The following is a 72,089-nucleotide window of genomic DNA, read 5'->3' on the forward strand; positions in this document are numbered from 1 at the left end:
ACCGCATTAGTGTCTTAATTTGCATGTGACATCGTTTTGTACTCTCATTTGGCATATGGTACCACTTCATGTTCTTAATTAGGGGAGGATATCATAATTGAATTCATAAACATTTTGAAGCTTTGCATGAGAATTTAAATGTGCTTGAACATTGTGAAACTGAACCATATAATTATGTGTTAGAGGCCATAGGCCATGCTGCTGATTGAGGTCATAATTTCAAACTCGTGGCCGCTCGCTAGCTCATCGCTAGGCGAGCCCGCAGCGAGCCTTCGCTGAGCCTTCGCTAGGCGAAGCAGAAGCGAACAGGACAGGGGCTGCTTTGTCCCTTTGTTGCCCGTTTTATACTTACCTAATCATGACTCTGCATCATTTGGCTTAAATTCCTGGCTGTTATATTCATTTTGTGATGCAATTTCCGATTGTGTTTTATCTCAATGCTATAATCTGTGTGTTAATGGTGTAAAGGCTAGCATACTTCCGAAGAAATAACCGGCTAGGTACACCGCTTTATGCATGGGAAGACTTTCATGGAGATGGACTCTAAATTATTTCACTTTAAAGTGAAGATTCATATTGATTGCCTAATCAATTTTAATGTATTGATCCTTAATGTGTTGGTTTTAATGTATCGATTTAATGCGGTATCACCATAATTACCTAATGAACTTAAAACATGGACTTTAAATAAATGATATCAGACCTCTCTTTATTACCCCACGATTACAATATCACGGTCATGTCCCACGAATATGGGGATATCCTTAGCAAAGACCCTTCGGTTAACTCATCATAGTCCCTCGGATGTTGCCTTCGGAAATACGACTTTGTCCCTCGATGACCCTTCAGTGTAGCCTACGGTTAAATGATGATAGTCCCTTCGAATGCTAAGGTATCCTCACAACTGTTGCCTTCAATGACCTACCGATGACCCTACGATGACCCTTCTACATCCCAAGGATAAAACTACTCACTTCTCAATAGTAAGGACAGTTTTACCCTCATGAGGATAGGAAATGCCCGGAAAGACCTCGGACAGGTATAACCTTAATTGCTCATTCATAACCAAAAATGCTTTTCACACCTCACACCTTTCAAACATCTTTTTTGGAAAATCACCACTTAGCATACATCCGTACTAGGATCATTGCCGAGTTATATTTTTCTAAACTACTTTCAAAAAACCAAACGAGATAACCACTTTGTATACATTCATGCAAGAATCATTACAAAGTTAAATTCTCATTTTCAAAACATTTTTCACATCTTTCTCAACCACCTCTTTCAAACTAGAAAACATAAATGATTGAGCAATTAAGAGCCCATGGATAACCATGGATACAAAGGGTGTTAAACCCTTCCCTTTGTATAAAGTACCTCCCGAACCTAAGAATTTAAAATTAAGGTCTTTCCTGTTCTTTTCCACCTTTCCTTATGGGATAAAAGAAAAGTCGGTGGCGACTCTTGCTAACCGCGACATTGCGATTACAAATCCAAAAAAGTCCAGTTCACCGTACGACAGGTTGTATATAGAATCTTTAGAAGTTAAACGATTATATATCAGTGGATTGTTGTATATGTATGGATTGTTGTATATAAGGCTTGTTGAATGCAATGTGTGAAAAAGGGCTTCAAATTATATAGTTTTGGGTGTACTGCTTCAATATACAGGTTGTCTAAAATAAAAAAAAAATATAGCGCTTTTTTAAAAAAAAAATTTAAACAACCACCCACTTTAGAGGGCGCTTTTACTGGAAAGCGCCCTCTAAAGTGGAAACATTTAAGGGTTTAGAGGGCGCTTTTACTGGAAAGCGCCCTCTAAACCCTTAAAAGTTTCCACTTTAGAGGGCGCTTTCCAGTAAAAGCGCCCTCTAAACCCCTTAAATGTTTCCACTTTAGAGGGCGCTTTTTTGAAAAAGCGCCCTCTAAAGTGGCCCTTAAAGGTCTTAAAGAGCCACTTTAGACAGCGCTTTCACTAGGAAAAAAAGCGCTGTCTTTACCTATGCCAGCGCCAGATTAGAGGGCGCTTTAAAGCGCTGTTATAGGCCGAAAAAAGCGCCCTCTTTTCCCTTATTTAGCGTAGTGTAAAAACAAATCATAATAAGCTTCATCAACAACTTCAGAAACCAACTCTATATGAAAAACAGAATGCTCTTCCTCGTCAATCTTCTTATTTTTCAGTACTCCTTGTGGGAAAGAGATTGGTGATACATACTTTTTTTCAACCTCAACAACAATAGAAGGTTCATATTTATTTTCAAGTGTTACACTAACAATGTTTTTATTTTTTTCTGGGGCTGGTTCTGCAACTTTTTCGGATCTCAAGGAAATTTCACTCACATTAGAGTCTTTTGGATTAACTACTGTTTGAGCATGTAGTTTGTTTAACCATTAAGCTTGTTGCATGGCATTCATTGAAATGACAAGCTGTCCAATTTGTGTTTGTAAAGTCTGAATACTAGAATCTGTTCGTTGTTGAAACTGAAGATTATTTACAACCATTTGCTTGACAAGATCCTCAGGTGAAGGTTCAGAAGGTGAAGAGGTGGTTACTTTTGGAGGGTTATGTGGTGGTGGTGGTGGAACGGGTAGCATCAATTGTTTCACTAAAGAGGTAAGTTCATCAATTCTGGTTTCTAGAGCTTTGTTGAAAGAAGAAACCTGAATCTCATTCACACCTTTTGCTTGGACCAAAAAATTATCCCTTGTTGTGAACTGTTGGGAGTTATGTGACATCTTCTCAATCAAGGATTTGGCAGCAGCTGGAGTCTTATCAATACACAAATCATTATAATAAACATCAAGGGCAACAAGTTCTCTCAGAGTTCTTTGGTCAGCCATGTTAAACTCAATAGAAAAAGAAAAAAAAATCAACAAACAATGAGAGAACACAACTAATTCAGCAATGCAACAACAAATAGAAAAATATCGACAATGTCCCTATTAAAAAAAACAATTGAAATACGAAAAAAACTATTAAAATAAAAGGAACAAAATACAAAAACACGAAAATTAATCTAATAACGTCAGTTAAGAATTTTGAGAATTTTTGCGGAATTTTCTGAAACTATCAAAATAGAAAATAAATCATAAAAAATAGAAAAATAAGGAATTTCAGATTTTTAGAACGGTTCCCATTATTTAGTCCCCAAATAGAGACTTCTTATCCTTGATTTTTTCCTAATGAATCGACAAAAAATCGGAATAATCTGAGACGATTATTTTTTAAAAACTGATTTTTTTTATCCTAAAACACAAAAAGACCAAAACGCAAGAAAGTTAGGGCAAAAAAAAATGCTAAAACATAACAGCTAAAACTATAATAATGATTAGACTATACTAATGGTTAAGATCTACAAGAGTTCCCGGCAACGACGCCAATTTGATCCGCTGTCGCAAACGGGTCAAAAACAAGTTTAAAAGTGTAGTAAAACGAAAGCGACACTCGAATATCGTATCACAATGAATCTTGAATGTTATAACCAAACGAATAGAAAGAAGGGGTTTTTAAGGTTCAAAACTTAAATCGAAGATGATTAAAAGTAAAGGCAAAATTGATAAATAAGTTAATCTATTGTATCGATTTCCGACTTATCATTGATTCTTATAATTTCAATTCCCTAGCAGATTCAATCCCATTCGATTACAATACCCACTGTCAAGTGCAAATTAATATTATATGATGTATGTTCATAATTTCCGAATTAAGCAAACAGATTTAAGCAGACGCGAATTAAGCAAACATGACTTAATCAAACATGATAACGAAAAAGCTACGCTAACGTGATTATAGTTAAGGATCATACAAACAATCAAATTTAATCAACTATATCCTATAAGAAACAATCAAATTAAGCAAACGAAAATAATTGAATTAAGCAAACGAGTTTATAGGAAGAATTGAAAAGAGATTGAAATTAAACTGAAATTAATAAAAACCTCAAAGTGGAATTCAAATACAACAAATCAGCTCTTTGGGAATTAGCTCTCAATGGAATCTTCTAAGCAATATTGTATCATCAAAATTCAGAATTAGGATTACTATAGTAGTGAAAGACCTAATATAATAAAAGGCAAATTCGGACCCTTATAGGATTCGGCCCGAAGATTACAAAAACTGTCCCAAACTAACTATTTTAATTAAGTTTGAAACTTCAACGAATTATTAGACCCTTCTTCATTATGAATCTGCTTTTGACTTCAACATGAAACTTGTAGTTCATTCTCTTAGCTTTCTAACACATATTAGAACATATCAATCCGACTCCTATATCCCAAGTTATGATCTGCATAGTGATAAGGTATCAAATAACTATTTATGCTGAAAATAAAGTACGAAAATAAAATAAAGGAAAAAATAAACTTAAATATTAAAATACACTAAAATATTAAAAATAATATAATAAACTATAAATTTGCCTAAGTACAATAGTAGAAGAAAGTGCATCAAAATGCACTGATCAATATCAATTCTTAATGTTCTATGTTGTTTGATAGGCTGAGAGATTGTCGGTTAGACAATACGATAGAACTCTCGTTAGTGTTGTAAACATGAGCAATGATGTGAGCGATACATGATGATATTGATACGTGTTTTAGGTTTTGCGCAACTGATTGGTATATTTGTGTATTAGATATGTGGATGAAATTCATTCCTAACGAGTTCTCTTCGTTATTTTAATTACTTGTGCATATGTTTTGCTTTCCGCATTTATAAATCTTGCAAACCCAAACTTAAAATCGTAGAGACCGTTGAATGGAAATGATATCACACAAATCCCTGTGGAGACGATAAAAATCAAAATACTTAATTTTACTTGCTACTGTGCCGCATCAACAAAATGGCGTCATTGCCGGGGATTGGTGTTTAGATATTGAAAATATCACAATAGTTTCTATCTTTTTAAGCTTTGTATATTTGTGTATATTGTATGAATACTTTCTTTGTACTTGTTTGCCATACTTGTTTATATTCTATATATTCTTATTTTTCATAATGTTTGTTCAAGTGTTTGTATATACTTGTTTTCCATCAAGTTTGTTTAAGTGTTTGTATATATTATTGTTTCCCTTCACGTTTACTCAAGTGTTGGTTAGGGGTAGCCATTGGTGAACAACTAGCCATGCAAAATAGGCAACATGGAGGAGCGTCTAATAATTATTAAAGGCGTTGAGCTAACAACGTAAAACAAGCGCTTGTTGGGAGGCAACTCAACCTTTTAATTCTTTAATAGTTTTTCATTTAGTAATATAGTTATTAAAGAGTGAGAGTGGATGGAAAGCTTGAAAAAAGGTTGCATTTTTGAAAAACCTTATTTTGCTAATGCCGCTTAGCGCAACTAGAGGACGCTTAGTGTGCTCTGCTGCACATGAAAAAATATCTCAAATGGTCAGGTCATGTATGAAGTTGTTGATAAATGGTCAGGTCATGTTCCAGTGTTGTCAGATCATGTTTGAACTTGTTATTGAAACTCTTTGAATATTCAAATGGTCAGGTCATGTATGAACTTGTTGTTGAAATTCTCTTTAAATTTTCAAGTGTCATCAGGTCATGTATGAACTTGTTGATAATTTCCTTTACATACTCCCCAGTGTGTGTGTTTTCTCCAACTCGATTGTTATCTCCAGCGAGTTTCTACTCTCATTTTTGTTCTCTGTGGGCAACCATTACTATGACCCCATCATTTACCATAGGTACATTTTTAATTTTTCATCCATCATAAAACATCCAGTTAGGGTTCATCTCATATCACCATTATATCCCTAGCAAACAAAAAACAAAAAAAAAAGAGCCCTTCATGCATAACATATCATATCATTTCATCTGCATTCAGGGACAAAATTCGGGTCTTTTAGTATTTAACTATCTCCCACCACGATCATATGAAGAGTGTTTTTCTTCATATTTGTTGGTTGAAGATATTTAAATAGGGGCAACTGTCATACCCCAATTTTGTCAGAGTATTTTAAATTCATCTGATACGTGTCCATTTGTCGAGTTTTTCATTTTTAGACATATGCATTTTTATCATAAAAAAGTCACAATAATCATGCATATATCATTATAGTAAAATAGTCAACATAAAGTCAACATTTTATATGTTGAAGAAATTGACTAAAATTGCATTTTTTCATTATGCATTTTGAAAAATAAATTCATGATCATTTGATTTATCATCAAAATATCCATTTGAATTTTATTAATCATTTTCATGCATCATAAAACAAAAATAAATATTTTTAGAAGGTCTAAAATATCTCTCATCTATTACATCATTATTTCATCCATATATTACATAATTATTCACTATTTAATTAAATAAGTTTCTAGAAGACACTCACACTCTTTGCATAATTTCTAAACTACCATTTATAGAGCCTATAAATAAAATCATTCTTATTCACAAATCTCACACCAATCATTCATAAAAACTAAACCAAAACTCTCTTCATTTTTCTTCAAGTAATTTCTTTCTTTCTTTATTGAATTTTATTTTAGATATGCTCTTATACTTGTCATTTATTTAATTATAGGCTTAAATGCACTTTTAGTCCTCTAGTTTGGACGTTTTAAACAATTGATCCCCCTATTACAAAATCCGTTATTTTTGTCTCTTAATTTTGATGACCTTTGGATTTTTGTGCCCCCCCCCCCCAAATTTTGCATAGGTGGTAGTGATGATTAGAATTTAAAAATTATTTGTAATTACGTGGAATCACTAACTAGGATAATTAATTTTTTAATATTTTTTTAGAAAGTTAATTAATCATTTTAATTACGTTTTTTTAGAAATTAATTAAATTGTTTTTTTAGAAATTAGTTAATTAAAATTTTGAAAATTACTTTGGGCCTCCTAAGCCCATGTCATTTCAGAACTAGCCTAATATTCAAGTTTGTAATTAAAAGTATTAATGAGATATATAAACACTAACTATATTTATTAAAAAATCAATGTGAGACTTTAATGATAAACAAAACTCACACTACACCTGCAACCTAAAACCACAAGATGTCTTTAGCCAAGGCCTATCTTTGATGATTTTCACAAATTTATCCAAAGGAAGAAGACTTTTCCTAAGGTATCAGATGAAGTTAAGCATCAGAACATGATTCTTACTTAACATGAAGGAAGATGCACATGACATCAGTTATGTTCCAATGAAATTGCATGCTTCTTCACAACTGGACATCACTCCGATTGTTTTCAACTCCTATTCATATCTATTTATTTTATCACCATAGAAACTCTCATCAATCAAAGGAATATCAATAAGAACAAAACCTATTTACATAATTTCCCCCAATGGGGAGCGAATTAAGAACGATTTTGAAGGGGGGCTTGTATCCATTAACGGTAACTTTAAGCCAGCTGCCATCTTTTATACATTTCAAAAACCTCATTGGTAGTCGCAATCCATTGTACTTCAGATTCTGAATCCATTCCATAAGCAAAAAGGCATTGTCTTTGGTAAGTGGTGTATTAACAACTGAAAATCCAACATTTGGAGGAGATATATGAGGCATGTCAGAAGCTCCAACATGAGTTTTGAGGAAATTAATAAGCTTCCCGAAATTTATATATTGACCTGCATAAGATGACGAATTTAGGTACTCCTTTCCAAGCTCAACATAATTTTTATACCGGTAAGGATTACAAATAATCAAGTCTACCCATTTGCTCACATTTGTAGGCATAATAACCCTTTTTCTTATCTCAGTGATATACCCATAACTATTAACAAGTGGCATAGAACTAGAGAGACTGTCAACCAACAACTTCGACAAATACATCATTGACAAAGATTTGTATAAAAAATGAACATATGTAATGGCATGTCTCATGTTATTTTTATAAGATTGGTATTAAAGTCCCACATTGATTTTTTAATAAATATAGTTAGTATTTATATATCTCATAAATACTACTACTTATAAACTTTAATATTGGGCCAATGCTAAATGAGATGAGCTTAAGATCCAAAGTCTTTTTCAAAATTTTAATTAACAAATTTCTAAAAAAATTAATTAATTAATTTCTAAAAAGATTTGATTAAAATTATTAATTAATTATGTAAAAAACATTAAATGATAAATCATCCTAATCATCATTGAAAAGGTACTTAAAAATAATTTTTAAATCCTAGTCATCACTGCCACAATGCAAAATTGGAGGGGGACCATAAAAATCCAAAGGCTATCAAAATTAAGGGACCAAAATAGTTGATTTTGTAATAGAGGAACCACTTGTTTAAACGTCCAAACTAGGAGGACCAAAAGTGCATTTAAGCCTTAATTCTATTACATTTTTATTCTTACTTTATTTATTTAGTACCTTAATCATCGTCATTTTGTATGAAAACTCAATTGATTTTAAATCAAAAGTTGAAAAGTGTTATTGAACCTCCATGAACAAAAGTGATTAAATGTGATTTAATTTTTGTTTATTTAATTTTCTTTATACTATTATTCTTGCTACACTTAATTAGTACCTTAATCATCGCCATTTTACATGGAAACTTCATTGATTCAAAATCAAGAGTTTAAAGTGTTTTTGAACCTCCATAAAAAAGTGATTAAATGTGATTTAATTTTTGTTTATTTATTTTTATTTGCATTATTATTCTTGCTGCACTTAATTAATCACCACTATTTTGTAAGGAAGCTCAATTGATTCAAAATCAAGAGTTTAAAGTGTTATTGAACCTCCATAAATAAAAAGTTAAAAATGTAAATTGATGTTTGTTTACATAAATAATGTATCCAATAGCTTCCCAACATCACCCGACCAAGAATCTATGGTTTGTTTGTCAAGAGGATGAATAAGATGACTCAATAAAGCAAATATATATGATGTTGCATTTTTGTTGATTTTTGATTTTTTATGTTGTTTATTTGCTTATTCTAAATATAACATTGTGTTTGTGAGATCGAGTAGATAATTTTTCATTATTTATTTTCTTAATTCCGTGAAAAGTTGAGAAAATTATGGTGTTTTTACGTTTTCGTTTAAACCATTTTTCTTTCATTTTTGTTGCTATGGGAATAGTAACCAAATATTGGGTTGGGGAAAACAAAGTCTTTCCACGCCCCCTAATTGCTCAGTGCACCCCTGTGAAACTCCCTTCTTTGGGCTTAAAGTATTTTCCTAACTACACCTCTATTTTCAGTCTCTTATTGTCTTTTGTATAATTTTTGTTTATTGTTTTCTTATTATTGCTTTATTTATTTATTTTTGTTTTTTCTTTCATTTTCTTTAGTTTTTTAAAAAAAAGATTCCCCTCTTTTATTGATAGTGTGTCCTCCCTTTTATTATTTTTTTTATCTTTTTTTTATTATTTGCTTTATTTTTTAGTTTATTATATTATATTTTTTAGTTGATGCATAATTGTTAATCCAAAAGGATAAAATTACTCTTAAAATTAACTTTTCAAAAAATATAAAAAATCAAAGGTGCTTCATCAACATATTTTTCAAAATCACACTAAAATATTTTCAAACCAAAATCAATCGCTTAACATCCATTAACCTTCACAAATAAAATCAATCATTTAAAAAATTCAACTTGGTCAACACCAAACCCTTTTATTTAATAATCACCTCAAGTCATTTCTCAAACCATTTCATTTCTATATCACAAACAAAACGCTTGATCAAACGTCAAGTTCATTTTCCCAAATCAAAATTCAAAAACAGTTAATTCTTATTAAATACTTTTACAAATAAGATGGAAAAAGAACGCGGTGGATACCATAAGCTCCAAAGACTAGGATTCGAGATGAATATCGCGCCCACCCAAACTCTCGCAATTACTCAAAACACATCCAATATATCAAACTCTTTTCTCGTCGTTGTGCAATTGATCCTCAAGCCCTTTTCTCAAATGAAAGGTATTTTATTTCAAGACGATGTAAAATAATGTTTCATACACTTGAACGTGTGAGCAAACTTGCGACGTTGCCCATAAATGTTGATTTGTAAATCCATTCGATCGTGATGTAAACGTCCCATTTTCCACTTGTTTTAGGTAGCAAGCAATATTTTCGTCGATTGCAACAAAGTAGTTTTCGCTAAAATCGACCAACAAACAAATACTTTCTATCCAAAACTACGTAAGTCTTGAGTTTTCTATTGCACCCGGAGATACGTAGGAGCAAAATTTGTAAATATTGTCAGGCTCATTAATAAAAAAATTAGGTTTAGTTCCTTCCTTCGCACATTAATAAAAATCCAAGAACATTTTCTCTTTCCTATTATTCTTTCCCTTTTAATAACTCGAGAAGCCTAACATTTCTAAGGTAACACTAACCCGCACAACTAACCTAATGGTTCCCGTTGAGTACAACAGACGTGAAAAGTGCTAATACATTCCCATTGCGTAATCGACTCCCGAATCCTGATTTGATTGCGACGATCAATATCATTATCGTTATTTATTTGATTTTATCGATATTTCCTCTTTATTTTTAGGAATAAATAAAGATCGGTGGCGACTCTGTTTAGTTCATCATGCAAGCGTGCAATTGTGCTTCGCTAAGTCGTGTTCTCATTTTTTCGAGGTGCGATAAATGAGAGGGAAATTTTTGGGACATGACACTTAGAATGTTTTAAACAAATTGTTTGATTTTACTAAAAAAAATGAAATTTTAAATTTCTATTTTATTTTTTATTATTATATTGCAGTTTATGAACATGATTTAGAGCACTTTAGATCTGGAATAGAAGTCTATGCAATCTAGAGAAATCCTTCATACGATACTAATACTATTGTGCTCTTACCTTTCATTTTTATTAGATCTATGCTTGTGAATTTCAAAGTAAGATTGTATATTTTAGAATATGATTTAGCTCTCTTCAAACCTTAAACTTTGTATAAAGGGAGCAAGGAATTTTAGAATATGAATTGGTCCTTATTGGGGTATTAATTATTGGTGAATTTTGGGTTATTGTGCAGAATTGGATTTTGTAACCTTGTTTGAAATTTAATTGCACATATTGTTGATATTTTGCCAATTCAAAAGTAACAAAAATAACATAAACTTGGCGGTGGTGTTTTTGACAGCTACTTATCCTTTTCCTTTTGGTATGTTTTACCTTTAGTATAAGTTTGATTTGAAACGTGCTTATTTTGTGCTCTTTAGTCAATTTAGTTAAATTCTTTCACAAATTATGTTGGAGATTAATCTAATTATTATAATGTTTAAAAAATTGGAGGTAGAGTGTAAAAAAGAGAAAAAGTTATTTTTGTTTTTTTAATAAATAAGTAAAAATCGGGGCAATTCTAACCGTTGAAACTGACATAATAGCACTTTTAACTACCATTCATACACTTTTTGTGTCAGCAATATTTAAATAAATACTCCCTCTATTTTTTATTATAAATCGTTTTTGACTTTTAACACGTATTAAGAAATGTAATAATTATGGTATGAAAAAAATAAATTATGAATGTTTTACAAAATTGTCCTTCATTAACGGTATTGAAAAGATAAATTGACATAATTAAAAGGAGGGAGAAAAATAAATAATTAAGGGTATAATAGAAAAAATAATATTAATGAATATTAATATTATAAAATGACTTATATTATGGTACAAAATATTTTTCTAAAGTGACTTATAATAAAAAAAAACGGAGGTAGTAATACAGACGAAGTAGTGTGTTGTTCTTCGACTTAAGAATCATTAATAATAGGAGTCGTAAATTTAAAAATCACGACTTATAATATTTTTTTGCATTTTTTTGCATGATCAAACTTACAAGCAAATCATACTATTGCATGAATTTATTCAAATGACATGATTAAACTTATAAAAAAGTATAGTATTGCATGACTATATCCAAATTGTTAGAATTAAATCAATTCAACATACATGCACTACATAAACATATTGTGACATATATTTTATGCAGAATCAAAATAGTCATACAAGCATGTATAGAATTATAGAATCAATAAATTGATTATAGAATATCTGGACCCATTGAGAAAATTGCCTTTGATGGTAATCCTAAACAACCTAGAAGTTGATGACTTTTGTGGTTCTTCCTTAACCGGTACTCCTTATGCTTCAAATTCTATTCAGATGGGAAGAAAAAATAATTTGCTTGTGTATGGTATATCGGGGACCATAGCCTATATATAGTGTGATGGTCAATTAGGATTTCCATTATTTCCAAATGGGTCATCCTGACATCCACTCGTATTTGAGCTCATATCCAATTATTTAATTAATTAAATAATTTCTAAATAAAATCTAATCAGCTTTGTAACTTTATATGATCACTTAATTAATTGATAAAATAACTAATATAATATCAATTCTTTAAATAAATAAAAGTAGTTGATGGTTTATATTATGCAACTTAATCTAGATAAGAATATGAAGTAGTTGATGATTTAAAAATATTTTTGATGTCTTAGTCGAGAGAGGAAATACTAAAGAAATTATAAAATTTAAGAGAGTAAACATTTTTTTGACCATAGCGTTCTAAATATATCAATAAATAAGTTATATAAGTGATTTTGAAGTTGTAAACGAATGTTATAATAATTTATCGGAAGTTTGATGACGAACTTTGTGATATGATTTTAAGGTGACAAAGAACCGATTTCTATACTATGAAATATAGATCTTTAATTTCATCACAACATATGATTTGAAGGTTCACCGCTAAGTTGTATGTTAAAAAATTGTTTAGTTCCTACCTAACTTATTTTTACTTTGCAGTAACTATTGTTAATCTCTACAAACAAAACTATTTTTCGTTCAATAATATTACATTGACAAATTTTTATAATTTTTATTCTGATAAATTCAAAAATAACAAAGATATAGACGTTTTTAGAATCTTATAACTACATGTTTCTAAGTTATTAGATGAAGTTGGACAAATAATGCTCAACTCATGAAGAAGATAGTGAATATTGAAGTTCTTATAGGTTTATTTTCTTCTTCTTTGTCGGTCCTCCCTCTTCATGTTATTTGAGAGTGTTTTTCGACTTTGTAAAGTGAATAATATTGTCAAATTAAATTAAAGAAAGTGATTAAAAGGAAACATTAAAAAAAATGAATGTTAACTCGGCAAGTTATTATTTAAATAAAAAGACTTAGAAGTTACGCACAGTCACATTATAGCGAGTTTTTAAATCTAAACTATTAACTAAAATCAATAAATATAATTGAGCGTTCTTATTTTTTTACATTAATAGATACTCTAACTTTCACTAATAAGATGTGCTAAAAAATTAAAATTATTATTTGAAGTAGTTTCAATTATAATAAAAATATTATGTATTTAATTATTTATTATATAATTTATATTCTTGTTCTATATTATTCATTGTATAGTATAAAAAATAAACATTATGATTAGTAAGCACATCTTAAGAACAAATTTGGGCAATATAAATAATAGTAGTTTAATTATTTTAACACGTGACCATAATTCCTTTATTAATTGGTTGATTGTGTAAGAAGAGAATAATAAATATTCAATTTTTTTATATAGTTAGTCAATCTTAATAAAAAAACTCTTTTACATGATTTGTCAAATACAATATTCACATTTTGGTTGAAATTTATGTTAGTGTTTTAGTCCGCGAAATATGGGATCTCTTTCATGCAATATTTTCAATATTTTTTGAGATCAATACTAGTTGATAATTTGTCGAGTATTGTTTCATATAATTATAAAGTTTAATTTTGTTATCAATAATTATTGTGTTTTCTTATCTTTTATTCTCAAATTCTAAGGCCGAGTTTACTATTAAAAAAAGATATTGCTCATGCATTAGCAAAAACAAGCATATAAGGTTAGTTACCCAGTTTTAATTATTCCTAAAGAATTTAATTTAAATATATTAACAATATAAAATAATTTTATAGTGTTAGCTAATCATCTATAAAACAATACTTTTGTATTGTGATCTTGGATCCCAATAAACCCGACCCGGTTCTCTTACCAAACGAAAAAATGGTGAAACACAGTCCAACATGCGTTTAGCATTTCAAATCCCTTCTCCCTCTTATTCATAAACCTAGATAAAACAATTGATCCTCTTTCGCTCGCAATTTCAATGCAAATTCTCCAAAATTAGGGTTTATTCTACTCTGTAACCATGGTTGGAAAAGCCATGGCCGCGACTTCGCGTGAAAAGCTCGCAAGTCTCATCCACTCAGCCAAATTGGCCATTGATATACCTTCAAAGCTCGACTCATTGCGCAAATTGAAGACTGAACTTCCTCAAGAAGATCCTGTCATTCTTACTGAGTTCCTCCCTCAGATTTTCGAGTTCCTCTCAGATTGTTTCAGTCCTGTTCGCAAATTTGTCACCGAGTACTTTCATTTGAGCCTTTTTTGTTATATATTTTTGGTTGCATTGTTGTTTGGATTTGATTTTGACGCAGGAACTTGCGTTTTTTTTTGTTCTTGTCTGGTTGAAGGATGATTGGTGAAATTGGATTGATGAACACTGAATTCTTGCCTGATATTGTGCCTGTGTTGATTGATGTCTTGGATGATGATACACCTGCGGTTGTTCGCCAAGCTATACTGTGTGGAATTGATTTGTTTCGTTACACACTTGAGAAAATCGCGGTTCAGGTGATTAATTTTTTCTTAATTCCAACAGCTTTCAGTTCAGTTGGTTGTTGTAACAAAATTGACTATGGATAGTGGTTGTTATGCTGTTTTGGTGGTAGATGTATTTTTGTTTTGTTTAATGTTAAGTGTTGGTGGTATTGTGTGTTTTGTTATTTCATTATGAAATTAATGCAGATGAAAGATGATATACTTGGGTTTTACTTTATTTTATTTTATTTTATTTATACACTTGATATATGTTACTGAATTCATCAACAGTTTGGAAGAGAGTGAGAGTGTTGGCAAGGTGAGTGAAATGTTTGTTTTGGAGGTTAATATTAATTTTGTGAATCAAGATTCAAGAAACACGAGAATTCAGGGAGGATATCATTATAATCATATAGTTTAATTTGGGGTTTTGTTATCTCTATAGCCTACATCCCAATTGAGTTCCAATCTTCAAAATTTTGCAACACCTTTGATTTTGTAAACTTTTATTTTACCTTACTAGGCACAACATTATAACCTGAACATCTTATATAAAGGGTTGAGGAAAAATTACTATTCATGCCTCAAGTTCTCCACAAAAAAATGAGGAGAAGAATGATAAAATGCTAGCATGTATTTGAACATAAACTTTGAAAATTTATAATCTTAATGTAGTTGTCTCTCATCTTTTCTCATAGCTATTGCTTTCATGTATTATAGGTATACATTTTAAGATATGAACATCTCCTTTCCTGGTTTTATTTTGTTCCAGGGTCTATATTCCAGTGATTTAGACAGCGCAGTTGAATCTGCATGGGACTGGATGATTAAATTCAAAGACAAAGTATACTCAATAGCATTTCAAGTGAGTAATTGTTTTCTTGGTAGTATAAAATTACTTGCTTTTGTATATTCTCTGATGGTTATACTCTGTAACTTGCTTAAAAGAATGGAAGGGGGGGAGCAAAGCTGCTGGCATTGAAGTTTGTTGAAGCAGTTATTCATCTTTACACACTTGATCCTAATGGTTCCACAGAACCCACTTCTCATCATGGTATTATGTTTCAACTTTGGTTGGATAATATCATTAGTCTTTCAAAAACCTATATGTCAATCTGTTGTTATCGTAAACCTCAAATCACCTGCTTACATGGCTTTTCAATATTTTTTTACAGGAAAACAACCGGTATTTAATATCTCATGGCTGAGGCGGGATCATCCTGTACTTAACATTGGAGATTTGTCAATGGAAGCTAGTCATAATTTGGGTCTCTTGCTTGATCAACTTAGGTTTCCAACTGTGAAGTCTCTTAGTAACTCAGTAATCATTGTGCTGATTAAAAGGTATTGGATCTTTTTTTTAAGGCCTCAGGATCTAAATATTTGCTTACTTCTTTGTCTCTCTCACACACACTGTGATCATTATGCTTTTAAAAGGTGTTCAAAAAATTCTTTTATGGCTGTTGATTTTCTACGACTCGTGTTGTTACCCTGATGACACATGCATAGTAATTAGATGATTAATATTTGCTCTTTTACCCCCTTACATGCGCACACAAGGAGAATATTATGTTTTCACTTTCTGATCTAAATATTATGTTTTCACTTGCTCATATGACCCTCTCAAACTTATTCATGGGTACACAGGCATGCAAAGGAAATAAACTGATCGGGTTTTGGTTGGAAGAAAACGAAAACATTTATTTTGCAATGTTTGACACTAGTTTGAGGATTGTTCTATGTCTGTACTTAGATAACTCTTTTTAATTGCCTGCTACACTGATCACTGTTAACACTGTTTGGAAAAATCTATTATTCAAATGTTACCTTATTGCTATTAACATACTCTTTTCTCTACTCCTAGCCTTTCAGCAATTGCTATAGACAGGCCTGCATTCTATGGTCGCATCTTGCCAGTTTTGCTCAGTTTGGAACCCTCAAGCTCTGTTGTTAATGGGGTCTGTGTGTCTGCGGCACATCATGCTCTAAAGAAGGCCTTTCTTACGTGCACGAAATGTACACATCCAAGTGCTGCCCCGGTATTTTTACAAACCAAGATGCTTTTGAAATCTTAATTATTTAATTCCCAATGTGAAGTTTTATTTTTCATTGTTATATTTCTTTTTTGTATATCCCAACTTTTAAAATTTTCCTCATTTTTATATCATGAGCAACTTCATATTTGCCAACCCCACCTAGAGAAAAGACTTTTCTTGTTGGTAACCGGCATTATGTTTATTACTTCCATATAATATTTTGCATGTCATCAAGTGTTGTTAAATGGTGGCTTCTATTTCCATTGGCGGGCATGGCATCCATGACAAAAAGTGCCAAAAATAGATATGGATAAGACAGACCTAATTGAATCTAAACACTAAAGAGTAAAAACCCACTTCACACTCAACTCACTGAATTTTTATGCCATCTTTCAGCTGCACTTTTCTATTATCTCTCTCCCATGCATCTCTGTCATCTCTTTGTTACCCATCAATGGTGAATGATACATTTCTTGTGGATGGTCTCTCCAATGACTTCAGTCTTGCTCATGGTAGTTAAAATCCTGATTTGAATTGTAAAATTCCAGAATTTTGCGATTATGCTTGCCCTCAGCGATTACGAGTATACACTGAATCCTATTTTGAGGGAACCATGTGGAATTTCCCCTATTAATCCTTAAACTGTACAGTGTTATCAAATATCTTCCAAATATCGGCCATATGAAGTTTCCTGACCTACCCTGCCTCCAACCCATTACAACCTAACTGGCCTATAATGGTGGAGGAAACAAGGATAAACAGACAATTAGACTCATTTTGCAAAGTATTTATTTGGAAGTTGGAGAACAAATTCCTTTATTTGTAAATGTGTAATAATGGATTAATAGTCTCAAAAATGAAATAATTGAAATGAAGGAGACCGGGTTCTTATTTATGTTATGTCTGGGTAAAAGTCAATGCACTTTGGTATGCCCATTTCCTTGTTTAAAACTTTAAAGTTGATTGCATATGAAAAGGGAGAGCTAAAAACTACCCAAATAGATACTTTCAATCTTATTACTTTTTCCTTAAATGAGGCTTGATATACTTTACAAAAACAAGACTTAGATGACTTATTTTTGTGTTTTGTTTTGTTTTTGAAGTGGAGAGAACGTTTGGCAGGTGCCTTGAAGGAGATGCAGTCTGAAGGGAAGGCAGATCAGGTGTTCCAGCCAATCTCTGCAAGTAATGGAAGTATATTACCAAGAGAGGATTATCAACCAGTTATCAAGGTAACCACCATTTGTTGTTTTTTTGGATATATTTTTGTTATTCTGCTGTATGTTTTTATTTGAGCTGTGTATATATGAATAGGAAGGTGTGTATTGGATGAAATTTTGCTTATGTGACTGAATAGAGATGCATTTATTGTTCAAAAATTGTTTTCTTTGTAGAAGGGATTGACAGTACCCTCTCCATTTCAAATATCTGCCAATTATTAGATAGAGAATAGTTTTGTTTCATCTTATTTGTTGCTTTAGAAAATCAAGATCACATTTTTTTCATACTTTATTTTTGTCTATTCTTATCTCCATTGATTGGAACTTGGAAAATGCATTAATGTGGTGTTATATATTATACTTTGACAACATTAATAGTTATTTTAAAATTACTGGAATGCAATATTTTCGATAACGGATAAGTAAAATGCATTAATATTTTCTTATACACGAGGCTAATTCTGGTGTCACAGTTGGGCTCATGGCTGTGATAATACAGATGAATTGCCAATAAATATTTTAGAAACAGAAGAAGTAGTTATAGATTTGCCAAACACCGCTGGGTTATGTCTGTGATAATTCAAATGAATCTTCATGGCCTATTAATTAATTTTTTATTACATATTTTCAGTGTGCTAGTTATTAACTTACTTTATGAGAAAGTTTTACAAAATCTCGTGGGCCAAAATAAATCTTTTGGAAATTATTTAATTATAGTAGGGCATCAGTACATTTATCCACTGAAATATCAAGTGTGTCTTAGTAGTTCTGGATGCAATGTTATCATTTTACAGGAAGAGGATGCTGCAGTGAGTTTGTTTGATTCAGGGCACATCAATTTAGGAAGAAAACGACCAGGATCACCAAATGGAGGTGATTTAGCTGAAGATGCAGATGTTCCTGGAAAGCGTGTTAGAACAGCAACTGATGGTTTACAAAATAAACTTAAAATGGAATTAGATGAAGGTACTGCTAACACACAGGATGACACTCCTTCCACTGCACCAGCATCGTCAAAAGGAGATGCGGATAATGGGCCTGTACAGCAGCTTGTTGCCATGTTTGGTGCTTTGGTTGCTCAAGGTGAAAAGGCTGTTGCATCTTTGGAAATTCTTATCTCAAGTATTTCTGCTGACTTACTAGCTGAGGTGGTGATGGCAAATATGCGATATCTACCTCCAAATTGCCCTAATGCTGAAGGAAATGATGAACAGTTGCATGACATTAGTATATTTGGTTCCCATGACAAGGCTAAATATCCACAATCATTTGTGGCTGGTGTTATGTCACTTTCTAGTACTTTCCCCCCTGTTGCTTCACTTCTTGATGCTCATCAATCAGTGTCCAATGTTCATCAATCAGGGTCCAATGTTCATCAATCAGTGTCCAATGATTTAGTGGTATAATTTATGTAATTGGTATATCTTTTTTTTTTTGTTTTTATACCTTGCTTTTTTTTATTGTTCATTTCTGATAGTTATCCTTTGACTAACTTTGTACACACATTGTAGAAGTCTCACGGGGAGGATGAAATTTCTTCAACTGGAGTAGATAGTAGTGTTATACACTCTGGCATGATTCTTTCATCTCAAAATGCACCATCACCTACTGATTTTCCATCTTCTGATGCTTGTATACCTGGAGTGGAGAATGTCAGCACAACTCTGCCTTGTGACATAGATGACGTTGGCAACTTAGAGAGTGGAATCCCTGGCCTAGATTCTTTTGGTCGAAATGATGCATTGTCAGAAACTTTGGCTGCTTCCTCATTGGTGTCCACTGATATGCAAATAGAAGATGCCAGTCAAGAGCAAGTTACGAGTTTGGATAATAGCTCACCCTTGAGCTTAGTTCCATCAATATCTGCAGATAAATCTGAGGAGCTGAGCCCAAAAGCAGTTGCTACAGATGTCAATAGTTTGGTGTCCTCAACAGCTACTTCAGTTGTGTTGCCTTCTCGTCTAGTATTGCCAAAGATGATTGCTCCAGTTGTTGATCTTGCAGATGAACAGAAGGATCATTTGCAAATATCATGTTTTATGCGTATCATTGATGCATATAAGCAAATATCTGTAGCTGGAGGCTCAAAAGTTCGATTTTCAATACTTGCTTATTTAGGAGTTGAGGTAAAAATTCCAACTTATCAAGAATGTCTGATTTTTTTTTTGGTTGTGTAATGACAAATGAGGTTAAGTGTTCGATATATGAACTGCTATATTCAAGATTTTTTTAGAAGTGTGGATGACCCACTGTGAGAATAAAGTGAGTGTAGCAAAAATGAGGATGTTGCGTTGGTTGTGTGGTAAGACTAAACGGGATAAGATTAGAAATGACAATATTAGAGAGAGGGTTGGGATAACACCTATAGCATAAAAGATGGTGAAAAATAGAATTACGTGGTTTGTGCATGTAGATAGAACACCCGTTGATTTTGTTGTAAGGAGAGTAGATCAAATGGGGAGAAGTCAAACAACTAGAGGTAGATGAAGACCTAGAAAAGCTATTAAGGAAGATCTTGAGATTAATTAATTGAATAGAAACATGGTCTTTGATCGAACATTATGGCGTAATTTGATCCATGTAGCCGACCCCATTTTGTGGGATAAGGCTTGGTTGTTGTTGGAATTCCCACACTATATTCTTTGTTGTATTCTGTATCTGCGCTAATAAAATTTATAATGACCTTTAACTTCTGATGTTCCCTTTTATTTTATATGCATTTATCTCTATTAGGAAGCTACATTTACCTGAAGCTTGCTGATATGAACTGCCTTTTACTTTCAGAAATCACACTAGCCTGTCCTACTTTACATTTTTATCTGACTGATAGAAATACCAAATTATTTTTAAACACCACCCTTTTTTTCACACTTTCATGTACCCACTTATGGCCTTCTTTGCATCTGTAACTAGATGAGGTGCTAAGTAAAATTTCATCGAACTTTGGAGATTTGTGTGATTTAGGCTTTGTGGGTTATAATAGTATCAGAGCTATCAGAACATGTGATCTTCAGAATTTACCCTCCTAATATCTTTTTCTTTCACTAATCATGATTTTTGTATGGCCTCCTGTTTAAACTAGCTTGTTTACCACAATGCATTACTTTGAACATTAAATGTTTTCTTTATTATCTGTTTTATAGTTCTGAGTTTTATGCAATTAGGATTTAAATTTCCATTGCTAGTTGAATGCACGTTTATTATTCCTTCGTGCTTGCACTCAGTTTTTCTTTTTCCTTTTAGATAAATGTGTTTAATTAGTGGAATGTAACTATTTTTCTTTTTTCATTCATCATACAGTTTCCTTTGGAGTTAGACCCGTGGAAATTGTTACAAAAGCATATTTTGATTGATTACTCTAGTCATGAGGTAAGCACTCGCCATATGTGTTAAATACCACTTCATACCAATTTCTCTATCAATTAGCTTTGGCATGACTAATTCAATAAAGTAAACTCTTTCCACCTCACCTCAGAACTAATTGAAAGAGAAAGCAATGTATGTTATCTTTATAGTATTTCTTTACCCTTAATGTATTAGCTCATTTGATCATTTTAATTTATTTAAATTAAGAGATCATCCTTAACCACCCTTTAATTTTGTTTTTAGAAATAATCAATAACCATTCTTTGAAAATGTAGGTTTATCTTTAGATAAATGGGATAATTTTTCCCACCTCCAAACTTGGAGGGCTGGCCTTTATTATGACTGAGCCTCATTATACTTTTGGACCTGTTTTGTAATACATGTTTTGTTTTGCCGCTTTATGTTTGAAATCTAAAAAAAGCCTGTTTAAAGGCATTAAGTTGTTATGCATGTACTATAAGTATAATGGATACTGCCGATCTTAGAGCTAACAATATATGAAGAACATGTTAACTAGTAAATCTAGTCAACTTGTGTTGTTGCTGACTTGATTAAAGACACTGTTTAGATAATCCAGTCAACTATTATGTGCCATCTGCATTGGTTAATAATCTACGGATGCTGACAATGAGTGCCTTGTGTGTCAGGGACATGAGTTGACATTGCGTGTCCTCTACAGGTTATTTGGTGAGGCTGAAGTGGAGCCTGACTTCTTTTCTTCCACAACTGCAGCTTCTGTATACGAAACATTCCTCCTAACAGTGGTCTGTATTTTTTTTTGTTTGTTTATTTGTTTCTTGTTTGTCCATTTGCGAGGCAAGAGTTCAAGAGTTGAGCTTTTGGTTAAACTTCTAATGCAGGCAGAAGCACTTAGAGATTCTTTTCCACCTTCGGATAAATCATTAAGTAAACTGCTTGGTGAATCTCCTTATTTGCCAAAATCAGTTTTAAAAATTTTAGAGAACATGTGTTCTCCTGGAAATGAGGATAAAGTTGAAAAGGAATCACACACATTGAATGCGGATAGAGTTACTCAAGGTCTAAGTGCTGTATGGAGTTTGATTCTTCTAAGGCCTCCCATTCGAGATACTTGCTTAAAAATTGCTTTACAGGTTTTTCTCGTACTTTATATATTTAACATTTGTGGTGTTTTTTCTGTGTAGTTGTGATATTTTTTCAGAAATCCTTTGATTCTGTTGTTTTTTCCCCTTATATGTTTAAATTGACATCAAAAGGAGTGTTCTTTGAATTATAGGACTTGAACTTTCAAACCTTCCTTCCCTTCGCATTAGTAAATTTCTGTGTCTAACTAACTTTTTTCTTTGATCTTTTTTCATTTTTCATTGAAAGAGTGCAGTGCATCACTTGGAAGAAGTGCGCATGAAAGCAATACGTCTGGTACTAGGGCATACTTTTCAGTTGAAGAATTTAATTGACTGCTTAAAAGCACCTCTCTTATACTTTCGGCTCTTCTTGTAGGTAGCAAATAAACTTTATCCTTTATCATCAATTTCTAAGCAAATAGAAGATTTTGCGAAGGAAATGATGTTCTCAGTGATGAGTAGTGATGCTTCTGAAGCTACAGATACGGAAGGGTCCATTGCTGATTCACAAAAGGTATTCATGTTTTTATGAGTTTACTTTTATATTTTCTGATTAGTCTATTGTCAGCAGACTTTTTCCATATTTTTGTTGAACTAGATATATTATTTTACTTTTCTCTTTTTCTTTTCGGGGACGTGATATTGAAAAGCTTCCAAATGAACCACTATCTTTGAGTGGCAGTACTAAGGATGTCGCAGATAATCGGCAACCAAACACATCTGAGGCCACCTCACTCCTTTCAGTTTCTGAGGCTCAGAGGGGAATGTCATTGTATTTTGCTTTGTGCACAAAGGTATTGTGTTATTTCCTAGAATATACCCAGTTGAAACTATAGGGGTTAATCCTTCAGTTGTTGAAGGAGGAAAAGTAAATTAAAAGAAAATTATATTGATGTGATGTGAATATGTTGGGTATTATGAAAATAGCTCTTATTATTATTTATAGTACTACTAGACTTTTACTTTGATTATAAGGAATCAAATCGTGATATATAAGGAAATATGGAGACCAATCTAAGAGATAATCTATATGATATATAAGGAAATATGGAGACCAATCTAAGAGATAATCTATGTGATACTTCAAATTACTGAGATATAATAAAAATGGTATAAGAGACTGGTAGATCACGCTCAACACTATTGGGCTTGGGCTCATTAATAAAAATGAAATGCCAAATAAAGTAATTTGACATTGGAGACTGGTAGATCACATCTAGGACAAAAAGAAGGGGTTATAGAATGCATTTGGAGCAAAAGTCAAGTTCGGACTGCGTCTGGGTGGGATAGAATTTAGAACTTAGAACAAACAATCACTGGGAGAAATCTAGGGCCAAACAGCTTTTCTGAAATGACCGGAATAATGAAGTTCAACTCATTTGTTTTACGAACTTAATTTTGAGATCAAGTTCGACTAATTTGATTCATGAATCAAGTTCAACAAATTAATAACTCCACCAGTTCTTAACTCAAGTTCCGACTATTTCCTTATTTAATAAATGAATTGAACTTTATATTCTGGCTATTTCATTAGATTCTATCGTAATTCTTAATTAAATAAGGAAATAGATCAAGATAGATAAGAAAATATTGGAGACGAGTTCTATGAGATAATCTAAGTTTGAGATGCAATCAAGATATTATAATATAATTTTCATATATGTTGACAGATTTTTCTATACTTTTCATGTTCTGTTACATACTTTTAGTTGTTTGATTAAACGTTCCTTATGTTGATGCTTTGTGATGACAGAAACACTCCCTCTTTCGCGAAATATTTGTCATCTATAGAAACACATCAAAAGCAGCAAAGCAGGTTTCAAATTTTGACATATGGTATTCTAGTGAATATTGTCAAACTATTTGTTTTTGGTCACTAGGTTTATGTCATTAATTGTATGGTGCAGGCTATTCATCGTCAGATTCCCATACTAGTTCGTACATTGGGTTCATCTTCAGTTCTGCTTGAAATTATATCAGATCCCCCAAATGGAAGTGAGAAACTCCTAATGCAGGTTTACTGTTTTACCCTATAATTTTTTGCAAATGTAAAAATTTACAGAAATCTATTGAATACTGTATTACCATACAATTCTTGTGAGAATCTCTTGGTAATTTATTGTGTATTGATATTTTTACATTGGCCATATCAGGTGTTGCATACACTTACTGATGGTACAATCCCTTCCAAGGATTTAATATTTACTGTGAAAAGGTTACATGATTCAAAACTTAAGGTATATCATAGTTTTCCAGTGTAAGTTTTGTAATAAAATACTCAGGATTTTGCCTAATACCGATTACCTATCTGGCTGGTTCTTTACAGGATGCAGAGGTTCTTATTCCAATATTGCCATTCCTACCGAAAAAGGAGGTACTTCCTATTTTTTTCTTTACATTTAGATGTGAATTTAACTGTTTTAGTAAAATTACAAAGTGATTTCAAATCAAGAAAAAATTGTCATGTGAAGTATTAATTATCAATGGGTCATGTAAGAATTGTTTGTAAGTTATGTCTTTTTTCTTTGTTTACTTTCATATAAATCTTGAAATATCTTGTTTTTCATTCGGTGGATATCTTTTAATAGGTAATGCCGGTTTTTGCCAGCATTGTTAAGATGCCTTTTGAGAAGTTTCAAGAAGCACTTGGTCGCATATTGCAGGTGAGTTACTCTTTTATAGCCAATAATCAGAGTTGCTAATTAATGTAGGACCTAAGGAGACTCATTTCAATTCTTAAAAGGTTAAGTAGGGTTAGTAGAACCAAGTATTTTATTCTATAGCCAGTCTGTCCACCTAAACCAAAAGCTATTATAGATGCTATAAGTATAACAGAACTTTGTAACAATAACTCGAGAAATCTAGAATTTTAGGCTATGGACCTTTTGAAATTGTAACTTCTCAAGATATACAAAGGCAAAAATTAAGTGAAAAATTGGGACAAATAGCTATTAGATATAAAACCGGTTTACTTTGTGAAAACATTTTCTGTTTTTCATTTCCTAAAATGTGTTCATTTTAATTTTCTAATAAAATGATGTAGAGCTCTTGAAGTGAACCGTTGTGATGTAGATAAGATGAAATGCCAGTTAGGGATGATACATTTTTGGAAATAATGAAAATAAGTTTTTGGCATTTTCACTGTTTTCAAAAATCACACACAATTGTTCACTTTATGAGTCTATTATCTTCTTGTTAGCAAGTAAAATGAACAGTTTTGGAAATGAAATATATATATATATATATATATATATATATATATATATATATATATATATATAATATATTATATATATAATATATATATATATATATATATATATATATATAATGGAATTGGTCCTGTTACTGAAATTGAGTTTAGGAAAGGTTTCATCAACGGTGGATAAAGAACTAAATTTTGACCTTCCAAGAAATATAAAATGGAGGCATACAAAACTAGACATCAGAACTTGTAATTAGCACATGGAGGAAAAATGTTTTGTTTACCGAGTTCATTCATTTTTTTTCGGCGGGGAAGGTGGTGGAAGGTAGTGGAAGAGGGATGTGAGAAGTGGATGGGGGAAGGGCGTGGCTGAGTGGGTGTGGAGTATTGTATGCAAAAATCATGAAATGAAATATATTGTTAGGATTAGCATTACACCTGCGCGAAATTAGCACCTGTAGCTACAATTTTTAGGAGATAACTTTTATTAGCAACAAAGGTTGTGTGAAGTATACTCTCCATGATATTATAATAAAATATTATTCTGAACCATTGACACTTTTTAGTTATTGAATTAATTGCGAAGTTCATATACAGGGATCATCACAATCTGGTCCGGTGCTCACACCAGCTGAAATATTAATTGCTATTCATGGAATTGATCCTGAAAGAGATGGAATTCCCTTAAAAAAGGTAGGGCTCTTATGACGATTGGTTTTGTGCATCGTGCTTATTCAAGAAATCAAAATACATTTTGCATAACTGAAGGGTCTCTATGCAGGTAACTGATGCGTGCAATGCTTGCTTTGAGCAGCGACAAACTTTTACCCAAGAAGTTCTTGCCAAAGTTTTGAATCAATTGGTATGTTATGTGGGAATTGCTTTGTGTAACTGGAAAGGATATTCAACTTATAGTTTGATCTCATACAGCATCTGCTCTTCCCTGTAGGTTGAGCAAATTCCTCTTCCTTTATTGTTCATGCGTACGGTATTACAAGCAATAAGTGCTTTTCCAACACTGGTAAGAAGCTTGCTTATACAAGGAAATGCAATAATACAAAGAAACACATTTGGTTATTTGTTGTGTAACAAAATTTAGGAATTTGATTAGTAATGATTGCTTAGTGTTAATGTTTTGAAACCATCATTCTATTATATGTTTTTACTGTTTGATTTGAATTTGATATATTTTACAAATTATTGACTTGGTTAAATTTCTACAGGTGGATTTTATTATGGGGATTCTCGCTCGCCTTGTGAAGAAGCAGGTAATTATTTGATCAATCTTATGTTTGATAATCCACTCAGCTGTTCAGTTTCCATATACTTGACTAAATGCGTTGCTGTAGATATGGAAACAACCCAAGCTGTGGGTGGGATTCGTGAAGTGTTTGCAATTGACAAAACCTCAGTCATTTGGTGTTTTGCTTCAGGTATTATCATTTGTAAATTCTAACTGTTTGGTGTTTGCATAGTCCTAAACTCTTGTCTCCATCATATGTTCTCAATAAGTTTTTATTGGATTAGTTCAGCACTCAACCTTTACATACTTATTTTGTATAAAAATGAACAATTTAATGAAGGATGAAAATACCAGTTATTATTACTGCCCGCAACCTTTACATACTTATTTTGTATAAAAATGAACAATTTAATGAAGGATGAAAATACCAGTTATTATTACTATGTAAGAAGATTTATCAAGGTGCTGACATGATATCTGTCGGGATTAAAAATAATTTACAAACAATTTTTATTGTCAACGGTGAAATAGTAAAAGTATGTTATGGTATAGGGGTTCATTGTAGTTAGCATGGTTGTCAAAATCGGGATCCCACTGAAGATCGGTTGAGCATGGAAAAAGCATAAATAATAGGATCGTAAGATCCCACAAAATAGATAAAACTACATAAATAACTAGGAAAAAAAACCTTAATACAAAATTCTCATTAATTTAATCATAAGTAGCAACATATTCATCTAAAAAAACCTAATTTTTTCAAACTCCCAAACATCAACTAAAAGCATAATTATTTAAAAAATGATTAAAAACTGGAGAACAAAGATGAATTGCGGTGCAGAGGGAGAAGATGGATATGAATTGCAATATTAGAGATGAGAATAGTTGGAGAAAGTAATCTGAATATATAAAAGGAATAAAAGAAGGGGGAATTGATACATATTAAATGAATAGTAAATGTAGAAATTTCCATATTTCCGATACAGTACTAAATAAAAGAGTAACATGTCCCAAAACAACTTTTGGCGCTGCTTAACCTATTTTCAAAGAGAGCCGGGTCAAATTCTGCCCAGAACGGGCCGGTATGTGTGATGTGGATCCAGGTTGAAAACGGGTCAAAGGTTCAAACATGTCGGATTTTGGCCAAACTGGATCGAAACAGATTGCAGATTTCACACGTTTACGATCTTCATTGGCGTGCCGACCACCCTTCCATCCCCAGCGATCTTTATCCCAATCCAACTCGGTGGACAGTTGAGGGAGTTAACCCGAGCTCCTAACAACCACGGTGGTTAGTATTCTGCTGAACACCAGTAGCACCAATTTGTACATTATTATACCACAGTTCATGAGATTTTTTAACATTTCCTTGTTAAATAATAGATAGTGGGAGAGCTCTATTAACCCAATATTAATCATACAATGTATGTAAACATGGTGGCTTTTTGATGAATATTTATATCATTTTTGAAGCGGGGGAGGATTGCATGGTCTGTATTCTTTGAAGATATTTTAGAATTTTGATTATATTCAATGTTAGAATTTGATTCTCGGGTATGAAATGATTCCAATAATCCAATGTCTGACCTAGGTATAATAAAAAAGATACCACAAGTGTATTTACAAATTAAAAAATGTAATTGAGGTTTATATACTTTTGCATTACTATATGAATTACTTATAGTGCTCTTGTAATTATTAAGTAGACATCACCGAGTACTTTCTATTAGTTTTTGGAATACCTTGCTGCTCATTTAGTACAGAAATTTGTGGCAGAAGAGAACCTACAAGTAAAGATAGATAATATATGATTTTGATCCTTATGTTCTATTTACTCGGGAAGACATATCTCCCTTCTGTTTCTATTCTTTTTCAAACTCACTTTCATGATTTCAGGATGGTCTTTGTGAAAGTTCTTATGTGTTTAAAAATTATGTTCTAATGTGTTTCTGGTGGTGTATGCTTCTGTGCAGCTACCTCCACCACAATTGGAAGCTGCATTAAATAAAGTTCCTGCACTGAAGGCACCATTGATTGCTCATGCTAGCCAGCCAGATGTACAATCTTCACTTCCCAGGTTCATTAATCACTCGGCACAATAATGCTCTTATTTCCTTTCGCCTTCTATATTTATTTTATTTTTAAAGTGGGTGTTTATTCTTTATTTGTGTGTAAATTCATTTTTGGTTTTGGAAGGGGAAAACAATGATTTTTATTGTTGCCAATATGGATTCTTAGTTTAAATTTTGTTCAGGTCTGTGCTGGTTGTTCTTGGCATTGTTTTCGATTCTCAGGTTTCGAGTCAGCCAGGCATTGTTTCCGATTCTCAGGCTTCAAGTCAGCCAGGCATTGTTTCCGATTCCCAGGTTTCAAGTCAGCCACAAACTAGCCAAACACAGACAGTCGAGACAAGCAACTCAGATAAAGACACAATGACTGAAAAATCCAAAGATTCGTCTACAGTGAGCTAAACTTAAACACGCATGGTTGTGTGGTGGAATCCACTAGTCAACTGTGAGACTCACAAGTTAAATTATAGCCCATACCTTACTGAGACTAAGCTGCTAGTAGTTATCTCAAGAAAATGGAATGGTGGACCAGAATTGATGGATTTGTCATGTTCAAATGGCTGAATAGTTGGTCCACGTGCCAAAGGTTTTGTACATTTGCACGGGGCAACAATCTGACTTTGTATATTTGTAGGTGGAATGATGTATTTTAGGATGGTATAAGAAGAATCATACTATCTCAAATTGGTCCCAATTTTGGGTTTCTGCTAGAGCATAGTGTTACTTTTAGGAATGTATACATGATATATTGATCACCTAGTGGATGCCTTTCTTGTGTTAGTCTTGAACATTATATTTTTGTATCAAGGGTTTAAGACATGTATCTATGAGTATTACTCATTCCCTTCAATAATAATATATATATTTTTAATTCACTTCATTTTTTAAAAACTTTGCAACAATATAAACCATGGATGGCACATAGCTTTGTGAGTTTTATATTTTACTTTTTAAATTGTTGGTGTTTGAAAGAAAATTTGGCTGAAAAGCATAATCCATCTAAGTGAATGACTTGATACTGTTGGTTTACGGTATAAAAGAAAAGATCAAGGACATAAATATAAATATAAGAAAAATACGTGGACATAAATATAAATGTAAGTAGATTAGAAAAAACGGATCAAATTGACATTTCAAACTAAATTTAAAAAAAAATGATTTTTTTTGTTTGGTTCAAAAATTGAACTAAACAAATAACAATCAAGGTGCTTTGGTTTGATTTTCGATTTTAGTTTTTAGGAATTGTCAAACATTGATGATTATAATAATTCTTTTTTGTGTTTCAAATTCTTAGTTAATTTATATATTTTTTAAGTTTATTCAACAAATTCTTTTTAGTTTTGTTGTAAAATAGTATTTTAAATTAATTTTCATATAAAATTTTTAAAATATTTTAGGTTTTTTTCAACATATTTTAGGTTTTTTCAACAGAATTTTTCAATAATTTTGACGTGTGTTTGAGGTAAAAACATGTTAATATCTATTTATTGTTATTTCTTGTGTTTCATTTGTTATTGATTTGTATGGTTGAGTATACCTTTAAGTTGTTTGAAAAGAAAAACATCAAATATAAATGAAAAAGATTATATGAAATGCATTAGTTAAACAAATATTAGTATCAAATATTTTGAAAAATATAATAACCGAGAATACACAAATTAATATAATGTTTGAAAAAAAATTATAAATTGATCAATCAAATCGATTAATTTGATTCAATTTTATATTTCAAAATACTAAAAATCGAAATAAAACAAATCAATAAAAATAGAGATTCATTACTATGCACTGTCAGTATAAAAAGATTTACACTGTCCATTCATCACCATCGTCCGTTTACATTACTTTATAGATTTTTAAAATAAAAGTCAAATTTATTTTAATATTCAACGTCTAAGATTAACTGACAGTGTAAAATCTCTTTACACTGTCAGTGTATTTCAATTAAATCCACAAAAATATTTAGACTTTTTTTGGAGGACCAAAATCAATTCAAACCATATGGACACCCCTATTAAAAAGGGTGCCAGAAAGGAACCAAGATTTTCTTTTATTTGATGAAGCAATACACATATAGAATTTTATAGGAAATGGGATAAACAAAAACGGCCTCATTCCAATTAAATGAGAAAATAAAATAACTAAAACTCATTTCTCTATAAAGTATAAGAAACACATATGGACTGAAATTAAAAATATTGGAGCATATAATAAAAAAATTGTAACACCATATAATTAAGGGGTGGCAAATTGGGCGACCAATTCTGTTTAGTTGCATCCCATTTAAGCCCGTCTAAAAGTGGGATGGGGTAGGGCGTATCAACTTTGGCGTCTGAGTTTAAAAGTCAAGTCCACCATATTTACTAACGCAACAATATATTATTATTTTTTAATTTGATTTATTACATAATTTATAAAAGTGTTAATCATTATCAAAGAGGGCAACAAATTTTAAAAGCGCATGGTAAAACTTTAACAAGTCTTGATGAAAATATCATATTCTTCAATATAAATAAGACAACGTAACTATAATACCAAAAACATAAAACAAACACACTAAAACCCCGATACATTTGGTTCAAATGATCAACAAGCACAACCTAGTTAAGAATATCTAGGGACACAAATCAACATAATAAACTAGCACAAACCAAGAACCAACAATAAAAAACCAATCTTAAAGGCTCCATGACCAACACTTCATCAATCACCATCTATGTTGTGAACATATGAAACTTCGGTTGATATCGTAACCATTAGATGAAACCTTCCAACATCTGTCTCCTCATCGTCACCCACTATTTAATAATTATCAAGATCAACGACATCAAAATTAGTAGCTTTATTAAAGGAAGTATCTCAAAAATGAAACGATCCAAGTAAAATCAAAGCTTCATTCTTTAATAATTATCAAGACAAATAATAAGCACTTAGTTGAGCATTTTATTGTCAAAAAATAAATGAAATGAGAACTCAAATATAACAATCTACAAATCAAAACTTTATTATCATAATGAGAAACAAACTCCTTTGTGCAAAAATTGTCTTAAAGCTTTAGAACCCGACTCCAGTGACAACGAGTAATAGAAAAGAGACAAAAATGTATTCTCTATGTTTTACAATAATATTTTTCCTACTATGAGTGAAAATGAAGAACGAAGCAGAAACTAGTTAATGTCTTCAAATGAGGTGTTTGTGGTTATGTGAAAAAAGAATATTAGGGTTTGAAAAAATGTGAGTTGTTTTAAAAGTATGTCTACCATAAACCATGTTAATATTGTTTTAATTACAAGTAAAAGAAAAAAGCTCACGGGCAAACCCGTCTGCCCCGCCCTCGGTTCGTTTTAAAAGCGGGTTAGGCGGGACAAACCAACTTAAGACACCGAGTCAAAAACCTCGTCCGACCCACCAAAATGGTGGGTTAAATGAGTGGATCCGACCCGTTTTTCCACCCCTACCCATTTTTTCTTAAAAACTCACATTTGCGAGACAAGAAGTAGTTCTGTCAATTGATTCACTGACATCTGATAAATCAAAGTTACTTCAGTTTTATTTTTGGAAGAAAAAAGGTTCGAAGTTCAAAGAAAAAAAATGCATAACAATCAACCTAAGAGTAGACTCTAATATAATTAACTAATGAAAGAAGAGAATTTTGAGCACGAACTTGTCCATAAAGCATCAAATAAGAACCTAGATCACACACTATATTGACAAGTGCATTTGCACAAGTATTCGAATCATGGTATATATGACGAATCCCACCTCCTAATTCAGTTTGAGCAACTATTGAATTTATTATACCAATCACATCCCAGTTATACTACCTTGCCTAGAACCCAAAATATTTTGAACAACCACTTTGGAATTTATACGAAGCTTAATAGCTCAAAATCCAAGCTCTTTGCTAATCTCAACCCTTCTAGCACACTCCAAAGTTCAACAATAAATGCACTACAAGAACTCAAATATCTTTTGAAGCATTTAAGTCACACACTCGTACAACCTTTGAAAAGGCCACCATATTCCGCTATCAAACCATTCTTACTAGCTCCACTTGTGTTCAATCTCACCCAGCTCGAAGGAGAATGAGGAGGAGTCCACCTTATTTGCTTAGTCTCTCAAAGCCAACTTCATCTTACTACCATGCAGACCCGTTGTCAAAAAATACTCATGAGTAACTTTAGTAACATGCCGCCACAAAATTCCAGGTTTCAAAAAATTCTCATCAAGTTGTTCCTTATTCATCCACATCCAAAGTGCATGGAAATAGGTTGCCCTAAGTTTTGACCATGAAGGATCTCCACGAATACCAAAATTCAAACACAAATTAGTATCCACCCACTCCTTAATATTACTAGTGAAAAAAGATCCCATTATATCCAATTTAACCACATTAGTTCAAATAGGAAAAGTAAAAGGACAATCATGTAAGACATGTATAATAAATTCCACTTCTGTTCCACAATGACTGCAAAAGGCCTTCCTAGTTGCATTTTATTTTTTTTCTCATTGATCATTATTCTACCATGATACACCAACCAAATAAATGACCTTATTTGTTCAAAGACTTTAAGCTTCCATTCAACCTCCAACTATCCTAGCCATTTTGCCTACCAAAATTCTACATTAACTTATAACTTAATGAAACAATATACTCACATTTTTATTGCTTGGCCAACAATAAATATATCTTCCACTATTATCATCAGGAAGGAGAATAGTTAGAATTTTAACTACCATATTTTGAGGAAACATATGCTTTAAAATATCCATATTCCGTTGACCATGTTGATCCAATAAGTCCTCTAAATGTTAATAAGAAGTTATATTAACCTTATATGTATTAATATACATCAACTTCATATATGGTTCAATCCAACAATGAGACCAAACATCCATATTGAAACCATCTCATATAGACCAATGCACAAACTAAACAAACTTAGGCGACAAGTTACTGAGATTCTTCCACAAATTAGAATCATTTTCCACAATCATGTGCTCATAACCAAACATTATTTCTCATATATTTGCCACACATAACTTCACAACAAAGTGATTGTTTATTGCTTAGAATGTCCCAACCAAGCTTCAAAAGACAAACATTATTCATAACATCAAATCGTCTAATACTCAACCCTCTAAAGAACTTTGGCAATGTCATCACATCCCACTTCACAGAATGAACTCTTATATGCTCATCACTATCATCCCAAATAAAATAACATTGTAAATTTTGAATCTCATGCAAAAAAAGCTTTAGGAATGCTAGTAGTCATCATAGTATAGATAGGAATGGCTTCAATAACACCTTTTGAGAGAGTTACCCGACCTGTAAAAGAAAGGCGTCGAGCATTCCAAGAGGCCAACATTGACTTAACTTGCTCCATGATATAATTAAAATCAGATCTTCTTGGTACTCTACTGAGGAGAGGGACAACAAGTTACTTTTCAAGCGAGTTTGTTTCATGGAAGGCCAAACATAGCATAAAATTTACAATGAACGTATATAAAAGTCTGTAATGTCCAAAAAGTACAGGTGCATGCGTGTTCCCCCTACAAGAGCAGAGAGACTCAGAGGCCCTAGTAGGTATTACACGTTTGAGGGTGAAGGAAAGCTCACAACGGTGAGTAGCCGTGTATTTTGGTTTTTGAGGTTGTTTAAAGGACCCACTCACGTGATGTGAGAGGACCTGATAGTGGCCAACACTACTAGGTTGGAGGCATGTGATTAGATTAATGTTGTTAAGGCTACCGAGAGCAAAGTTCTCTTCGAGTAGTGTTAGGTAGTAGTAAGCTTGTATGATTTTAGAGTCTCTTTTCTCCCATTATGGGAGAGGTATTTATAAAGGCCTCTTAAGCTTGGGCTAGAGATCTAATTAGTGCTTCACCCTAGCTCTGTGACCAAAGAATGTGGTCATGGGAGGACTTGGTCTCCTTGGATTGTGCGAATAATGGTTCTTCCCTTTGACTGACTCTTCGTTAGTTAGTCATTGTCGATCCATGTCATCACCCACATTTACTGGGCGAGTGAAAGAAGATAAAACCAATAAAAAAGATTATACATGTTTCAAATTTTTATGTTTAGTATAAAAATGTATTGAAAAAGTATTATACTAGAACATACCATGTAAAGAAAAATTTAAAACTTGAGGGAAAAGTTAGGTATTGGGAGAACATCACTTTTTAAAAAAGAGATGCTCTATCTTCTCTCTAGAAAACCTCCCCTTAAACCTATAGGGTTTGATCGTGGTCGCCTCTTACCTTCATTTCATCTTCCATCTTTATGATGCTCATCTTCCCTATAAAGTATAATATCTCTCATTAAACCTCACTCTCATGTTTCTACCGAAACTAAGTCACTCATCGGAGATTCTTTCTCTAAACCGCGAACCACTCCCAAGTCGTCTCTCTCTCTCTCTCTCTCTCTCTCTCTCTCCTCTCTCTCTTCTCTCTCTCTCTCTCTCTCTCTCTGTTGACGCTGCCACCACTGGAGTCACCACCACTAATAAATGGAAAACTTGACAAGATTGTCTTAGCATCTCAAACTCAACAATGGTATGTGTTCCTCTCTTGACTGTAACTGCTCCAACTCCCCTGATGTTGGCAACTTTCCGCCCTCCTCCAAAGCCTCCATGAATACTCTACATGTTGTAGTTTATTCCTCTATCATATCTATCTATTTATGTTTTAGTGTTGTCTATTTTTTGCTTTTGTCTTTTGGGGTATTAGTTTGCACTCCAGGTGCTTGATAAAAAGTCTCCAAAGAGTTTTTTGTCTTGAGCAACACCATCTCTAGTCATCAATTAACCTTTGAACATTCGATAAAAGTGGACAATTTCGATACAAAAGTTAATCGAAATGCACAAACACAAGTCAAAGAAATCACCCTTAATTGGATTTGAAAAAAGACAATGGATTCTCATTCATATATTGTCATTACTGGCTTTCTTAAGAGAGTGAATGGATGGATGATATGTGGTTGTTTCAGAATTGATCGTGTCTTCTTGACTTGTGATCAAACTATGTTTAATATCTTTTATTTATGTCTATGTAATTTTTACTTTTAGAGATGCTGCTAGACTATGGATGAGGTATATCCTATGTCATATATCTCTTGATATTTATAATGCCTATTGATTTTTCACTTAATAGAATGACATCAAAATGCATAATTCATATGATTGTGAAAAGTAGAAAAGAAAACTAAATTTGTATTAATAGTAGACAAAATTAATTTCTTTTACAATAATAGATTAAGTTTATGAACTTTTTAAATAACCTTAATATTGAATTTATTAAATTTATAAATTTAATCATAAATTATTTAAAAGTTAATTGACACATTTTTAAGTTTAATAAGGACATAAGTTTAATTTATTAACAAATTCAAGAATACAAGTAAACAACTTTAACTTCTTCTTTTTTTCAGTTCATTGAAGCATTTAAAATTTTCAGATATTTCAAAAATTCACATATTAATTAACTAATTTTTTATTTTAAGTAATAAAAAAAAACAGAAAAAACATGAAACAGCAATTGAACATGATAGATAAAGTTGGGCCTAATACTATGTGACATCACAAGTACATGTTTGTGTGTTTTTGTTGAGCCCAGATATATTTGTATCCATTTCTACATTTGGATATTGTTTTTCTTTCACTTCATTCTTTTTCCACCGGTGACTCACATTGTTCCTTCTCTCCGGTAACAAAACCAAATCGGAGAAACAAGATATGGGTGTTGATTACTATAAAGTCCTTCAGGTAGATCGTAATGCCAAAGAGGATGATCTCAAGAAAGCTTATCGCAAACTTGCTATGAAATGGCATCCTGATAAGAACCCTAACAACAAAAAAGATGCCGAGGCCAAATTCAAGCAAATCTCAGAAGCTTATGATGTATGTTGTTTATTTTTTATGTAATCCCAAATTGTGTTTTCTCGGTTTAGTTTCTGTAATGTTATTGGGTTGTAAATAGTTTTTGTTTTGGGGGTTTTGGGTGTGGGAAAGTTTGTGTTTTTATGGTGATTTTGGATCATTTTGAGTTTTGGGGTTTTAGGGTTATGGTTTTGAATGATGAGGTGTTTGATTTTGTGTTTTTGTTTTGATTTAGAATCATTTGGGATTGTGGGGTGCAATTTGGAATTTGGAATGATGGGGTGTTTAATTTTGTGTATTATAATCATTTGGGATTGTGGGGTGTTTTGGGGGTTACAATTTGAAATGTTGGGGTGTTTGGTTGTAGTTTTCTTGTGATTTAGAATCATTTTGGAATCGTCGGTTTTTGCTAGTAATTTGATTTTTGAATAGGTTTTGAGTGATCCACAAAAGAGAGCTGTGTATGATCAGTATGGTGAGGAGGGATTGAAGGGGCAGATGCCTCCTCCTGGTGCAGGTGGATTTTCAGAAGCCAGCGATGGTGGACCGACGACGTTCCGGTTCAATCCGAGAAGTCCTGATGACATATTTTCAGAGTTCTTCGGGTTTGCAAAACCGTTTGGCGGAATGGGTGATATGGGTGGTATGGGTGGTCATCCTGGTACTTCCGGCTTTCCGAGGGGTATGTTTAGGGATGACATTTTCTCTTCTTTAAGGCATGCAACAACTGGTGAAGGATCTGGCAATGTGCCGAGAAAAAGTGCACCGATAGAGAGAACATTGCCTTGCGGTTTGGAGGATTTGTATAAAGGAACCACGAAAAAAATGAAGATTTCTAGGGATGTTTCTGATTCTAGTGGGTGAGCTTTCAATTTTTGCCTATATTAACCTAGCTCCGTTCGTTTTATTGCACATATTTAGAATTTTGAATTCAAAGTCTGGTTTGGCGACTCTCTTTTGTTATGTGTTGTTCTATGTTGTTAATCCCTGATAATGTCGCGTAGCATGACCCCTCAAAAATGGTGTAGCGGATAGCTGGATAGCAGCTATTGTAAAGACTTCAAATCAGTTCTACACAAATTGAAGAGACTTTCATACTTAATAATAGAATAACCTTAAGTACATAGCAAAAAAGCTTAAACAGAGAAGAAAACCTAGTAGAACTGAACCAAAAGCAGGAAGAACATAACGAGTGTTACTTAGCAGTGTTGCTGATGGCAGAGAATCAAAATCCCGCCATACTGCCTGCTTTGCGGCGCTGTTATAGCGGATTATTGTGGAAAAACCTGCAATGTCGGCCGATATTTACCATTGCAGTGGATTTTTTAGTAAGAACATAATAGAATGAAGAACATAAGTTTACTCTTAAAAGGTGTTCAATACGACACAGACACATGTAAACAATCAATTTCTTCCATTTTCTAACTATCATAAGTGCTGTATCCGGTGTTCCTGTCTATTTGGTGCTTCATAGTATTATTGGCCGATGATCATTTTCATTTTCGTAGTGTACATTTGCTGTTATATATGCCCCTAATAAGCAATTTACCACTAATAAGTGACAGGTTTTGCGATGGTTTGAGACTTGAGATCTTTGATGTCTATGCAGTTTTGATAATTGTAGTTCTCAATGGGTGTAGACATTACCTGTCTATATGCTGTTTCATCACAAAAAAAAATCTTAATTTGCTGGCATCTGCATCCTTAGCGCAGTAGCTGACCAACCTTCATCATTGTGTTTATGATTTCATTCAAAACTATAAAAAAAAGGATTTCATTTTACCATTCGCAATATTCATCAAACTCGTTGTGATGTGACTATTTATAATGTGTTGTGCAATAAGACATATTGAAGTGAAAATTTGAAACTTAAACCAAACTTGTTATGCGAAAGTTTGAAACTTTAGCAATTAGATGTATTTAAACGCTATGCATATATCTTTAGTAAATATACATAGTCGGTCCAAACCCATATAAAAGGAGAGGATTGTGTTTGGTACTCGACAGTTAACGTAAAACTTTGTTGAATCTCTATGCATATTTCTTGATGTTTTCTTATTTTGTAGGAGGCCTACTACGGTAGAGGAAATTCTAACCATTGAGATCAAGCCAGGTTGGAAGAAAGGAACAAAAATAACTTTTCCCGAAAAGGGAAATGAACAAAAAGGACTTATTCCCGCAGACCTTGTTTTTATCATTGACGAGAAGCCTCATAGTGTCTTCAAGAGGGATGGCAACGATCTTGTTGTCACTCAGAAGATCACTCTTGTAGAAGCTCTGACAGGTTACACAGCGCAAATATCAACCCTCGACGGAAGGAATCTTACGGTCCCCGTCAACACCATTATCAGTCCATCGTACGAAGAAGTTGTTAAAGGAGAGGGTATGCCGATTCCTAAAGAACCTTCCAAAAAGGGAAACTTGAGAATCAAGTTCAACGTAAAGTTTCCGTCTAGACTTACATCAGAACAGAAGACCGGCATCAAGCGATTATTGACATAAACATCTTCGAAAACATCGGTAGTGGTGGTACCTATACCTACCATATACGAAAATGTGTTAGATTTGGAATTTAATTTTATTTGCGGTTTTCAATCAATTGGAAATTCGTGGTTTTGTGAACTAGTTTTCAACTGGGAACAGAGTTATTAGAAGTTTGTTATTTGTCTGTTGTTTCATAGTTTCTGATCTTCTGAGTGAATAATTCTCTTAATCACTGGCCTACTTGTTTCTGTGAAAAGTTTTGCTGGAATTCTATTTCTGAATTTGCTTATTTGTATCTATATTTCTTACTTTTAAGCCAATCCAGTTGAGTTCGAAAATGCGATATTCTACTTATTCACTGAAATCACAGTGATTAGGCTACTATACAAAATAATTGATGGAGAATGTAATGGATTTATACTTTTTTGTTTTACACTATGCATCTATTTCCTAAGTTGGCAACAAAGGTATCAATAAAAATTAATCAAAGTGAAGACATTTATGTAATAGCTTGAAACTGAACCTTATGGTAGATGATTTTTGTGAGATATTGTTTTCCATGCTTTTGAGGTTTTTTTTTACAGGTGAAGAAATCTGCACAGAAGTGTGTTCATTGTCAAACTATGCTATTATTCAATACTACTTTTCTAGTTGTTAGTAAGTAATTGGTGCATGTTTGAAAAATGGCGAATTGAACGAATTTATGGTGTTAGTGCAATTGTATTAGAAATGAAATGTAATAGAGTTTTTGTCCAAATCTGTGATAAACTTTAGATTTTTAAATTTCACTCTCAATTTAAATATCAGTTTAAATGAATTTTTAGTCTCTTTATTTTGATTAAAAAAACAAAGTTTAGTCTTTTATTTTCAAAGTTAGGTTTTTTCTTCTTCTTATCCTATCAACCTTTTTTAATGACAAAATTATATATAAAAGAAAAAAAAAGAAAAAATTCAACCACATATTCAAAATCAGAGTCAAACTAATACAAGAAGTGTCAACGAAACAAAAGATAAAAATATTTTTAAAAAAATTAACAATCGCAACAAAAAATAAATAAAAAATGTTAGGAGCATTCAAAAAGGATTATAATCTCATTAAAGCACTCATTTTACACACATTAGAAACTCGACTGAGGTTCAGACCGCAAGATTCATCATCAATATATCAAAGGAACCACAAGCAACATCTAAAATCACTGAACACCTTTAGAACAAGTCAGAACTCTTGATATGTTATTGATTCAAACACATAATAGAGTTATGAAGTTAGTTAGGAAAGGAGGATGAGTTCAATGTTGATCTACTAAGAAACCAATTTCAAACAAAAAAAAACTTGTATCTTCCACCTCTTTCACATTTCTTGCCGATCTAGATTTTTTTTATCATTACGCACTGACCAAATACCCCACATCACAACATGTCAAATCATAATCAAACCACCGATTGACTTAGCCTTGACTCCTAAAGAATGAAAAACTCAAAAATAACTCTAACCTCCTTAGGCAAAAGCCATTTCACCCCAATACCATCTTTTATTTTAAAAAGTTATTTTTTTTATTTCTACCACTTTTGATGATGTAGCATCATCATTAATGATATGAAATTAGTAGGGTATGGATGAGATGAGAATCTTGATGTGAAATTAAGCGACATTCACATGATTTAACTTCTCATATTCAATGACCATGAGGTAAAATTATTTAGGAGTTCAAAGGAGCGTTTAGGGTTGGAAAGTAAGACAAGAGTATTAGTCTTTCTAAGAGCTTTTTTCATATTGTTGGGATGAATAAGAATAACCATAAGACCTCCTTTTTAATATAGTGCATGCATTAAAATCCACAAAAAAGAAAAGTTTGTAAAAGGTCCAAATCCGATCTAAAATCGATTATGACAAAGTCATAATTGACTATACACTTGCAAATAAGTAAAAAATTTATTCTAAAAAAGAAAAATCACTTAAGCTTTGGATCAGAGGCGAGTTTTTGTAGTTATGTCTATTTCTTGATGTTGTTCACTTACTTTTGATCTTTTAATCCAATCATCATAAACTTCTTACTTTTCTTATTTAAGTTAATATTTCTTCAGTTTGTGATGATATTTCTGATAACACATTTGTTCTCTGTTGGCATCACCAACACTTCTTAAGCACATAAAATGACAACATTTGATGTCAATCGATAACGTGAATACTCTCTTTCTTCCCGTACCTCAATTAGTGCCCAATACTCATTATGTGTCATGTTCTTCATGAGTTCTTTTACTTCTATTTCATCATTGTTTCTCATAGTGCCTTTAGCTGACACGTCAAGAAGAATTTAAGTATCGTCTCTTAATATGTGTGTAAAGTATTGGACATGGGCCATATTGTCCAGACTATGTGTTGAACATCTTTTCAGCATCAATTTGAACCTCTCCCAAGAATCATAAAGAGATTCGACATCATCTTCTTTGAAGTTTGTGATGTCTTCCATCTTGCCCAAATACTTTCTAATTAAATAAAATCACGTCAAGGAAAAATTCTTTGAGCTTTTTCCATGTACGTATGACACCACTAGGCAGGGTATCTCACAAATCTTTTGATGTTCTCGTCAAGGTGAAAGCAAATAGTTTCAACTTCTTATGATCTTCAGTCACTTCATTTGGACAACAAAAAGAACAAGTTTATTGAAACCTGGTCAAATTTTCATATGGACTCATAGTTTGTCCTCCATCAAACAGTGTGTTTCGTAAACTAGCAAGAACATAATTTTAAATTTCGAATGCAAGTTAAGTGTAAAACTAAATTATGCTTTGGTGGCGATCTTATGTGTCTTTTGGAACGCACGAAATATCTTCCTGGATATATATAATATCTTCTGAATGTACAAATTCGCTTTCAGAATCCAACATGTCTGTTTTTTCTATTTCTATTACTTTCTTTGCTAACTGAGTTGTTTGCTAATCGAACTATTTTTTACTTATTTTCAATTGCGGTCTTTTCAGTCTCTAGATTAAACAACAGATTGTTTAGTCCTTTATTAGACATACACAAAAACAAGGAAAAATACCTCATTGGTACTGTAGACTTAATCAAAAAGCAAAATAAAATAAAAATAAAAATAAAAACTTAAATGATAAAAATAACGAAATTAAAATCTAAGAAAAAATATGAATTGACTTGATGAAATAACTAAAAAATCCTTGGAAGCGACGCCAAAAACTTGATTGGCTGAATTTGGAAAGTGTACAAATTACCGTCAAGTGAAAATATTTCTATGTTTGTATCCACGGGGATTGTTTCAATTTTAACTTAAGAGTTATTATGTTACTTAGATTTAGTGATAATAACAAAATAGGGGTATGTTGAGCATATAATTTGTTAGAGATCAAATTAAAATAACTTTGATTAAAAATGATAAGGCCCTTTTCAAATATTTTATGTATCATTACTTGATAGTTTTGATCGAAATAACATCAATCTTGAACCTCTAGAATTCTGCATCCGTATCTCAATGATTGAAATTGGAAATCCTTGTTAATCACAACAAATTTAAATAAAATAAGGGTTTTGCATCATAGAAATTATGGCATGATGTGATATCATCCTGGCACGATTTGTCACTTGACTGGCGTGGCAAGCTAATTTCGAAACGAATTGCGCCACAATGCTTTTTGATCATTGCACAATTTTAACATATTGATTATTCCTTTGTGTTTTTATTGCAGAATCATGCCACAATCCTCCCTCATTGTGGCACAATTTCAACAGGACATTTATTCTTTGTTTATATCATGGTATCATACCACCTTCCTCCTTGACGGAGGCACGATTTTTGAAAAGTAAGTCTTCCTTTCTTTTGGTCTTTGTGTTTTTGTCTTCTCTTTTGATCATGATAACTTCCACAATGTATGAACATGATACACTTATCTGGTTAGCATGATTTGATGTGAGCTAAGACTTTGCAAAATGATATTGATTATTATATAATTTGCTACAAAATATGCGATATTAATATAAAATGATATTAAAATAATGTAAAAACTTGTTTATGGAAACACTATATGTAGTTGTTAATCTCATGTCTACTAATTAATTATCACCCTTCCATTTGTCCTTAAATATCATCTTAATGGAACCCCTCCAAAGATATTGCAACATTGTGAATGTGGATGGTAGTATTGTTGGAAATTTGGGTATTCCAACTGTGGTGGAATCATACAAACTTGTGAAGGAGATTTGATTCAAGATCTTAGTTTTTCTCCTTGAGTTTTCTACTAACATTATAGTTGAACTTCTTTCCATTTATCCTGGGTTGTGTTGTGAAATTTAAATGTTCAAACATACTAAGAACTTTGATGTGTCATACAAAGAAAAATGACAACCAAAACGAATGAACTGAAACAATATTAATATTTCAAATTGTGTAAGAAAATCACAAGAACAAGAATAAAATAAATGAGAAATACAAACAAAATGTGTTTACGTTGTTCGATCAAATTGAGCTACTCTACAAGAGAGAGCGACTCTTCGATTCACTATACTTCAAGAGATTATAAAACGAGTAACTCCTTGTTTTATATAGGTTTTACCTAACCACTCGGCCTACTCTTGTCCCTAAGAGTTTCCTCTTGACATTTTTACTACACGCATTCCAAAAAACATTCAACAATACTTTAAATTTAAACACGATCAACCCACAAACCTACTAGCAAAAAACAAATTTTTTACACATACTTAGCTCAGGAACCTTCTGTGGAATCATGTTTTGCAGGTTTTATGATCAAGAAAGCTCTCAACAACATACTCTTGGAAATGATTTTGGTGACGATAACTAACAACTTAAGTGCAAGCATAGCAAGCGATTAAAAGATGCAATCATATTAAGATAAGGGTTTGATGAGTTTTGATCCTCTGATGATTGACACCTAAATGGAATATAACTCAAGCCTCATCTTAAATTAAAGTTCAAGCAAGTGTCTACAAAATTAAAATATCTGACAAATCTAGAAGTGTGCGAAATCTCTTTTTGGCGCGTCTGAATGAATAAGTATTGTAAAAGCATAAGAGATTTCTCATAAAGTTTATGGCTAATCACCCCCCCACCCCCCCCCCCCCCCACACACACACACACATACGCACACACAAATGATTTTTATAATGTATTTTTCATAAGAAAATATTTCTAAAAAAAATCTTAAATCCATGCCAGTTGAATCGGGAGCTGTTAGAAAAGTTTTGGGAAATATCGTGAGCCCAACCCTAATTAAAAGCTCTTATCGACTCGAGAGAAGCCTGTGTGAAATATCGGTTCAGCCTTGGGACTAACCTCTTCAAGTTTCTATTTGAAAAGAACATTAACTGCTTCAATCTGATGTTTGGAAGGAAGAATAACTACTTATCTCCTCAGTTTGTTGTTTGGTTGAAAGTTAGTCAAAAACTTTATTTTCCTTGTATAAGGGGACTCAAGAGTTCAACCTACTAAAATCTCTTAAGTTTATTGGATACTATCACGATTAAATATTGGGGACATGACTACGTTTTCTTGACCGAACCTTTATAGTTCCTGGCATTTTCTCTCTTCCCTTAACTTTTACATTTCACATTTTAATCTTAAATTCTGTCACTAATTTCTAAAATATTTTCTAACATATTTTAAAATGATCTTAAACCTTAAAAATGATCCTAAAAGTTTTCTAAACCAAATATTTTCAAAAACACACAGTCCTCCAATCGATTATAGGCAATACAAGAACCCTAGAATAATAGTATTTAGACTGAACCTCTTGAACTTTGAAAGTACATCATAGGTGTAGGATGTTCAAAGGAATGGTAGCTCAAACAAATTTCCAAACTCTTTTGAGTTGATGCTGACTTCAACCCATTTTACCTGAGTTGTGAGAGTCAGGACTTCAATTTGGAGATTTAAGTTGATGTCTCTAACAATCATTGGAAACATTCGATTCAGGATTTTGGTAAATAAATCTCTAAGCAATCCTCTGCAGATATTCTCATAGGGTCTAAATTCTCTGAGAAACGTTGATTTCATACTTGTCAATTGAATAACCTTCTGGTTGGGCATATTTATTGGATTCTTTGATGAGGACCCTTTTAAGTGACACTTATTTGAAGATAGATTTCTAGTAGACACACTCTTTAATGGAGCCATAGCAAAATGATAATAGTAATAAAAAAAATAGACACACACACACATACACACACACACACATAGAGAGAGAGAGAGAGAGAGAGAGAGAGAGAGAGAGAGAGAGAGAGATGCAGAAATAATAAAATAAGAGTACCATTATATAATGATGGTTCTGATCATTTGTGCGTATAAAACCTTCATAAAATCCTTGATGATTCGGCCTAGAAAAGGTTGGAAGAAAATCTTTCCAAAAGTAGTGTGATAATCGTTTATTTTATGGGAATAATCGATTACTAGCTATCAAATCTAGGAAATTTGTGTGTTCTTCATCAATGCTCTTATTTTATTTTATTTAACGAGAAGATAAAATCTCATATTTATTAAAATTTGAAATAGAGACACTATCTAATCGATTATTTTCCTTGTTTAAGTCTCATTGGTCTTTTGGGCCTTGGAATTTGGATTTGGCAGACTAATTTTGACACCTTTTTTTTTCATTCATATTGCATTCATTTATTAAGAACAATTACAAACTCAACCAGAACATTAGTAAGAATTATTTTGAATTTCTAAGCAATTAATAAACCACTTATTTAAATGGTTAATCAGATTTTTCTGATTTTTCAACCTTTATAAAATGTATCTTAAAACTCAAGTCAACTTGATAAAACTCCCCCATTTCGAGGGAAAGATAAACCACTGTCGTAAATCTTTCTATGTGATCATTTGATACGAGAGTTGGTTCAAGCCACAAAAGTGATAAGTCCATTACAAACTTATCACCTTAACCTACTAAGATGTTACATAATCATCAGGATCATTATAATTGTTAGGAAACACCTTCAACGAGAACACTTTGATCACATTCGTTGAAACACACCATCAACGATCATACTTTAATCACAGATTAGGAAACAACCTTATGGAGTGTCGCCTTCCAACTAATTGTTGTGCCAAACATAATGAACACATTTCCATAAATAAGTTTTATGAAATCCATACAACCTGCATAATCAGAGTCGACAAATCCTTCGATTTTTACTTTGTTGTCATCACCAAAGGCTCCACCATAAATAAGTACATTATTCAGAGACTTATTTATGTACCTTAGATTCCTCTTTAAGGCTTGCCAGTGCGCCTTCCCATGATTGGCCATATACCTTCTTACAAGGCTCACTTTGTACGTTATATCTAGCCTCGTACAGACCATAACATACATCAAAGAACCTATTATACTAGCATATGGAATGCTATTCATATAAGCTCTTTCGAATTCAGTACTAGGACTTTGAGTCGAACTCAGCTTAAACTGAAGATTAGTCGGTGTTACAAGAGGCTTTGAATTCGATATACCAAACTTGTCGAGAATCTTCTTCAGGCATGTCTCTTGAGATAAGCATAACCTCGACTATTTTCTATCTCTCCATATGTCAATTCTAAGAATCCTAGAGGCAGATCCTAGATCCTTCGTGTCGAACTCCTTATAAAGTTCAACCTTTACCTTCGTAACATCTTCGACACTGTTTCTTTCTATGAGTATATCATTCATATAAAGCAACAAAATAACAAGTGAATTTCCAGGTCGAAATATAAAGTAAACACGGTGGTCGAACTGGCTCCTAGTGAAACCTATGTGTGTCGTGAACTTGTCGAATCTCATATTCCATTGTCGAGGAGATTATTTCAGGCCATATAGCAACCTATTTAGGTTGAACACATAATCTTCCTTTCCCTTTTCTGCATACCCTTCAGGTTGCCTCGTCAAGATTGTTTCATCTAGATCACCATACAAGAAGGCGGTCTTCACATCCATCTGCTCAAGTTTTAGGTTAAACTTCACCACCATAAAAAGCAGCATTCAAATGGATCTATGCTTTACAATAGGTGAGAACACATCATTGAAGTCGACAACTTACTTCTGAGTGAACCCCCTAGCATCTAACCTTGCCTTGCATCTTTTCGATATCACTCATTTAATTCATTCCTTAACCTTGAAGATCCACTTATACCTGACTAACCTGGATCCTTCAGATGTCTCGATCAACTCCCAAGTGTTATTATCATGAATATATTTCATCTCATCATCCATAGCTTTCAGCCATTCAGTATTGTTTCAGCTCCTCACAGCTTCCTTGTAATCTATAGGTTCTTCATCAAGGACCTCACTTACAGAGATTAAGGAAAATGATATGATATTTGCATAACCAAGTCTCTGAGGTGGCTTGATGACTCTTCTCGACCTGTCTCTTTCCAGCAGGTAATCATTATCGGTCTCCTCATCTTCGACATTAACTTATGATTCCTATTAGAATTCATCTAGGTTATGCAATTCAACATCAACATGCTCCATCTAAACAAGAATCTCTTCCTGTTCCAGATCTTCTTCAGAGATCTTGGTACTTCGACCAACGTCATCAGTTTTCTTGAACGCCATTTCCGCTTCATTAAAAACTACATATCAACTTATGATACACCTCATGTGACCTGGCTCTAGGAACAACAACCTATAAGTTTTGACTCCTTTAGGATATCCAAGAAACATATATTTTAGAGCTCTAGGTTTGACCTTGTCTTGCCTAATGTGAGCATAGGTTAAGAAGCCAAATACTCTAACTTTGTCGAGATTCGGTGGATTTTCGACCAGACTTCTTCAAGTGTTTTCATCCCCAAAGCTGTCGAGGGACACCTATTTATCAGGTAAGCTGCAGTCGTGACTGCCTCAGCCTAAAACCCCTTCTTCAATCCTGCACTAACTAACATGCACCTCACTATTTCCAAAATGGTTCAACTAAACCTTTCATCCAAACCATTTTGTTGAGGAGTCTCTGTAGTAGTTTTGTGTTTTGTAATACCAGACACATCGCAATAGTTATCGAAAGCCTCATTGCAAAATTCAAGACCATTGTCGGTCCTTAACCTCTTGACCTTCCTGCTAGTTTGGGTATTCGACTAGGATCTTCTAACTCTTGAAATTTTCAAAAGTTTCATCCTTAGCTTTCTGAATAAATACCCATACTTTTTCTGGAACCATCATCAACTATGGATAGGAAATATTTTGCATCTGAGTGTGAAGGATTCCTTGCAGGGCCCCAAAGATCAACATGAATGTAATCAAGGGATCCATGTGTTCTTTGTTTTCCTTTGTTAAACTTCATTCTACAAGATTTACCAAATACACAAGGTTCACAAAACTCTAGTTTTTAAACCTTGTCACCACACAACAGATTTTGTTTAGACAATTCGACCATGCCTTTTTCACTGACATGGCCAAGTCTCTTGTGCTAAAGCTTAGTCTTCGACAGGTTTTATGGATACAACATCTATTTAACCACTTACAACCTTAACCTCAAGGGTATACAAGCCTTGTTCTTCACGCGCCTCAAGACTTCCTTCGACCCTTTCATTACCCTTATGATACTTTGCTCTCCTTTGAAAACATATCCTTTCTTGTCGAATTCACCAAGAGAAATCAAATTTATCTTAAGATCAGGTACATACCTAACATCAGTCAATAGCCTTATTGACTCATCATGAAGCTTGAATCTCACAGATCCAATACCTACAATTTTGCAGGATTTGTTGTTTCCCAATAACACTGATATATCATCTTGATCACATAATTCCTCAAACACATCCTTATTTAGTGTCATGTGCCAAGTACAACCCGAATCCATAATCCACTCCTTGCTTGAGTCGCTACTTAAAACCACCAGGACATCATATGATTCATAACCATCTTGCACAATGGTTGCATTACCATTATGCTTTCCACCATGATTATTCAGTCGATAAGGGCATACTTTTAATGTATGACTCTCATTCTTATAATGATAACACTTAATAGCAGGAACATTACCACCATAAGAATTTTGTAGAACCTTACCCTTCTTTTTCTCAAACCTACCATCTTTTTTCAAGAATTCCCCTTAACGGACAATCCTTCACCAACTGTCGAATTCTTTTGCTCCCCTCGTTCGTTCGAGTTCTTAGAGTACAAGGCAGATTGAACATCTTCAAAGGTCAACGAATCTCTTCCATACAAGAGAGTTTCTTTGAAGTGACCATGAGACTTAGGTAAATAATACAATAGCAACACCGCTTGATCTTCATCATCAATCTTGACCTCAATATTTTCAAGATCAAGGATCAACTTATTGAACATATCAAGTTGCTCAGCTAATGCTTGTCTTTACTCATCCTGAATGAATACAAAGCTTGCGTCAGGTATAGGCAATTGACCAAAGATTTGGTCATGTACAAACCTTCATGTTTTTTCCATACACCAACTGCAGTTTACTCCTTTGAAACATGTCGGAGAACCTTATCACCAATGCTCAATACTACGGTGTTGTGGGTTTTCAAGTATCATTGTCTTCTCCTTCTCTGATAGGACAACATCCATCTTGTCTGCTCCTTTATACCCTTCTAACAAACCCTGTTGAATAAGAAGGGCTTGCATCTTCAAGTGCCACAAACCAAAATCATTCACACATGTAATTTTCTTAATCTTATACTTTGTTGACAACATCTTCTCCTCCATGCTCACCACACCGGTTTGTTGTGAAATGATGTTGTCAATAACAGAACAAAGTTGAGATAAAGATTTAGTTTCTTGAACAAACATAAGAAACCCTATTAGGTTTTACAAAAGAGAGATAAGATAGAAAAAGAAGAAAAAAATTGGTTAAAACTTCTTTACTATTCACTTACTCAATAAGGATTCAAAGATTACAAGTGGATAACAACAATTAACCTCTCTCAACAACCTGAGAGAACTAGTCTATTTATAGACTACCAAGCTAACTTAATCAACAAGCTAACTTAAATAATTGGGATTAAACAAATTCCTAATTTGACATACTAACTTAGAACATAAGTTAATGTATTTCCACAACATGCTTGAACAGACTTCGACTACAGCATGCACAACTCCTGTCAAAATATCTAGCTATCCTTGTTGAGATTAGAGTTTGATCCAAAATCTCACATATTATAATGTGTGCTTCAAGATACACTTGATAGTTTGACTTATATCAAATTGAAAAGGTTAAAAACATATTATCATGGGTCCAAATCAACTATATTAAATATATGAGTGTCTCGAGTTACATGTCTAAACAAACAAATGAAATGAACAACTTACAAACAAATTACAAATACATGATAAATCAAATTACACATAAAATCACATTTAGACACAACATAAAAAAAAACAATATAGACTACAACTCAATTTCATGAAGAACAACAACAACCAAAATAAATGGCCTCGAAAAATATTAATCTGTCAAACAATGTAAGCAAGTTACAAGAATAAGAATAAAATAAATGATGAGTACACACATAATTTGTTACCTAGTTTGATCAATTCAATATACTTTGAGGGAAAAAGTATTTCTTGTAAGTTGAGTATGTGCCTAAGGGGGGGGGGGGGGGGGGGGGGGGGGGAATTATCTTCTTTGTGAACTTTTTCCGATTTTAAGAAAACTTGTTCTTTCTTTGCTGGTTTGGTTATGCAATGAACGGTGAAGTGCAGAAAGTAAAGAACACAAAGAGATATCCTGGTTCCCCTCACAGATCGAGAGTACTCCAGTCCCCTTTCAATATGAAAGAGATTTTACTATTATTAGGACTTTTATAAGACTCTTCCTAGTCTTTCTATATAGACACTAACAGTCACACCAAGGACAATCCTCTTGGATTTTTCACTAAGTTCAAAAAGAGAACAATCCTCCCTTTTAATGAACCTTTTGTTTCCAACAATCCTGGACAACAAGGACAAAGCAACAATATGAGATTTTACAAGTTTTTGACAAATGGAATAATCTACCAATCTATTGATTGATCTTCTCCTTTAAAGTAATCAAACTTCTTTATGATAAACATGTGCTCTAATGATGATATGGATGAAACTATATGAATGTGTATGAAAATTCTGTGTAAAAAGTTTCACTAGAAAATTTAATCAAGAACACTTGAAATAATTTTCAAAAGATGAATGAAGAAGATTGTTTGAAAATATTTGTGAAAAATGAGGTGTGCTTAAATTCTGCATAAATGTGTTATATATAACCCTTAGACACCTCTCTAAATGGTTATGATACATGAAAGGATGCCATGCTTCAAGAACACACTTCAGAAAAAATTTCATGAAAGAATGCAATGTTTTCTGCACTAGTTCAGTGTAATCGATTACCTAATATGGTGTAATCGGTTACACCTGAGCATACGTTTAAATTTTTTGAAAAAATAAACTGTGTAATTGATTACCCAAAAGATGTAATCGACTACATGCTGTAAAAATTGTCTCACAGGGCAGCACACATAGCTGGTAATCTATTACCTTAATACTGGTAACCGATTACCAAGGTAATAGATTACCACACAGAATGGCAAAATGCATTTGAAATTGAAGTGAATGCCAAATGGAAAAGTTTAAGAGACCTAAACAGCCAAGATATGTATGGATGATAAAAACTAGAGCACTTGACTTATCATAGAGAGGTTGAGAGCTTAATACCTTAACACTTTGATCAAATCAATAACAATCTTCAAGACTTTCAAATGCTTTTAAAAGAGAAGTGTGTGCTTGAGTCTTGAGGAATTCTTTTTGCAATGCATATTTGTTGAGCATGTCTTCATCAAAACACTTTCAGAAGCTTGTCTTTACATTCTCCCCTTTTTTGATGATGACAACTCTTTATTGAAAATTTTATCCAATTTGCTTTCTCTAACAAATGAAAACTCCCCCTTGATTGAATCTCCCCCTTGATCCAAGATTGGGATTTTTAAAGGATTTGTTAGCTGCATTGTTAGAGAGACAAACAATATATAACAACAAAAAATACATCTTCTCCCCCTTTGTCATTAGCAAAAAGGATGAGAAAGACAAACAATATAACAGGTAAATAATATGAACACATACATAGATAACAAAATAACCATAGCACATATAATTTAATACAAAACCAAATTGTTCATTAAAACATAATTCTAAAGAGAAAAATTTAGCATAACAAAGGAAAACACGAAATAAAACATAATAATTGTTTTTAAAACACTTTAGTCACTTTTCGACATTCCCATATCCTCATCGTCTTCTCCTTGATCTTCATCACTCATCTCTGGGTTTTGGGATTTTTTAAGGTTTTCCAAAAGTCTTTTGATAGAAGCCATTTCAAATTTTTGCTCACAATAATTTTTCATCATAGTAGTCTCAACTGAGCAGATTTTCTTGTAGAGGACTTCATTTGAATATCCTCCTTCTGGAGCCGGTGCAGGAGCATTTGAAGAGGTTGAGGATTCATCCTTGTATTTATACATACCATCCATGTCCAAAAAGATACCAGTATTCCTAACCGATGTTGAAGCGTTGATTTCATATTCCTTTGCAGTCATCTTCTTTTTTGGTTCCCTTTTCAGATAAATACCACATCCTTCCAAGATTTTGGTGATTAGCCTAGCATAGGGTAATCCACCAGTTAGGGATTGCTGATGCTTAATGTGGTACATGATGGTATATGCTCAATTAACCTGAATCTTGTTTTTGATAGCATACATAAGTTGTAATTTGAGATCACCAATTTGAGAGTGACTTGAGTGTTTAGGCATTAAAATATAAGAAATCAAGTAATGAAGCATCCTATCATTTATGGTCAAATTCTTTGAAAATAAAAGTACTCGAGAAGAGGTTGGATTATTCTTACCAAGAATAGATTGCTGAGAGACACGACAGATGTGAAAGAAATAGTCCATCTTACTATAACCTTCCCATTCCGGGACTAACCCATGATGAAAAGCTTGACCCTCATACAGGATTCCCAAACAGTTCCCAAAAGCTTCTAAATCCAAAATAATTTTAATATTCTTAACCTTATAGGTTAGGACATCCTTAACACTAGGAACAATAACCAGATTTGCATAAAAATCTTTAACCAAATCCGGGTAAAAATTTCCACAGTCGAAAACCATAGAGTATACTCCTTGTCGTCTCAAGAATTTAGGAAAATCAAAACTATGAGAAGGGAAAGAGGAGAGGTTACCATATTTCACCGACATAATGGACCGATTCCGGAAATCAAACGTAAGTCTCCTGGTTTTGAGGGATGGAGCATGTTGAGCAACTTCTTGATGTTCTGAGCTACCTTCATCAATTTGGGTTTTTCCTTTATCTTTCCTTGATGGAGCCATGGGAGCTGGAAAAGTTAGGGTTTTTAGGAAAGATTTTTGGTTTGGGGTTTGGAAGGAGTTTGGGGAAGAGAGAGTTAAAGTATAGAAAGGTTTGTAAGTTGGGTTTTAATGGAGTTTAGGTTATGGAGATAAATGAGAGAGGAGAAGTTTGAAGATTTATGGTAGATGAAGAGTTAAAGGGTTTAGAGCAAAAGAATATTGGAAAGTGATAAATGAAAGTTGTATAAAAAAATTGAGTATAAATATTTAACAAAAAAAACACTTATCCAAAAGACACAAATTTAATTAAAAAATCTGAAACGATCAGGTGTAATCGATTACCCAGAGAGGTGTAATCGGTTACACCATAAAATAGAGACATAAAGGAGTCACGTAACAGGGATGTAATCGATTACACCTAGAGTGGTAATCTATTACTTCATAAACAGAAACAATAGTGAATCACATAATCAGGGACGTAATCGATTACACCCAAAGTGGTAATCGATTACCTCCAGGGAAAAACAGTGACTTCACCAAGACCACCATGCAATGAATTTTAAAAAGTCAATAATTACACATGATCTAACATATCTTTTGGCAACTTTATGTGAGGCAAACAAGTAATACACACATTGTAAGGACATACAAAATTGTTTTTTTTTCTTCAAACTCGTGTAAGAAAATACATATATACATTTAAAAATAAAATATATTGGGTAAGAAGGGAGTGTACCTTTATATTTGAATTGAATAGTTTTTGAAGAATCAAATGTCACAATCATATAAAATCCCAAGTTTCCTTCGAATTTTGTAAAACGGTTCTCGTGCCAATGGTTTTGTGAAGATATCGGCGAGTTGATTATGAATATCCACAAATATGACTTTGACATCTCCTTGAAGCATGCGATCACGAAGAAAATGATGTCGAATGTCAATATGTTTGGTTCTTTAGTGCATGACCAAATTCTTTGTAATATTTATCGCACTTGTGTTGTCACAACATAGAGGAATGCCTCCAAGATCGAGTCCGTAGTCACAAAGTTGTTGCTTAAGCCAAAATATTTGTGCACAACAACTACCTGCTACTATGTATTTTGCTTCGGTCGTGCTAAGAGAAACACATGCTTGTTTCTTGCAAGCCCATGATACTAATGCATTTCTAAGAATGTGACATGTACCACTGGTGCTCTTTCTATCAGTTTTACTTTCTGCATAATCAGCGTCAGAATAACCAACTAAATTGCAAATACTACCTTTAAGATATCATAGACCGACATTTATTGTTTCTTTGAGATACTTCATGATCCTTTTAACAACGGTGAGATTTGATTCCTTTGGATTGGCTTGAAAACACGCACAAAGACACACATTGAACATTATATCAGGACAACTTGTCGTCAAATAAAGTTAGGAACCAATCATACCTCGATACTTTGTGATATCAATCAAAACACCTGATTCATCTTGATCAACATAAGATTAGGATCCCATTGGAGTAGACACTACCTTGCAAGTTGCAACTATCCATGTCGAATCTTTTCAGCAACTCTTTGCAGTACTTTGATTGGTTGATGAAGATGCCATCCTTTATTTGCTTAATTTGGAGTCCAAGAAAATTGTTCATCTTATCCATCACGGACATCTCGATTTCTCTTTGCATCATTAATGAAAATTCTTCAGACATTTCTTTGTTTGTTGAGCCGAATATGATGTCGTCAACGTAGACTTGAACCAATAAAATGTTACCTTTTATTTTCTTAATAAACAAGGTATTGTCAACTTTACCTTTTTCAAATCCCTTTTCACAAAGAAAGTTGTTGAGACGATCATACCATGCTCTTAGTGCTTGCTTTAGGCCATAAAGAGCTTTCCTTAACTTGAAAACATGCGAAGGATTTTGAAGTCTTCAAAGCCCGAGGGTTGTTTGACATAGACTTCTTCATTGATGTAGCCATTCAAGAATGCACTCATGACATCCATTTAGAATAACTGGAAATTAATTAACATGCATAAGCAAGTAATAAATGAATAACTTCTAACCTTGCAACCGAAACGAACGTTTCTTCAAAATTAATGCCTTCCTCTTGATTGTATCCTTGGGCCACCAACCTTGCTTTGTTTCGAACAATTATACCATTCTCGTCAAGCTTGTTCTTAAACACCCATCTGGTACCTATGATGTGTTTACCACTTGGCCTAGGGACAAGTTCCTAAACTTGATTGCTTTCAAATTGGTTTAACTCTTCTTGCATAGAAATTATCCATTGGTCGTCACCTAAAGCTTCATCAACTTTAGAGGGTTCAATTTGTGAAAAAAATGCCATATTTAAGCATGCATCTTTCAGATTTAATCTTGTTGCAACGCCTTGACTAATATCACCAATGACTTTATCAATTGGATGATCTCTATGAGTTCTCCATTCTTTAGGCAGGTCATTAGCATCTGACTTTTGTTGAATTTGTTCTTCATGATGTTCCATTTGATTATCATTGATGCCTTTGTAAGTATCTTCTTGAGGAACATCTACATTATCATCATCATCATCACATAAAACAACATCCTCCTTGGGAGGGGTAGTTTCATCGAAAGAAACATGCATATATTCTTCAATAGTTAAAGTTCGTTTATTATAAATTTTATATGCTTTACTAGAGAGAGAATACCCAAGAAAAATACCTTCATCGAACTTTTCATCAAACTTACCAAGGTTGTCTTTGTCATTGTTTAAGACAAAGCATTTGCATCCAAATATATGAAAGTAAGAGATGTTTGGTTTCCTTCCTTTGAAGAGTTCATAAGGGGTCTTTTTCAAGATAGGTCTAATAATAATTCTATTACTTACATAGCAAGTCGTGCTTACCGTATCCTCCCAAAAATACTTTGAAATATTTGAGTCGCTAAGCATTGTTTTTGCAAGTTCCACAAGTGATCTATTCTTTCTCTCCACCACTCCATTTTATTGAGGAGTCCTTGGTGCCGAGAAATTATGAAATATTCCATGTTCTTCGTAAAACTCTTTGAATGAGGCATTTTGAAATTCTCCACCATGGTCGCTTCTTATGGAGGCAATAGTTAGAGATTTCTCATTTTGAATTTGCTTTTCATATTTCTTGAACGCCTTGAATGCATCACTTTTCTGCACTAAGAAGAATGTCCAAGTGTATCTAGAGAAATCATCAATAATAACTAAAGCATACACATTACCTCTAAAGTTTCTTGTTCTTGATGGACCAAATAAGTCCATATGCAACAATTGTAGTAGCCTTGTAGTGGACACCACATTCTTTGATGTGAAAGTTTATTTGGTTTATTTTCCCTTTTTACATGCATCACATAATCTATATTTGGAAAACTTTATCTTAGGCAATCCAATAACAAGATCATGCTTTATTAGTTTATTCAAATGTTTCATATGAATATGAGCGAATCTTTTATGCCAACGCCAAGACTCATTATTGTTTGCCATAAGACATTTTACTTTCAAAGACACATCATCAAGGGAAATTATAAATATATTATTAAATATCTTACATTTGAGTTTTATCTCATGTGAGACTTCATCTTCAATCAAGTATTCATCCTTGATGAACTTGATTTTGAAGCCTTTGTCACAAAGTTGACTAATACTTAGAAGATTGTGCTTTAGTCCTTCGACATAAAGGACATCTTCAATGGATGTGAAAGGTAGTGCTCCAACTTTTCCTATACCAAGAATTCCCCCTTTGTTGTTATCACCATAAGCGACATAACCCCTGGCCTTTAATGCTAGATTTGAAAATTTGTTAATGTCTCCCGTCATATGCTTGGAACAACCACTATCAAGATACCAAAGGTTTGATGTGGTTTTCAAGCATACCTACAAAACAAAATTACGTTTGATTAGGTACCCAAATTGCTTTGGGTCCTTCATAATTAGTGTCTTTCTTTACCCACACGTAATGACCACTTGCTATGCTAAAGTTTCTAACATAGCATGCATTAGGAGTATGACCAACTATTCCATAATAAAAACAAGTAGGTTCAAAATTGATTCTATATCTAGGAACATACGATTTATTTTTAGAAAATCTTTTTCTTTTAGGATAGTGATGAACATCTTTTGGCTTGTTTACTTTCTCTTTGGATGGTTGGCCATTAGCTTTAAGAAAGATAGTTTTACTAGAACTTGGTTTGGAAAACTTTGAATAACCAAGTCCACTTTTGTCATTGGAATATCTTTGTTGGCTAAGGACACCTTCCAACCCAAATTGTACTTTCTCATACCTTTCAATAACCCTTTTTAATTGTACAATTTGGAAAGAAAGTGATTCATAATTTTTACATGCAAAATTCTATTTTTCACTAATCATCTTTTATTTTTCATCATCGACATCTTTTTCCATTGTCACAACTTTTTCTTCTATAGATGAAATTAATTTCTTTTGAGATAATATAGTTTTATACAGAATTTTTCATTTTTTAAGAAGTTCATTTATAGCATCTTGTGCATCACTATCATAAAGATAAAAGTCATTACTAACCTCATCTTCTTCATCGTCAGAACGGTGTGAAGCCATTAATGCTAAATTTTCACATTCGTCGCTTTTCGATCCGGATGAAGAACTTATCTCATTATCTTCCCATGCAACATATGTCTTTTTATTCTTGAGTTCCTTCTTTCCTTTAAAGCCACCTTTCTCTGAGAGTTTCGGACAATCCGACTTTATATGACCTTGCTTTCCACATTCATAGCATGTGACATCTTGTGTAGATGTGGAAACCTCCATTTTCCTGAAATATTTATTTCTTTTTGCATAAAAGGATTTGTCATTTTTAGAAAAAAACTTACCAAGTCTTTTAATAAGGAGCATCAAATTTTCATCTTCCTCCGGTGCGTCATCATCTTTATCTTCCTTTGACTCTACCTTCAAAGCAATTCCTTTGAATTTCTTCTCTTGACTTTCATGTTTTTCAAGTCTTCCAAGTTCAAGTTCATGTTCTTGGAGTTTTCCGAATAATGATGCAGACGTCATAGTAGAAAGACTTTTCTTCTCTAATATGACCATTACTTTTGATTGCCATTCTCTAGTCAATGATCTTAGCACTTTAAGATTGAGATCATCATTTGTAAAGGTCTTTCCGAGAGCAATTAAATGGTTCATCAAGTGAACAAATCTTTTCTGCAATGCAACAATGGATTCTCCGGGATGCATTATGAACATTTCATATTCCTGACTCAATGTGTTTAATCTAGATCTTTTAACTTCAGCGGTTCCTTCTTGAGTCTCCACCAAAGTGTCCCATATTTCTTTTGCCGATTTACATTGAGATATGAGGAAGAACTCATCCATACTTAATGCACTTTGAAGAATATTGATAGCTTTCTTTTCATTAAGTATTCTTTTCTTATCGTCTTCGTCATATGAACTTTTAACCTTCGGAGTGCCAACACCATTAACCACACTAGTTGGATTATGTGGACCATTTTCAACGGTTTCCCATATATCATCTCCTTGTGCTTCTAAATATGCTTTCATGCGGATTTCCAGAAGTCAAAATATTCTCCAAAAAAATAGAGGGGGTTTGTTGCTACTACCACCATCTTTAAAAACCGGATTTACGCTTACGGAAGTCATTTTCTGGATATGAGGAGCAAGTTACAATAACCTGCTCTGATGCCAATTGTAAGTTGAGTATGCGCCTAAGAGGGGGGGGGGGGAGGGGGGGAGGTGTTGAATTAGGTTCTTTGTGAACTTTTTCCGATTTTAAGGAAACTTGTTCTTTCTTTTCTGGTTTGGTTATGCAATGAATGGTAAATTAGAAAAAGTAAAGAACACAGAGAGCTATCCTAGTTCCCCTCACAGATCGAGAGTACTCCAGTCCTCTTTCAATATGAAAGAGATTTTACTATTATTAGGACTTTTACAAGACTCTTCCTAGTCTTTCTATATAGACACTAACAGTCACACCAAGAACAATCCTCTTGGATTTTTCACTAAGTTCAAAAAGAGAACAATCCTCCCTTTTAATGAACCTTTTGTTTTCAACAATCCTGGACAACAAGGACAAAGAAACAATATGAGATTTTACAAGTTTTTGACAAATGGAATAATCTATCAATCTATTGATTGATCTTTTTCGTTAAAGTAATCAAACTTCTTTATGACAAATAAGTGCTCTAATGATGATATGGATGAAACTATATGAATGTGTATGAAAATTCGGTGTAAAAAGTTTCACCAGAAAATTTAATCAAGAACACTTGAAATAATTTTCAAAAGATGAATGAACAAGATTGTTGAAAATATTTGTGAAGAATGAGGTGTGTTCAAATTCTGCATAAATGTGTTATATATAACCCTTAAACACCTCTCTAAATGGTTATGATACATGAAAGGATGTCATGCTTCAAGAACACACTTCATAAAGAATTTTCATGAAAGAATGCAATATTTTCTGTCATTGGTTCAATGGCAATCGATTACCCAATATGGTGTAATTGGTTACACCTGAGCCAACATTTAAATTTTTTGAAAAAATGAATTGTGGAATCGATTATCCAAAAGATATAATCGATTACATGCGGTAAAAATTGTCTCACAGGGCAACACGCATAACTGGTAATCGATTACCTTGATACTAGTAACCGATTACCACACAGACAGAATGACAGAATGCATTTGAAATTGAAGTGAATGTCAAACGGAAAAGTTTAAGAGACCTAAACAACCAAGATATGTATGGATGAGAAAAACTAGAGCACTTGACTTATCATAGAGAGATTGAGAACTTAATATCTTAACACTTTGATCAAATCAATAGTAATCTTCAAGACTTTGAAATACTTTTAAAAGAGAAGCTCGTGCTTGAGTCTTGAGGCATTCTTTTTGCAATGCATATTTGTTGAGCATGTCTTCATCAAAACACTTTGAGAAGCTTGTCTTCACATTTCTTCGATCTACTATACTTCAATAGTTGTCACTATAGATTACAAATGAGATACAAGAAAAATAAGAATGTATCCTATTTTCTACCCGAGTGTTTCTCAATCTCTCCTCATCTCAATATATGAATCACATAAACTCAAACTATTTAAAAGTATTTTCCAGTCCTCTTAGATACCCTTAAAGCTCTTTCAGCTCTTAGAACAATAAATCTTAAGAATCTCTTCTCCCTTTGCCTATCTAAGTTTCTCTTTTTTCAGTCCTCTTTGATACCTTCGAAGGTCTTCAAATTCTTAAAACAATAAATCATAAGAATCTCTCCCTAAAAAAAATTATAGAGTGTTTATGAAAAAAATGCAGGAACACACCATATTCCTTGCAAATGCACCACATTTCTCTCAAATGCAATGTGTTATGGTGAACAATTTTCTAAGATTTTTGAGATAAATTTTCATAATTTGAATAAAACTTACACTATTTATTATAAAGATGAAATCTTATGTTCATAATGCTTATCAACTTTATATTTAATCCAATATGAAGACATGAACTTTCATCCTTATACGCCCATCACTCAACGTATTAATGACCCATCTTCTCAATATTAGAATATTTGCATTCTTCATACTCTTAAAGAAGATAATTCTTCGTGCAAACTATTTTGCAAAGTTGAAAGTCTCTAAAGACTCTTATTTCATTCATATATTTGAGTCTCTCGCCAATATCAATAGTTTTCTTCTGATCGACAATTTTTTTTTAAAATATTTTTTTCACTTAATAAAAAATAGATTTTTTTAAATATAAATATTTTATGTATTAAAAGAACTAAATCTTTTCTAAAAAGATATTAGAAGAATTAAATCTAACTTTGATAAATAAGCACAATACGCATCTTTACGGAAAAACTAATAGGTAATCTTTAGGAATTTAAAATAGGAATTTAAAATAAATTATTTTTACTTCATATATATGACCTAAAACGCAAATGCTACTATATAGATTTTAGGTGGTCATGGATATGAAGATTACATTCATTGTCGAATTAATCTAACTTTCAAATTAATCTCTTAAACCATCCAAATTTATATGTAGACGTTTCAAATTAATCTAACTTCTAACCTTACATTAATTGTCGAACTAATTTAAAGATCAATATCAATCTCTTAATCATCAAGATTCATACGTGACTGTTTGAATCACACATCAATTTTAAAATTAATCTAACGATCACAATTAATCTTTAACTCATCAACTTCAACACATAACCATTTTAACCATATATCAACCCAACAATCAAAACTAATCTCTTAGACCATTAAAAATTAAAATTAACATGCAACCAATCCAACCTTTGAATTAATTCAATAATTTAAAATTAACTCAACAATCAAATTAATTTCAATATTACGATTAATCCAATGACTAAGATTAAAAATAAACCCTAAATAGGAAATACACTATATAACTATAACTACACACTTATTTTTATTTTCTATAATTTTCCAACCTTAGTCTCTCTCTCTCTCTCTCTCATCATCCATCACATGCATCTTCATTGCGATCGATCCTCTCCCATGGTTTAGCCACTTCCTTCAAACCTCAAATTCATCCTCACCGTCGATCTCACTCTTCAGAATCTTCTCGAAACTGAACCCAATCGCGTAGATCTCAAATTAGGTTTTATGGAAATGGCGTCAAGTCCTCGCTCCGTTGAAGAGATCTTCAAAGATTTCAGTGCTCGTAGAGACGGTATCGTTCGTGCTTTAACTCAAGGTATTCAATTCAATTGATTTCAGTTCCGTTTTTTTTTCACTATTTCGAATTTTCAACTAACTAACTCATCGATTTTTTTTCAGATGTTGATGAATTCTACACTCTCTGTGATCCAGGTAAACGAGAAGTTGAAGATCTGAAATTTTATGTTTTTTTCGTATATTTTTTTTTGGATTTGTTTTCGAATTTAATTGTTTTCTATGTGAATTGTGAAGTTGTTACTTGTTTCAAGATTTGTGAGAGTTAAAGCTTTTTATTTTCAGAGAATTTGAAGAAAAAATAAGTCAAAGTTTAACATGTCCCATGTGTTTTTTTTACTATTTGTTTGTTTGTTGGTTTATATATTTTATTTATTTATTTATTTATTTGGGCACGAATTCACACACATCAACTAGTTTAACTATAAAACAGTTTATCAGTTAGTAAAATAAATAAATTCAGAATTATGAAGTATGGGTACACTGGAAACACTACAATGACATTTGGAGAGTATATATTTTAGCAGACGCCGAATTAGTTGAGTTAGATTAATGCTTTTATTATGATAATTATGAATCTGTGTTATTTCACTGACTTCAAAGCTTATCTATGTGAATGTGAATTTTAATTGAAGATAAGGATAACTTGTGCCTATATGGACATTCAAATGAATCATGGGAAGTGACACTTCCAGCAGAGGAGGTTCCACCTGAGCTTCCAGAGCCTGCTCTCGGAATCAACTTTGCAAGGGATGGCATGAACCGTAGGGATTGGCTTTCTCTTGTTGCGGTACACAGTGATTCATGGTTGCTTTCTGTGGCATTTTATCTCGGAGCTCGTCTTAACCGCAATGAAAGGTACTGTCTATAGGGAATAAGTATGCGGTTATGTCAAATGTTGAAAACCGAGGCCTGTAATTGTAGTAGTTCCTGAGCTGCATCAATAGCATCATTGTTATGTTCATTGGATAAGTTTGGATATATATGTTCATTGGATGGGTTAAGATCAATTTTTATTTATTATCCATAACTTACAGTATTGTAAGGTGTAGGTTTAATTTAGAATTGAATAACTTATGTCTTCTATCTCTCCCCATTAGTACTTTCCATCCTTACCATATTGTGTTCGGAAGGGAATTACAGACTTAAAAGATTATTGATGGCAAATACCTGCAACTGAGTTTGGTCTATCATTTTAATGAGCTTATTTTGTAATTGGCCTTTGGCTCCCTCTTTCTCTTGATGGTTCCACTGATTCATGGCAGGAAACGTCTATTTAGCTTAATCAATGAGCTTCCAACTGTGTTTGAAGTTGTTACTGACAGGAAGCCAGTAAAGGACAACAAGCCCACTGTAGACAGTGGAAGCAAATCTCGGGGCAGCACCAAGGTTAGTGTAATTGTCGTTGTGCAAGGTTGTTAAATACTCGGAGCAAGCGTAGTAATGCTTGTATGTTCTAAAAGTTTGTAATTATCATATATTTTTAAAGCTATTTAACTATTTTTCTTATTTTTTGGTGTTTATCTGCCCAATCAAACACATAAACTATGCTCAAATGTTTGAATTGTTTATTTGCTGTAGTTGGATACTTGGTTAACATTCTGAAGTTGCTCTGAGTACCAAAAGAAAAAAACTAAACCTGATGTGGTTTTTTAAACTGTTCATAATGTATCACACACTCTTCAACTCACATCACTCTTCTTTTTGCTTATGCAAATGATCATGAAAATTGCAAGCAGAGTATACTTGGCCTGCATTTCATAAACACTTCGATCATGGTGTTTATTTGATGTTATTACACCATTTGTACCAATACTGTATAACTATAAATTAAAAGACGTCGTAGGGTACTAAATCTTGTCATGTTGTTGCAGCTTGATACATGTTTGTTCATTTTTCTGTAGAGATCGAGTGATGGGCAAGTCAAAAGCATCCCAAAGTTAGCCGATGATCAAGGTTATGAGGAGGAAGAAGACGAGCACAGTGAAACCCTTTGCGGGAGCTGCGGTGGACACTACAATGCGGATGAATTTTGGATTGGCTGTGATATATGCGAGAGGTGGTACCATGGGAAGTGCGTGAAGATTACTCCTGCAAAAGCTGAGAGCATAAAGCAATACAAATGCCCATCATGCAGCATGAAGAGAGGCAGGCCCTAAAAGACAACATGTGAAGTGAATAATATTGCTTTGTTGGTGCTGACAGATACTGAAATATTGCGAAATCTCCTGTAGAAATTCATTTAATGGGTATAGTTTATATATGACTAGTGGGTAAATTTTCAGATATTATAGTTAATTTCTTCTATCAAGATGGATCAATAGTTCGTGTTACAAATTTGTCTCCTCTTAGTGAGAGGGGTGGGGGAAAATTCATGGTTATAATTATCTATTGAAAGATTTAAGTAGTTGATTTTAATTTTACGATTTGTTGCATATATTTTCGTATAATTTTATAGTTGATTTTTTTTCTTCATTTTCCCCCGGGTTCAGATCCTTATTGACATTGTAATGTTGTAGCAAAGGTTGATGCACTCTTTTTGCAGGCTGCTTCTTCGATCAAATATTCACACTACTATTGAAACTTGATAAAACAGGTTTTCATTGTGATCGCATCTCTTGAAACTGAAGACTGAGTGATCTTCTAAAGCTCCATTTCATCTTTCATTGCATTAATCTATTCATGTTAATTTTTCTGTGATTATTGTTGCAGCAAGTTAACCATTTTGATGTTTTTAGAAAGTTCCTTTTTCATTATATGCTTTCATGTTGATTCTTATCATATTCTTTTGATGAAGTTCTCTATTAAGGGCTATTATTTTAAGTGAAGACTCGTTGTTGACGCTTAGTACTAATTTTGCTCTTCAATTTGATTCATGTTCTAGTGCAAATGTTAGTTTCACAACATTCAAAATATTTAATTTTTCAAAAAGTTTGTTTTTAAAACTAATGTTCGTAGGTCTTTAAATCAATAAAAAAGAAGAGAAAAACAAGTTGTGTCTTGATAAAAAAAAGTCTAACTATTTATGAAATGACCTTGTAAGTTCTCAAATAAATAACAAAATATGATTGTGATATTACAACTTACAAGCAATGAGGGGTCACTAGTAAAATATGACTGTTATTCAAATAACAAGAATTTAAATGTGATTTGACGTATAATTATGACAACGTGTAGTCAAGTCTCTTTGTCCAGAGTATCTGAATCAAGCACGAGACACGGAAGGTATCATGTTAATATAGTCCAATAGTTGCTAAAAATATGTTTTAAATCAAATGTTGATATATTTGGATGTAGTGATGGCTTTTGAGCATTTTGTTTGGAACTTCTGAAAGCGGAGGAAAATATTGATTCCAATATAGGAATGGTCACTCTTTGTAGGCCCCAACAAAAGTAAAACTTTCATATTGTTAAGGTTGATTTAGATGGGTTTTTTATTAAAATAATATTCGAACTGATTTCAACTTGTAATTTTTTAAGAAAAGAATCGAATTGAATTAATTGGTTGAGTTTGGTTTCCTTATTTTAAGTATATTTCAGTGTATTTTATATTATTATTTTTTTTAAATAATATATTTTTATATAATTTATTTTATATTTTATTTTTCAAACAACTTATTCGATATAAAACTGTGACATGATTTTCATTGTATCATAAAATAAATTCACAATCAAATTCAAGTCATTCATCGATTTAGTTAATGGATTTGTCGATTCTTAAAAATTAAAATGAAGAATCGAATCAAAGCATCTCAATTTTTATTAATTCGGTCAATTTTTGAATCGAACGGAAAAAAAACATTTTTTATCTTGATTTAGTTTGGATTTTTTTTGTGATTCACTTGGACTCCTAATTCTCCACGTGAAAATTTTCACCTTTGAACAGTATCATATTTATCCTTTTGAAAACTTACCTCAAACATTTTATTTATTTTTGATGGTAAAAAAATGATATTAAATCTCTTCAATGGTTGGACAAGTGGTTGGATTGGGTTGAGTTTGGATCGTAAAATCTAATCCGATCCAAATTGCGGGTCTAGAAGAAAATCCAAGTTTTGATCATTTATATGATCGGTTTTGTCGATTTATAAATTTGCGATTTGATAACTTTTTGAATTGATTTAAGCGGTAATCTATTTTAGTTTTTCTTTATCATTAATCCATTTTAATTTTTGATCCTTATACTCTTTTAAATAACATTTTTCTTAAATTAGAAGTCTGCACTACGATTATTGGATTATTTTTTTCTTCATTTAGTCCAAATCAAATTTGTTTTCTAAATATTTTAAATTCTTTACCAACTTCATTTAGTCAATTTTTTTCTTCATTTAATCCCAAAACACAATTTCTTATTTTATATATTACAAATTCTTCACTAACTTGATAGTGGCAAACAAAAATAAAAGATCAAACCCAATAATTACTTAAAAATGTACAAATTATAGTATTAAATTATCAAAATTAAATTTAAAATAAATATCAATAAATGACTTTAACTAGTAATAGTACTAAATCAATCAAATTAAAATATAAGTTTAAATAGGCTCTTAGTCCCTATAAGTTGACGTGTTTTTTATTTTTGTCATGTATTTTTTTGTGTGAAAATAATCTATCAATGTTAAAATTCGGTTGGTAGAACTCCTAAGGTATGTAGAACTCCTATTGACCTTGTGATCTACTATAAAATGAGAATAATTAGGGTAAAATTCTTGACGATAGAATGTAATTTCATCTACAACTGTATCCTTGGACAACCGTCATTGGAAAACTTAGAGGAGGTCTCTTCAACCATTATGAAGATAAAGTTCAATACTTGGGAGGACCAAATCCTGGTATTAGAAACTGATTTAGCATCATTTGGGGTTACTTCTTAGCTCTTCTTGCGAATCAAACAAACATAGAGAAGTTTCATGACCTAAACAAAAAGGACGAATGGATACTAGAACTACGTTCTCGGCTAGAAGAATTGTTTCCTAACGAAGTCGAAGAGACTATAAAGACTACACCATCAAAGGCTCAAAAGAAGACAGAGAGACTTGAACCATTCAAACACTTCACTACCATCTTCGTAAGAGGAGATACATAAAAAACCATCAACATAGAGGTCGATCTACCTGAACTCGTGCAAGAGGCACTAACATAGTGATTGCAATGGAACCATGATCTATTTGCCTGGTCGACGAGGTAAATTGTAGGTCTCAATCCGTAGATGGCATGCCATACCCTAACCCTTAGATACTAAGCCATCTATGTGGCAAAGCGTAGGCAAAAACAATCTCTTGAAAAGGCAGAGGAAATAAAAAAGAATGTCGAAGAACTCCTCAAGGTTTTATTAATAACCAAGGTAAGGTATACACCGTGTATATCCCACATAGTATTGGTGTGGAAAGTGCCCCGTTCAGGAGCTAGAAATGGATGCTCTAGCTATGCTTTGGAACCAAAAATTGAGTTAGTTGTATAGCTGGTGATCTTGAGCGGTGTCTCTGATCTCGTTTATGGTGGCGCAGGGTGGACTAACATGATTAACACTCCAACATCCAAGTCAGTTCAAGATTCAAGATGCGTATAATGAAAGTGGATAACATAGATTATACCTTGATCTTAGCATGTAAACTATTTTTATACTTTGGATCGAGTAAAGTGGATATCAAATGGATTGGGCTTTGACCAATTGAGCCTTTGACCGGTTCAGAAAAGAAAGCTAACAAGAAATGATTCATATGCATCAATTATTAGAATTTAAATAAAGCATTGCCTAAAAGATCATATCCATTTCCCAACTTCAATAAGCTTGTTGACATCTTATCTAGATTTAGGCCCATATCCTTTATGGAAGCGTAATTTGGGTATAACTATATACCAATTGATCTCTATGACTGTAGCAACTAACTTATATGTTAACTTTTGTTACAAGGTCAAGAATGTTTAGACGATGTACTAGCGAATGGTGAACAAAGTCATCAAAAACTAGATCAGGACATACTAGAGATTTACATGGATGACATGATCCTTAAATCTAAAGAACAAGAAGAATACACAACTTATATGGATATATATTTAGGAAGGTTAGAAGGCACGAAATATGGTGAACCCCAAGAAATGCACCTTTGGAGTAATGCTTGGGAAGTTCTTAAGGTATTACCTCATAGAAAGATATATATATATATAATATATATATATATATATATAATATATATATATATATATATATATATAATATATATATATATATATATATATATATATATATATATATATATATATATATATATATATATATATATATAACCTGATCAAATTCTAATCGATGGTTAACATGGCAGCCCTTGAGACCAAAAAGAGGATCCAAAAGTTAAACAGAATGTTGGTCGTCTTATCTCGATTTATTTCCATATCTGGATAATCATACATTACCATTTTAAAAACTCTTAAGGAAATAAGCAACATTCAAATGGACTTTGAATGCGACATTGCATTCACAAAACATAAATAGGTACTATCAGAACCTCTCGTTCTAGTCCACTAAGAGAAGGAGAAATCTTTTTATCATTTTATTTCCCATCAACTAGTGGAAGCCATATTAATAAAAGGAATCGACTCTTCACAACACCTGGTTAATTTCATCGAGAAAGTTTTGCAAGGGTCGTAAGTTCGTTACCATTAGGTTGAAAAGATCGCCTTGACACTTGTCATGACATCCAGAAAATTGAGGCATTATTTCCTCGCTCATACTATACTGTTGAGAATTGAGTATCGCATCAGATATATACTCCATAACACCTCATACGAGCCAAAAAATCTCTCAACGCTCAAGCTTTTTCGTATTTTGTAGTAAGACCACCACCGAGGAATCATACACTTCAGACATGTGTACTATGTTTGTAGATGGATCATCTAACACAACTAAAGTGGGACATGGATACTTCTTGAAAAACGACATGGTCTTAGGCTAGAGGTTTCCGTAAAGTTTGAATTATCTACCTCGAACAACCATGCAAAGTACAAAGTATGTTAAGTTGGGTTACAATTGATATATGAGATAAGGGCCAAAGAAGTAATACTCAATTTAGATTCATATTTAGCCACATAACAATCCTGAGGTGAGTACCAAGCCAAATAAACTATCGTGCAACACTATCTAACAAAGTCAAAGTCTTCCATGGCTAAATTAAAAAAAAGTAGAGATTAATCACATCCCAGGAGAAAAAATGTTCAAGCAGATCTCATATCCATTATGGCTGGCTCCACAAAATGAGATCATGATAATATCATCATAGATGAAACATTATCAATCCCTAGTATACATGAAAAGTTGAACACAATGGAAAAGGAACAACCGTCATTAAGCTGGATGACAATGATAATGAGATACATAACAACTGGAGAGTTCCTAGAGGATCGGAAGGAAGCAACAAAAATCAAAAGAAATTCTTCACTAACTCCTTGCTGAAATGCCTGACAAAAAAAGGGAAAAGAGGTGCTAGAAGAAATTCATGAAGGGCCAATAAGATAACACCTAAGAGTATACATTTTAGAAAATAAGACCCCTGCGGTCTGATATTTTAAACTAGCCATGAGATAAGATGCCAAATTATACGTCTAAAAATGTGATAAGTTTTAAAGGCACAATGGCATCCACCTTTCCCCTCTAGTAAAAATGTGTGGGTTGTCTTCCCCATGGATTTTTCTTGGCGGGGAATGAATATTTTAAGCATTTTTTAATTAACACCGTGGAAACTTAAATCCTTGATCGTAGTCGTCGATTATTTTACAAAATGGATCGAAGTAGAGTCATTAGGAAAAATCATAGGCCACAACATATATGATTCTCCAAAAGGAATATACTCATATTGTTCAATTTTTAATAGGTTGTTATGACCGATAATGACACACAATTCACAAATGGGAAATTCCATGAATTAATGAATGATCTGTAGATAACACACTATTTCACTTCAGTGGAACACCCCCAAATTAAAGGCTAATCAAATTAAGCAAACAAGGTCTTACTAAGGGGACTGCAAAGAAGACTTGATGATTCCAAAGGGAATTGGGAAGAATAACTTCCACATGTCCTATGCGGATACCATACTACCATATTATTCTACGAAGGAAAGCTTTTTTTGAATTACTTATGGATATGAATCAGAAATTCCCGTGGAAATAAGAGAACTTGGATGGATAATTTCCCACTAGACCATCCGAGAGGCTAATAAAGAAGACTATGCAGAGGAGCAAGATATCTTAGAACAACAAAGTGATTGAGTCATTTTAAGAGAAGTTATCGTAAAGCAAAAAATCACAGCCAAAATATAACAATAAGGTTTTACCCATAATCTTTGCTCCAGGAGACTTCATCCTAAGAAGAGCATACGTCGATTGCAAGAACACCTCACAGGGAAAACTAACACCAAAATGGGAAGAACCATATCGAGTCATTTTTAGTTTCGAGAAAATGGTCTACGCTTTGGAAAACCTAGCCGAATATGCAATACCCCATATTTGGAATTCGGTGAAACTTAAAGTATTTTACAATTAGTCGATTATTATACATTGTAAGACTCATAATCAAATAATACAAAGTTTACAATTCAAGTTTTCTTGTACCATCGCCATAATTTCTTACTCTATCAAAGAACAAGATCCAAACCTATTTATCAAAGAAACAAGGAACAAAGTCGAAAAAGAAAATCCACTAAGATGGTAGACAAGAGATTCACCCTTCCATGAATTTTAAACCAGGAAGGGGTAGAGCGTAGGCACCATTATCCGAGAATGCCCCTGGAATAAGATACACAAAATCAAAACAACCATTAATAAAAATAAACAAAAAATATATTAAGAGTTTAGTCACCCCCTCCCCCCCCCCCACACACACACCCCCCAAATACAATGTTTAAAAGTTACAACAAAAGATTGGTATACAATCCACGATCATATAAAATAGAGTACAAAATATCAAGGAGAATCATCAGGTGTGTTGACCAACTCCCCGTCAACAATCAACTTCTCCAAATCTATATCTTCAAGGTTTAAAAATATCACGAAGTTAAGGAAGACAATTTTTTGGACTTCCTACTCAAATGATTGTCAAGCCAAAGCCATCACCTGATCAATGATGTCCATATTCTCTTTAACAAATTCTCTTTCCATAGCTAACTTTTAACCAAGGACAGTCTTCTAATCCTTCTTCGCATCAACCAACTCCCCTTTTAGAGATTACCGATTCTTTAGAAACAAAGATATTTCATTCATCATGTCATCTAGAGCTTTATGAGCCATCTATAATCCATATTCAACTATCTTTATTTTTTTTCTTAGAAAACTTTTCCCCGTTACTCAGTTCATCAATTGATTTGAATACCTCTCCAAAATGCTCCTTCAAGGCCTCAAATTTAGACCGAAACCTCTCCTCCCTGATACGAAACTCTTCTTATGTCGTAAGCATGTAGCATGTGATAGTAACTACCTTAAATAGGTCGGGAAGACATTCAACACAAACTTTTTAGCAACCTAAATCCCCCATCTCAGCCATAAACTTGAAGTCCACATAAAAAATCATTCCAAAACTCTCTTTTAGAGAAATAGGAGAAAGACTAGTCAGAACTGACATAAATTTCCCTTCCTCATAAACATATACAATTAGTTTTATCCTCTGTTTAGAAGAGGGAGTGGCAGATGAAGATGGAATAATTATCAGGTCAACAATTCTCATTGAGGGACTCCCCTCATCTTAAGAGACTAGGTTTTCTCGAGCACACTTGACACGGGCATGCTTCACTAGGTATTGAGCCCAAATTTTTTTTAACGTCTTGAGTTTATCATCAAATTCAATTTTATATGCCAAGAGAAAACAAGGAACCATCAACAAAATAGTAAGAAAGATTATACATAAAAATTAGAAACTAGAAGATTATCGAACACACCGAACAAGCTCTTAA

General features: G+C 32.9%; 3 protein-coding genes across 4 annotated transcripts; all 3 read left to right on the forward strand.

Annotated features, from left to right (window-relative positions):
- The first annotated feature begins 13,934 nt into the window (after window positions 1-13,934).
- Window positions 13,935-29,687, forward strand: LOC127100478 (uncharacterized). Of its 2 annotated transcripts, none has more exons than XM_051037688.1 (27): window positions 13,935-14,339; window positions 14,447-14,606; window positions 15,346-15,438; window positions 15,522-15,627; window positions 15,749-15,917; window positions 16,438-16,612; window positions 17,713-17,841; window positions 18,624-19,229; window positions 19,344-19,955; window positions 21,130-21,198; window positions 21,843-21,959; window positions 22,056-22,307; window positions 22,546-22,593; window positions 22,675-22,812; window positions 22,949-23,092; window positions 24,052-24,114; window positions 24,206-24,313; window positions 24,452-24,535; window positions 24,625-24,672; window positions 24,887-24,961; window positions 26,101-26,196; window positions 26,285-26,365; window positions 26,453-26,524; window positions 26,727-26,771; window positions 26,853-26,936; window positions 28,717-28,820; window positions 28,998-29,687. In XM_051037688.1, exons 1-27 carry the CDS (start codon window positions 14,122-14,124, stop codon window positions 29,212-29,214), a joined length of 4,113 nt encoding a protein of 1,370 aa, XP_050893645.1. In that variant the 5' UTR covers window positions 13,935-14,121; the 3' UTR covers window positions 29,215-29,687. The 2 variants fall into 2 exon arrangements, with proteins under 2 accessions (XP_050893645.1, XP_050893644.1); XM_051037687.1 differs by having other exon boundaries at window positions 13,936-14,339; window positions 19,341-19,955.
- Window positions 29,688-36,428: 6,741 nt separating this feature from the next.
- On the forward strand, window positions 36,429-39,465 carry LOC127101136 (uncharacterized). Its single transcript, XM_051038473.1, has 3 exons — window positions 36,429-36,713; window positions 37,125-37,552; window positions 38,759-39,465. Exons 1-3 carry the CDS (start codon window positions 36,549-36,551, stop codon window positions 39,192-39,194), a joined length of 1,029 nt encoding a protein of 342 aa, XP_050894430.1. The 5' UTR covers window positions 36,429-36,548; the 3' UTR covers window positions 39,195-39,465.
- Window positions 39,466-61,884: 22,419 nt separating this feature from the next.
- LOC127100947 (PHD finger protein ALFIN-LIKE 2) lies at window positions 61,885-64,571 on the forward strand. Its single transcript, XM_051038256.1, has 5 exons — window positions 61,885-62,170; window positions 62,254-62,286; window positions 62,784-63,006; window positions 63,414-63,537; window positions 64,053-64,571. The coding sequence occupies exons 1-5, from the start codon at window positions 62,080-62,082 to the stop codon at window positions 64,305-64,307; spliced, it is 726 nt and encodes a 241-aa protein (XP_050894213.1). The 5' UTR covers window positions 61,885-62,079; the 3' UTR covers window positions 64,308-64,571.
- The last annotated feature ends 7,518 nt before the right edge of the window (window positions 64,572-72,089 follow it).

Source organism: Lathyrus oleraceus, chromosome 7 (assembly GCF_024323335.1).
Source record: "Lathyrus oleraceus cultivar Zhongwan6 chromosome 7, CAAS_Psat_ZW6_1.0, whole genome shotgun sequence".
In the NCBI taxonomy this organism is placed as follows: Eukaryota; Viridiplantae; Streptophyta; class Magnoliopsida; order Fabales; family Fabaceae; genus Lathyrus; species Lathyrus oleraceus.

What these genes read in the sequence shown, in the direction of transcription:
- LOC127100478 (XM_051037687.1), top strand. Translation starts at nt 14,122, where the DNA reads ATGGTTGGAAAAGCCATGGCCGCGACTTCGCGTGAAAAGCTCGCAAGT. An exon ending in AGAACCCACTTCTCATCATG is followed by an intron (nt 15,628 to 15,748) that starts GTATTATGTTTC and finishes ATTTTTTTACAG; the next exon opens with GAAAACAACCGGTATTTAAT. An exon ending in CATTTGGTGTTTTGCTTCAG is followed by an intron (nt 26,937 to 28,716) that starts GTATTATCATTT and finishes GCTTCTGTGCAG; the next exon opens with CTACCTCCACCACAATTGGA.
- LOC127101136 (XM_051038473.1), top strand. Translation starts at nt 36,549, where the DNA reads ATGGGTGTTGATTACTATAAAGTCCTTCAGGTAGATCGTAATGCCAAA. An exon ending in AAATCTCAGAAGCTTATGAT is followed by an intron (nt 36,714 to 37,124) that starts GTATGTTGTTTA and finishes ATTTTTGAATAG; the next exon opens with GTTTTGAGTGATCCACAAAA. An exon ending in GATGTTTCTGATTCTAGTGG is followed by an intron (nt 37,553 to 38,758) that starts GTGAGCTTTCAA and finishes CTTATTTTGTAG; the next exon opens with GAGGCCTACTACGGTAGAGG.
- LOC127100947 (XM_051038256.1), top strand. Translation starts at nt 62,080, where the DNA reads ATGGAAATGGCGTCAAGTCCTCGCTCCGTTGAAGAGATCTTCAAAGAT. An exon ending in CGTCTTAACCGCAATGAAAG is followed by an intron (nt 63,007 to 63,413) that starts GTACTGTCTATA and finishes GATTCATGGCAG; the next exon opens with GAAACGTCTATTTAGCTTAA. An exon ending in AATCTCGGGGCAGCACCAAG is followed by an intron (nt 63,538 to 64,052) that starts GTTAGTGTAATT and finishes ATTTTTCTGTAG; the next exon opens with AGATCGAGTGATGGGCAAGT.